General features: G+C 44.0%; 1 protein-coding gene and 2 long non-coding RNA genes across 8 annotated transcripts in view; 2 read left to right on the plus strand and 1 right to left on the minus strand.

Annotated features, from left to right (window-relative positions):
• Positions 1–5,885: 5,885 nt before the first annotated feature.
• On the minus strand, positions 5,886–18,577 carry Gm40778. The gene is made up of 3 exons (XR_872101.2): positions 17,784–18,577; positions 8,584–8,691; positions 5,886–6,130 (listed from the first exon to the last, which is right to left on the minus strand). It is a non-coding gene; the product is annotated as a predicted gene, 40778 (long non-coding RNA).
• A 1,622-nt stretch (positions 18,578–20,199) lies between these two features.
• On the plus strand, positions 20,200–33,620 carry 1700025F24Rik (RIKEN cDNA 1700025F24 gene). The gene is made up of 4 exons (NR_040578.1): positions 20,200–20,375; positions 21,341–21,418; positions 21,875–22,121; positions 33,228–33,620. It is a non-coding gene; the product is annotated as an RIKEN cDNA 1700025F24 gene (long non-coding RNA).
• A 26,373-nt stretch (positions 33,621–59,993) lies between these two features.
• The window catches only part of Grip1 (glutamate receptor interacting protein 1), a 634,030-nt gene continuing 621,934 nt past the window's right edge, over positions 59,994–72,089 (plus strand). For 4 of the 6 annotated variants that reach the window (NM_001277293.1, NM_001277292.1, NM_133442.2 and 1 more), the window contains exon 1: positions 60,790–61,178. In NM_001277293.1, the coding sequence (NP_001264222.1) occupies positions 61,121–61,178 (58 nt within the window). In that variant the 5' untranslated portion in view covers positions 60,790–61,120. Of the gene's footprint in view, positions 61,179–72,089 lie in introns of all 6 variants that reach the window. The other 2 variants (XM_006514242.4, XM_006514238.3) reach the window with 2 other exon arrangements.

The raw sequence follows: 72,089 nt of genomic DNA on the forward strand, positions 1-72,089 counted from the left end.
TTAAAGATTTAGGTGTAGGGGTGTGTGTGTGTGTGTGTGTGTGTGTGTATGTGTGTGTGTGGCATGTGAGCTGGTGCCTAAGGAGGTGAGAAGAGAGTGTTGGAGTCCCTGGAGTGGCAGGCAATTGTGAGAGCTCATGTCCTTTATAAGAGCAGCATGTGCTCTTAACTGCTTAGCCATATCTCCAGCTCCAACGCCAGAGCCTTGGACGGTTAGTTAGTGAGGAGGGTTAACATGACCGACCAGGCTCCTGCTCTCAGAAAATTTGAAAGTAATGGGGAAAATCACCCAACTTAAGAAGTGGTGATTACAGACGCCATGTGCCGAGTAAGGGCTAGGGAACAGTTAACACTGTCTTAAAAGATCAGAAAAAAGAAAACCCACAAAAAACAAACAACTAAACAAACAACCCATAGAACAAACAAAGAGCAAACTTTTCCTGTTCTTTCAAATCCTCCAAATTCTTTTTGTTGTTGTTTAGATTTATTTATTTGTTTTATGTTTATGAGTGCACTGCAGCTGTCCTCAGGCACACCAGAAGAGGGCCTCAGATCCCATTACAGATGGTTGTGAGCCACCATGTGGTTGCTGGGAATTGAACTCAGGACCTCTAGAAGAGCAGTCGGTGCTCTTAACCGCTGAGCCATCTCTCCAGCCCCTTCCTCTAAATTTCTTATCCTACCTATGGCATTTTGTTTGTTTGTTTGTTTGTTTGTTGTGTGTGTGTTACTCTATGCTTTCTAGTCTTCCCACTTCAAATGACTCTTCAATCAACATGCACTCACTGTGTTGAATATACTCTTTGCTGCTACAACATACCTATCGTCTTCAAATAAAAGAGATATCTGGAACCCCCTCTCTCCTTTCTATGGCTGTGGCATGTATACTTTATCGGACTTCAGACACTGGGAAGCTCCGTTTTTCTGGCCTATCCACGGAGATCACGGGTCCGTCTTTTCCCTAGATAATGCTCTCTGTGGCTTGTTTTGGCCTCTGTTGCTCACTGGCAGTTGTGTACTAGGGTACTACTTGTCTTGTTTTCTTTTTTTATATTGCTGTGGTAAAACACCATGACTAAAGGTGGCTTTTAAAGGGAAGCATTTAATCTGGCTCATGGTTTCAGAGGGCTGGAGACTACGATGGTGGAGCAAAGGAACAGCTTACAGTTCACACCTTGATCCACAACCACAAAGCAGAGAGACAGTAGAGGTGATGAAAGCCCTTTTGAAACCTCAAAGCCTACTTCCAGTGGTACATCTCCTCCAATAAGCCACACCTTCTGATCCTTCCCAACCACTTCTACCAATTAGGGGCCAAGTATTCAAACAGTGAGCCAGTGAGGGCCATTCTTGTCTGCTTGTTCTAGAGTCCAACCATTTGTTCCATGGAAACGGATCAGTGGTCCCTTCAAGGATTCTAGCGATGCAGGCTTTGACACATATCCCAATAAAACCATGTGGGTCCTTTGTTGTAATGTTAAACATGGATGCATGAAACAGGTTGGGGGCATCTATGGCCAGTACACACATACTTGTGCTTCACACCACTCGTGACGAGTAAGAAATTGAAACAAGGGTTTTCAGCCTGACCTCAACGGGCCTTTGCACCAGGAACTGTCTCTGTCATTCATTCATTCATTTAGTCAGTCAGTCAGTCGTCACCTTGAAGTCGTTTCTGTATTTGCATCACTCCTGTTTTAGCTATTGCTTGACATTTTTCCAACGGCATGATACAATCCTCTGTGAAAATAGCTTGAGATACAAATTGACACTTGAAGGGTTATACAGGACAGTCGTTGAACTTTTTTGTTGAGGTCAGATCCCACCAGCCATTTGGTGCGTGACCTGTCCCAAGTTACCTGTCCGCCCACACTTGCTTTCCCATTATGGACTGGAAATTGTTAGCTCCAGAGAAGTCTGTGGCTGAAGGGGTGCCTGTGAAATCTGACACGCGTCTTGAAAAGCTTGTTATGTGATTTAAATTCATTACTGCTGATATCAATCAGCCTCCTTTCCTGATACATTATTCATTTCAGTTAATTAATATAATTAGCAGACCTCAACAATTTTGTCTTTCACAATGAGCAGAGCACCTCTTTTGTCTGTGTTCCTCTTTTTTTTTTTCCTCTTTGGCATTTAGCCAGTTATTTACAACAATCAACATGCATCCTTCACTCGTGGGAGAAAAGGTGGTACATGAATTATTATCAGCCACCAAACAGATTACTCTTAAGAAAAATACCCTCACTAACGATTTCTACTCTGTGCCACACTTGAGTACAGTAATGGCTGTGGAGAATTGTCCTTACCAGTTTCAGCTGATAGAAAGCCAAAAGTCTGAATTCTCATGCTTCATGTAATAATTTAGTCACATGGGATTGGTCACCAGAATAGACTGAAAATTCTATTCAGTGTAAGGCTCCAGTCCAAACGTGGCCTAAGGTGGTTTCAAAGTGTGACTTGGAACGTAAAGCAAACTCAACAATTTCGATTGTCAATGTTGCCACTTACTTCGAATCCTCTCTCTTGCTTGCTCTTTCTGTATTACCCCAGGAGGCTCATGTGGTGGGAGGACCCCATTTCTTCTCAGCTCTGTCTCCTACTTGTTCTGCTTGGTTCCCTATGAAGGTTCACCTGTCCGTATATAAACACTCAGCACTGTTGAATGGTAGCGGAGTGAGCTCGCTTGCTTGTATCCAGTGCTTTGGTTCTGACTGCAATGTCTGTCAGGGCTCTTTGCCCATCTCTGCTTGAAGCCTTCAGAAATCAAAAGTTCATAACACTAGGAAATAACCAATTTCCTTAATCTTTTCATCATGCTGATCCAAGTTGTTTAATAAAAACCTGCTGACTGTTCGTTTCCATCTCTGTTTGCTTGTTTATTGAGGATAGAAAATTAGAAAGACTATTTAGGGATTGCGCTAAGGGTTCGCAAAGAAAGGAGAAAAAAAACTATGTAGAGAGAAGCACAAAAGCCAAGCAGAGGTTATCAGGGGCAGATGACTCCCTCTGCTGTGGTCGGAATGCTTATCTGTTACAAATCTCAGTGTGTGGAGTCATGATCAGGGGCATGGACCATTGAGGAAGGTGGATAGACCTTGAGACTTTGACCTCAGAGTTTGGATTGCTGACCTCACAAAATGGGTCCTGCGGAGTCCTTCTAAATCCTTTCCACCATGTGAAGACTCAAAGGGAACCATCTATGAATCAGGAAATTTGCCTTCAATAGACACCGCATCAGCTGGCATCTTGATTATGTGTCAGCCTACAGAAACCTAAAATCAAGCTACTGTTGTCTCTAATCTATGTGGTCTGTGCTGCTTTGTTAGAGCAACTGAAGTGAACTAAGATAACTTTATCATCTCTCTTTTTTCTATCTTGGAGTATTCTTCAACTTTTGCTACCAATGGCCTTCTTCAAGCCCTGCAGTATAGACATTACAATGTATTATCTTCAATTGCTTATGTTTTTTTTATATATTCTTTCAAACATGCTAAGTGATCCTCATCATAATGTGCTTCAGCTCTGCCTGGTTTCCTTCCAGAAATCATGGGAAGGAGTTCTAGTCCCTTCAGGTGGAGCACACAGTGTGCCCCAGTCACCCACATCTTTGTTTAGAATGGAGAGCACTGAAGTACTGTCTATGTGGTTTGTCTTCTCTTTTTCCGGAAATTTTATATATTCTTATGTGTATGGATATTTTGTCCATACACATGTGCGTACCACCTGCAAAAGCCAGACAGGGGCATCAAATCCGTCATCTGGGACTGGAGTTACAGATGATTGTGAGCTGCTATGTGGGTGCTGGGTCCTCTGGAAGAGCAGCCAGTGCTCTTAACCATGTAGTCCCTTGTTTTTCTTTTTAAACCAAAGCCTGTTGCTTTAAGGATTGGGAACCCCAAAGCTAGCTAAAGCTTCCGCTCTCCCCAGTCTGCTGTGAGGAAATTTCCACTCGTTCTCATCACTAACTCCAGCATGGAAGAGCCATGAACTAAGTCCAACTGACCTCACACACAGATGCACAGCCTCTCCTTGGTGACAATTCCTTTTTTATGGGTGACTCCCCCCCGCCCCCCCCCCCGCCCCCAACCTCCTTACTTTTGCCTGGCCATGAACTCAAAATAATAAGCAAAAGTAGAAAGAAGCCGAAATCCTGCTCTATATCTTTTGTAATCTGAGCTAACTCATCAAGAGCTGGACTGTTTACTGGATGGTCGTTCTGTAAAATAACGCATTTTTCTTACTGTTCAAAGCAATGGAGTTAATGGAGTTTGGTTTGATCATCAAACCAATGGAGTTTGATGGTAGAGTTGAAAACATCTCAGTGGTATTTTGTTTACTCCCCCCACCCCCCATGGGATAGAGGACACTGTGAGGAGAGTTTTATTTTAAATTGTTGACACGGATGATAGTAGGATGCTTGGAATAGGGATGAAGGAGAAGAGCGTAGCCGGGACATGGCTGGACCATGCTTTAGGAGAACAGGTGAGGAGCATCATGCGGCCTTTGACAAAAGAGGCAAAGAGAGATGCCTGAGCAAATGTCTTATACAATTCACGAACACATGAAAACACCAGAGAGAGGGAGAGCAAGGGAGCAGGCAACGGTCTCCAATCATGTGGAAGCATGAGCCAACTAAGCCCTTTGCTCCTCAACTTGTTTTTGGTCATGGTGTTTCATCGTAGCAACAGTAACCAAGACATTCTGTGAGAAGTCGTCACACCAATTTCCACAATGGCCACACCAGTTCATATCTCAGCAGCAGTGAGTAGGAATTCCTTCCCAGGCTGGAGAGATGGCTCGGCGGTTAAGAGCACTGACTGCTCTTCCAGAGGTCCTGAGTTCAATTCTCAGCAACCACACAGTGGCTCAAAACCATCTGTAATGGGATCTGATGCTCAATTCTGGAGTCTGAAGACAGCTACAGTGTACTCATATTATATATATATATTCTTATGTGTATAAGAATTACACATACACACACACACACATATATATATATATAATACACACACACACACACACACACACACACACACACACACACACACACATATATTCCTTTCCCTTTTATCCTTACCAGCCTCTGTTCTAATGAGACATTCTTAATCGTCTGAGGCAAGATTTCTGCTAGTGTTGCAAAAGAGGTTGGTCAGTGTCATTGTCATTTCTGGCTTGTTTGTGACTTTGTTACCTGTAAGAAGATCTACTGGGGGGCAACCAGCAAACATACTATATGGAAAATGATGGTGGCTGTGAAGTCAGCCAATAGGATCTCACGATCGATATCATCTCTCCAAACTTTAACCTAGACACTAGTGGTCTAAAGTTGTTTCCTCATATCAATTGGCATATTCAATAGGTCAGGGAGCCTGATTAATTAGTCTGGAAACCCCTTGGCAAACCTACTGGCAGCTTCTGACTTGTCCAGACCTAGTGCTGCCCGGATGCTGAACTATCTTTCCTTCAGTTCCCTTTATCTCCAGCCATGTCACACTTCAGTGGCTTCACATGACCTTGAGGCTCCTTGTAAACATGACTTCAGTCTATAGAGACAACAACAGCAATAGAAAAAAAAAATTAACCTGCTGGGTATGGCAATCAGAATGCTTACTATGCTGCCCTCCGCTAACCTCCCGGCACTCTGTACACATTAGCCACTCAGACCAGATCCTTTCAGATCCACTCACACAACTCTACATGTAGTGATTTCTGTTTTGATAATATATTGTCATACCTTGTTATGTGAACATCATTTCTCCTTGTTCCAAAGGCTGCCCAGTGTCTTCAGCTGATGATATTTCACTGTACTCTCCTAAAAAGTGTCTATTCTGAGACACATATGGTTTATTCCGCTATGATCTTTTCTATCTGTATGGTCTGGCAAACAGTCTGAATTTGTGATCACTAACTGAAGATAGGTGGGGTTATATTGCCAGTCAGGAGAAATGACTCCTGGGCTTAAAGACGCAGGTAGTAAGGAAACTCAAGGTATCTTCAAGGTGATTGTAGAAATACCAAACAGTAGAAACCATTTGCTGACCATTCGCTGTAAATATTACTGCAAAGATGCTGAGCGGACGCCATCATCGGAACTGGAAGCTGTGTGAGCTCAGCCCACAGCATGGCTCCTGGAATGGGAAGAAACATCGCTAGAGCATGCTGCTGTACGTGTATTTCCCCAGCGTATGCAGCAAAAACATATGGGTGTAATTGGTATCTCTTCTTCCAGGAATGGATGCTCTGTAGGTGAACCTTAGGCAGAAACAGGTTCATTGACTCGCTTATTTACTTGTTTTGTATTGAGTCACAGTCCATTGTGGCCTAGGTTGGCCTGGAATTTGCTATGCAGCAGAGGATGCCCTAACTCTGACCCTGAAGCCTGCACTTCCCCCATGCTGGGATTACAGGTGTGCATCACACCAGACCTGAAGCAGAGTCTTTGAGTTTATGTGCCTGGCCATGTGGGTGCTGAGTTTATGTATCTGGCTTCTTCTGGTTTGCACTCTGTGACTCTAGACATGTCTTAAAGTTAATTTGAAAGCAACAGAAAACCGGGAGAGGAGGTGAGCTGCTGGCAGGAAATCCAGAGATGCTAGCTGAACTCTGTCAAACTTCCTGGTTAGGAGCTTTCCAAAAGGTGATGGTTTCAGGAAGGGGGCATCTCTCCACACTGGATCTGTCTCTCAGTGTTTCCCAGATGTTCATGACTTCAGTCTTTTGAAAACTACAAACCAAGTCTTTTATAAAATTCCCTTGAGTTCGAGCCCATCTGGGCTTTCCTCATGGTTAAACGCAGCTGATCAGTTTCTAATAGGAATCGAGAGGTTGTGATTTGTTCATCACATCCTCTCAGGCTTTCATTGGTGTCTTGGTTAGGGTTTACTGCTGTGAGCAGATACCATGACCAAGGCAACTCTTATAAGGACAACATTTAATTGGAGCTGGCTTACATGACAAGTTCAGAGGTTCAGTCCCATCAAGGTGGGAACATGGCAGCATCCAGGTAGGCATGGTACAGGAGGAGCTGAGAGTTCTACATCTTCATCTGAAGGCTGTTAGCAGAATATTGGCTTCCAGGCAGCTAGGATGAGGGTCTTATACCCCATACCCACAGTGACACACCTACTCCAACAGGGCTATGCCTGCTAATAGGCCTGGGCCAAGCATATACAAACCATCAAACTTGGTCTTACTAGTTATGCTAACTTCGATCAGACCTAAGATGGTACTGAGGGACCAAGATCTTGGCAATACATGCATCACTCCTTTCAGGATGCTGCTGGTCCCAGGAAAGAGAAAAGAATATGTGCACGTGTACATTTTATCCTGCATTTTATCTTCTACACATGAAATCACCGTACTTACTCTAATTCAGCACTGCATAGCACAGATCGTCTCCTTGCCACATCATAATTCCGTTCATTCTGAGACAGTCAGACTCCTAACTACCAAAATTGCAGTTCCTTTAGCCATTGGCTCAATTTCCCCTCCATGTACGCAGTCTTCCTTCTCTCTGTGTCCAGCTTCTATCCCCATCCCATAGGCACTGCCTTAACCTGTCCTAAGTGCACTGAGCCATGTATTGGCTTTTCACCCCAGTCTTTCTTGGTCTTTGATGCTCATGCTCTGAGCAACCATTACTAACATGTCCCATCTTACCTCTTTCTCAGACTGCCATTCCTCTAGTCTAGTCCCTCACCCCATAGCCACCCTCGCCATATTTTTAGGTGTGACAATCCACACATCATCATTTCTCCATGGTCCCTTTTGTGCTCTGTCATCCCCTGATGGAATACTGCAATTACCCTACTCAATTGACACCAGCCTTGCTGGTCCCAACGACTTGATTTGGGACTAATTTATACAGGAAATACAGAGAGGGGAAGGGGATGGGAAAGGGAGAGATTTTCCATTTTATAAATTAAGATCATTTGCACGCCCACAAATTTATGAAAATAAGTTGATTGTGACCGTGAAGTCACTTAATGGCACTGACTCTTCACTGAAGCATTCTTTCTGCCACCAGCCATCTTTTGCTGACTGGCAATGCCATAGGTGGCCATAATCATTTTAGGGAGCTAGCTAAAAAGTTGAGTTGGCATTGTATTTGGTTTTGATAGATGGAGACATGTATTATATAAGATACCTTGCTTTATCCTGCAAAAGGGAAAGCCTTCGAGGGACTGTCCTTGCCCACTTGAGACAGATCTGTTTTGTTACAGCCTGTCACTAAACTAAACCTTTGCAGTCAGAGGGCGTGACCACCAAGCCATTTAAAACAGGGAAGGAAAGATCCTATTCTGAAGACCACTAATTAAGCTTACGGAATACGCTGTGTGCAGCTTATTCTGTGGCGCTGCCGGAGGGGGAGTTAGACCCACCCTTCTCAAGGATGCTGCTTGCCTTGATATTTTGTAAAAGCTGTGTTTTTCTCTCCCTTGTAGAATATTTATAAGATGTATGTGTGTATGTATGTATGTATGTATGTATGTATGTATGTATGTGTGTATGTATGTATGTATGTATGTATAAATATCTCAACTTGGATTTTGTATTGTCTTGATGTTGCAATCTGACCCACCTACTTAACACAGCCATGGAAGCTGTGTGACAGAGATGATGCAAAGCAGACACAGTCTCTTCACACTCCGACTTCAAAGATTGCACCAAAGTGTAATCTCCCCGTCACCTGTGACCATTTTAACAGAAGAAGAGAGAAATAAAGATTTCTGATTCGAACACATAAAAAAGATATCTCCTTTTATTACACTTAAGTCTGCTTATTAAAGAAGCATAAGATATTCAGATGTAAAACAAAGCACACCAGCGACATGGCTAAGTGGGGAAACATGCTTGCTGCTAATCATGATGACATAGGCTAGCTCCCCAGAACCTGCATGGTGAAAGGATAGATCCAACTTCGGGTGTCTTCTGACCTCTATTCAAACACATGGCATACACATACCTATACACCCAAACACACATGGGCATACACATACACACATGGACACAGACACATACTAATACATAAACATAAAATTTTAATAAATTAATAAATAATTTAATAAAACAGGGAACATGAGACAAAGGTGGGTGATAAAATATGTCCTAGTTATCCTGGTAATAAAATATCAAAAATAGGGCTGGAGAGATGACTCAGCGAGTTAAGAGTACTGACTGCTCTTCCAAAGATCCTGAGTTCCAATCCCAGCAGCCACATGGTGGCTCACAAACATCTGTAATGAGATTTGATGCCTTCTTCTGGTATGTCTGAAAAGATAGCTAGGGTGTTGTACTGGCTAGTTTTGTGTCAACTTGACACAGGCTGGAGTTATCACAGAGAAAGGAGCTTCAGTCGGGGAAATGCCTCCACAAGATCCAGCTGTAAGGCACTTTCTCAATTAGCAATCAAGTGGGAGGTCCTCTTGTGGGTGGTGCCATCTGTTGGCTGGTAGTCTTGGTTCTATAAGAGAGCAGGCTGAGCAAGCCAGGGGAAGCAAGCCAGTACAGAACATCCCTCCATGGCCTCTGCATCAGCTCCTACTTCCTGACCTGCTTGAGTTCCAGTCCTGACTTCCTTTGGTGATGAACAGCAGTATGGAAATGTAAGCTGAATAAACCCTTTCCTTCCCAGCTTGCTTCTTGGTCATGATGTTTGTGCAGGAATAGAAACCCTGACTAAGACAAATTGGTACCAGCATAGTGGGGTATTCCTATGACAACCTGACCATGTTTTGGGGAGGACTGTGGAAGGACTTTGGAACTTTGGGCCAGAAGATCCATTCAGTGTTAAGAGCTCTGTGTGATGTTGTGTAGGAGCTTGGAAGATAATGTAGAGAACAGTGCAGAAGATGGAGGCCTGGCTTGTGAAACTTCAGAGGATAGATTAAAGACTCTTTTCAGGGCCATTGCTATTTTTTGATTGTGACGATTCTGTGGTTCTGGTTAACTGGGGCTGAAGAATCAGCTGTGATTAACAAGATACCAGAACTACTAAAGTGAAACCTTTGCATGACTGGGACAATTGATGCTGGTTAGCTGGAGCTAAGAAATTAGCGGTGATGAAGAAGAGAGCAGCATCATTGAGGTGACATTTTCTGGGAAGTGTTTTCTGAGAGCACAGAGGCTGTGTTCCAGAGATAGCCAAGGTTGTACCTTGTGCTGTGGCTGGACTTAGTAATATGTAAGAGTTACCCAGGTGGTACTGGTTTTGAAGGCATGAAGGGGTCACCAGAGCAGCTAAGGCTGGGCACTGTGAGAGGCCATGGAAGGCCATTGGTGAAGGTGCAGCCTCAGTTGCAATTGATGCCCCAGGACTGAAGGGGTCATGCAAAGGAGTTGAGGGTTGGCACCATGAAGAGAGCCTATGAGAGGCTATTGGTGAAGCCTAGTTACAGTGGAAGACAGCAGCATTTTGGAGATGCCAGTACTGTGAGATGACCACCAAGAACAGCAGCAGCAGTGGAGTACAGGCAGCTGGAGCCTAGAAACAAGCCGTGTGCTACAAAGGGCAGTGATGGAGAAGTGACCCAAGCCCTTGCAGGAACCCAGAAGATTGTGAGTTGAATCCCAGACATTGGATGGTTGGGGTTTGATTTTGCTTTTGATTGTGACTGTGCCCTGATATTTTTTCCTCTTGAAGTAAGTTTTTTAGTGAAGCCCACAGTTAAGAGACTTTGAATTTTAAAGTACTTTGAATTTTAAAAGATACTGTATATTTTAAAAGGATTGAACTTTTAATATGTAAAGACTGTGGGACTTTTAAAGTTGTTTAGATCTTGGGGATGAATAAGAAACTAAGGGTTGAGGCTTACTAGTGATGTGTTAGTGTGTCAAGTTGATAAGGGGTCAATTGTACTGACTAGTTTTGTGTCAACTTGACACAGCTGGAGTTATCACAGAGAAAGGAGCTTCAATCGGGGAAGTGCCTCCACAAGATCCAGCTGTAAGGCATTTTCTCAATTAGTGATCAAGGGGGGAGGTCCCCTTGTGGGTGGTACCATCCCTGGGCTGGTAGTCTTGGTTCTCTAAGAGAGCAGGCTGAGCAAGCCAGGGGAAGCAAGCCAGTAAAGAACATCCCTCCATGGCCTTTGCATCAGCTCCTGCTTCCTGACCTACTTGAGTTCCAGTCCTGACTTCCTTTGATGATGAACAGCAGTATGGAAATGTAAGCTGAATAAACCCTTTCCTCCCCAACTTGCTTCTTGGTCATGACGTTTTGTTCAGGAATAGAAACCCTAACTCAGACAGGTATACTTACAAGTAATTAATAAATAAATCTTTAAAAAAGGTCGAAAATAAATTCATTCATATGATACAGTTAGTAGAGTAGAGTGAAGCACATGAGGTTAGTTGGGGTGGGGAGGAAGAACATTTCTTGCTGATTTGACAAAATAACTGACATTAAGGAAGAAAAAAAACCAGATCTATGATATGCCACCATAATGAAAACACAACGACAGCAGGCTGATGATATAATTACTTCAGAGGGAACCGAAGGTTGCCTTCTGCTTTTAAAACATACTTGAACTCCAATAAAATCTTACTGCTCATGTACAAAAGGTGACTGGTGGCTCTTTCCCAGATTGCTTGCATACTCCTAAAATTTTGCGCGGCACTGCTATCAAAGATATGTGACACTAGAATATATTTTTCTCAATTGGTTGTAATAAAAGTAAAGTTTTAACCAACCTAACTGATGCTACACAAAGATGTTATGAATGCGTATGTCCCTCAAAAATATTTAGGGGATAAAACTACTCAGGTTTTGTTAGGTAGCTGATTAGTGCAGAACCTAGTTACATACGAGTATATAATTAGTTATGCTAGTTGAGGTATCATTTTATTTTCCCGAAAGTGTGCAGGTGTCTTATTTGTAATAAAAGACAGAGATGGTCACATTTCACTTTGTCTGCCATTGGACACAGGTCTGTGGAGTCAGGACCGCGTGCGCGTCTTGTGGGTGAGATTTGGTAAACCCGTGTGACCGGATGGATTTAGGAAGGAGTTGTATTGTTACACAAGTGCGTGAAGCTGCAGGAGCCACAGCTGTCGGTAACCAGAGATGGTCCGATCCTTGCTTTGTTCAATGCTTCCTTAGGTTTCTAGACCTTTTCCTGAACCCCTCTGTGCTGGTAATTGAACACTCAACAGCAGATGTCTGTTGCTGGAGAAACACTGTCTAAAGTGGTTACTTTTTTCTAAACATGGTTTTCTAAAGCCATGGTTAAGGTGTTGAGCAGAGAAAGCAGGCTCCACCATGATCCGGGGGCAGGGAGGGGAGTCTAACTTGTCTTTGTGTAGCATGTGAAGGAATGGAATTCATTGGTAAGAATTTCCTTTCATTTCCTGATCTTGCAACCATCTATTAACTCCCTTTCCTTCATACACAGTCAGCATTCTCTCTGCTTGCTTTTCCTTTCTATGTGGTGTCTCTGCTTCCTCTATGATGTTGAGTACCTTGGCCCCGTTTCTGTTTGAATTTGCACTGCTTACCCACAATGCACTGCTTACCTACAATGCACTGCTTACCCACAATGCACTGCTTACCCACAATGCACTGCTTACCCACAATGCACTGCTTACCCACAATGCAAAGCACTGCTCCAGGCCTGCCTGCTGGACTACTCCTGCTTCTCATCATTGGTTCATGGCAGAGCTACAGGCACAAATCCATTCCTGCCCTGACTCAGGCCTTTGATTCTTACTGTCTCCTAAGATGAGATTGTAATCTAACTCCTTCTGCAAAATTAGCTGGGGCCTCCCTCACGCCTAAGCAAAGGTTTGCAACATTATGAATGTGGCCCGTGCTTGTCAAAATGGAGGTAGCTGCTTCTCATTGAGTAAATTCATGATTGCCTGCTGCTAACAGTAAGTATCCAATCATATGCTGACATGCTCAGTAAACCATAGCCAAGTACTTAGTACATCTTAACCACTACGCAGACATTGGGAAGACACACACACACACACACAAAAATGTGTTCTAATGGATTTGTCCATCAAGATCTCTTTTTATCATTTTAGAGTCATGAGAGAGAGGAGCATTGAGTAGGATCTACATTCTAATCTCAATCAAGTGAGTTATTAGTAATTATAGAGGAATGGAAATAGGGGCATCAAATAATATTCACCTCCAATGCTGCTCATGGGTCAAATGATATCAAAGCATGCATATATGTATGTGTATACCGTGGCATTTGAATAGAGGTCAGAGGGCGACCAAGGTGGGACAGGTAATGCAAATACTTTAGAATTGCCTCTATTTTAAGCAGAAACAAACATTTCTCCTTTGAGGAAATGAAGAGGCTGGAGTGACCAAGAAGCATCTCCGGAAAGAAGAGTGGTCCTAGTGCCATAACCCAGTTGAGTCCTGAGAGAGGTCAGGCCAACCCAGGGCAGATGTCCATCCCTGTTCCTTTCTAACCCTGCCCAGCTCCAGGCTTAGGTGGAGAACTGGCATAAATAGTAGCAAACACTTGAAAGTAGCCTTAACAGGGAAAGGAGAGGAAAAAACAGCAAGAACCACAGATCCTGGCTTTAGAACATCAGCATTGCTGATAAAACCCAAAAAGGAGGATTCCAAAGGTTGAGCAGTAGCCACTCCTAGGAATTTCCTTCAGCAAACAGGCCGTTGACATCCGCTCTTGGTCACTTCAGGAAGAACCAAAGACTCATCCCTGAATTCAGAAGGGAACAAAAGGTATTGAGTTACAGCACAGGAAGGGGACAGCATTCAGAATGACTCTACTGGGCAAATTCAGAATATGTTGATCTCTGGGGCTGGAGAGATCACTCAGTAAAGGACACTGACTGCTCTTCCAGAGGTCCTGAGTTCAATTCCCAGCTACCACATGGTGGCTCACAACCATCTGTAATGGGATCCGATGCCCTCTTCTGGTGTGTCTGAAGAGAGTAATAGTGTACTCACATACATAAAATACATAGGTAAATCTTTAAAAGAAATATGTTGATCTCCCTGATTCCTTGCGTTGCCTACGACCCCTGTGGTCCCTGTTACACTTTATTAAAGGAGACACATGCTCAGTGTGCAGTAGAGGCATAATGTTTCGAGGGGTTCCATATGCCTGAGCCCCTGCTGAACTTAGCTCTACCCATCTTCTGAGTTCTTTACACTGAGTGTTCATTTTACAGAACTCAAAGTCAGAGAAAAGATCCGCAGTCTCTGTGGGAATCCCACGAGGAAAGCTTGCGATTCAAGCTGGGTGTCTGACTCAGTAAGGCTCCTTCAAACTCCTTCTCGTGGGAGCTCTGCTTGTTTGAAATAGATTTTGAAGCAATCGGGTGCCCAGGAGACACTAACAATGGCACTTCAAGTTTTTATAGCTATTGCTTACTCTGTCACCTCTGGCAGAGGCACTAGGATGCGAATAGGACCCTAGAGGATTGCTGGAAGTGCCACTCGGTGACCTTGGCCACTTCAGATAATTCTCTTCTTTATGGTGTGTGTGTGTGTGTGTGTGTGTGTGTGTGTGTGTGTGTGTGTGTATACATAGAGATCTATCTGGCCTGGAGGACTGCTGCAGAGGGCGTGGGGTTTTATTTTGACAAAGGTAGAAACAGGAATATATTTATTACCAACATTTTAATTGTTTTGTGACTTGCAAGAGACCTTGCTAGGATGCCCTGAGTAGGTTGCTCATTATAACACCGAGGTTGGAAGGAGCACTTTACCTTAAGTTGTACCTCTTGATGGATGCTGTCTCTCCCTGACTGGCTTCAGCAGTTGAAGTAAAAGCATCTTTGGGTGTGGTTGGCATCTGCCCTGACTCCCGTGCTCCCATGGGGACTCATTAAGCCTTATTACTCTTGGAGCATGAGTGGGGTAGGAGTGGGTGGAGAAGACAGCAAGATCTGGGCTTCCTGGAGGAAGGCACTTCCACACAGAACCTGTGTTTGCCAGGCCACGGCAGCCTTGGGAGGCTTGGGAAACTGGGAAGCAGCAGAATCTAGAGATTCAACCCAAGAATGTCTGTCCAATCGGGTCCTATGAACTACGGGAGGCTCCAATCCCTCCCAGGATTCCAGAGTAAAGGAGAGCGTCCCTGAGTTGGGTAACTACATGGAAGTCTGTGTCTTACAGCCTCAGAATGTGACTTCAGCTTTCTATCAGTTGCTTCCCCTGGGATCTGGATGCAACCAAAGCCAGAAGGAAACACGAATAATAAACACTCTCTGTTAACCTCGGGAGTGCCCCTCCCCTCTGGGGGTGACTCATTCATCCTGAGCAGCAGTTTGCCCACGCCCACCCACTTCAGCTAAATCCCTTCCCATAAAGCTGCATGGTTCCTCTGCCGAGGGGAGCTGATGAATTCCTGAGTGAACGTGTATTGCTGACAAGGGCACAGCCATGCCAAGGACCCCATTGTTTCAGACCCATAGGAATTGGCAAACCATCCTCTGGTTGAAGTACAAGTGTTTACAAATGATTGACCAGCGAGCAGGTGCAAAAACAAGCAACCGCCACTTCCTCCCCTGAGATATTTACAGCCCGAGACTGCTTGTCTAAAGGCACATCCCACCAAGACCGGCTAACTCTTTCCCCCTATGCTGTACATAAAGAAAGCACTGAGGTTCCAAGTTGTTGCCTAGCTAGTGCGGGTCCATCAGACTTCATGGCTGAACATGACTCCTGTATTCCAGCTTTTACATCCTTGAGTTGGTATGCCATTCCTGTCTTCATTTCATCAGCACCCCAGACAGGGTTCCAGGACCAAGTTGTGCCAGATGTGGTATTCTAACAATAATTGCTCGCTACCTGGACTGAACCACTGGTCCTCTGAGATGTTGAGAACCATCAGGGTTTTCACAGGCCTCCTGAAATCCAGATGTCACACTAGAACCCTGCTCCACGTGTGCCCCCATTGGTCATTTGAAACACCTAGCTCTAGTGCATGCCTATGCACACAGGGTATTTGCTCAGAGGTCCCACCCGTGTGCCACCATCCACAGCCCTGTTACAGGTAGCTGGGTAATTTTCAGTTTTGATCACAGAGTTGTTTTGGGAATGCTATTTCATTCCTCAACTTTTATTTTTTAAAGTATATATTTTAATAAACTTTATTATATATAAAACAATCTTTCAAATTAATACCAAAATATCATATACCAACATTTACCAGAGCCAAAGTATATGCAACTTATATACAGTTAGAATGAACAACTTAATTTTAATCTCCAACTAAAATAGTCTTTAAATTATTCAAGTAACTAGCCCTTGCTGTTAAAGTTACTGGACAGGATTACCTAGTTTAAACTAAGTGTCATTTCACTCTATTTATGAGAAAGTGCCTGGAGAATTTAGACAAACCTGACAAGCAGTGGGGACGCAGCAATACTTTTTCAAGACTCTCTACAACTCAGAGACAGACTCTGCTACCAATTTCTAGGCTCAGTATTTCCTAAAGGGACCAATGCTATTCTCATTGCAGTCATAATGAAAATGTGAGGTGGCATAAATACTTTTGAATTTGTTTGAAAGTCACATTAAGAACATTGGAAGGGTGTGAAAGTAAATTTCAATTGTTTGTTTTGTTGTTGTTGTTGTTGTTTTTCTCTCTTTTACATTCTTCCAAAAGAAAGCAAGGAGAGACGAACACACACTTAAGAGTTGCGTTTGATTGAGATTTACTTGATTTTTTTTTTAGTTTGAAGCATTTGAAGGAGTCTACTTCAATTTGTGTAATATTTAAAGTCAAATAGCTGGAATCTTGAATGCAGACTCTTCATTGTTATAATGTGGCTAATCTTGGGTAAGCTTGTAATATGTTGCTTAGACAAAGAAAACATAATCTTCTTATTTCTTATCCCCAAGGAAAAGACTATGCATACATAATCAGAAAAATCCTGGCTAATAACTGAGCCAGGGGTCGGCAAGCTTCATGATAGCGTGAACTCTCCCTAAACGCATTGGCTGTCTCCAGCAGTTCTTTTTCCTCTTAATTTGAGAGCTTGAGGTAAGTGCAGAGACGAGGTGTGGTATCTTGCACAAGCCTTTTCTTTAGTAACTTATCTTTTACTGAAATAAACCTAAACAAGAGCATTCAGGAGGCTTCTTCTTGCAACAGTTTAGGAAATAAAGCCATCTTCAACAGTGAGAGAGGACACTTGCCCAGCACCCTAAACTTCAGAAGCTGTGCCTGGCATTAGAACACAAGCTACTCGCAGTGAGATTATCCCTGATAGAGGCAGGCACGGCAAGCTGGAGACACACTGATAGCACCCAATAAGCAGGTGATTTGATGCTTCTTGCTCTAGAGTCAGCTTTTCACCAATTAATTGTAAGAAACGATTTAAAAATTCAACAGTATTTGCTTGGGGAAGAAATAGATACTAAGATAGTGCTTGCTGCTGCTGCTCTCGATGACCGAGCTGCCAGATGTTAGGCCAGAGACAGGAATCTGTCATGTCCTAAGTGTATCTCAGTTTCTCTGTCTTATTTAAAGTCTCCCCTTCAATGAGAGCAACTATTTTATCTACTGCTCATCTGAAGAACACCAGATCTGTTTCAAATGCGAACTTGTCGGAATGAATCTTCAGAGACAAGACTCGAAGATCTGCAGCTCCTTCCGGAGGAATTTTTAAGGCTAATTGTGAACCTCCACCTTTTTTTTTTTTTTCCTCAAGCTGGCTTTAGAGCACCGATCCTGTTGTGACTTAAATACGAAATGCTCCCTCAATGGGTTCACGTTTTGAAACCTAGGTTGCTAGCTGGCAGAGCTATGTTTGAGGGTGCTAGAAACTTTTGGAGATCGGACCTACCTGGAAGAAGCAAGCCTCCAGGAACATCCCCTACAGCTCCGTATCCTTGCTCCTTCCTGTCTATTCTCTGTGCTTCAGGTCCACCATGCTGTGAAACAGCTTCTGACATTCGTCTTCTTCACCATGATAATGAAGTACGTGGAACCAAATAACTAGAGTTCCCGTGAGACCTCTCGCCAAAATAAATCCTTCCCCTCCGGACAAGCTTTTTGCAGGGGCTAAAACCATCTAACTCGGTCTCTGAGAATTTGCTACCCCAGCGTCCAAGCTGCCATTGCCATACCACTTCACGCTAAGTGCCTTCATTCCTAGCAACAGCAAAACAAAACAAAGAACCGCTGTGATGCCTGGTCTCCTTTCCCTGTATACTTCTTGCTTTGCAATACAGCAGTAAGGGGGAGGACAGGAGGAAGTCTAGCAGAGGCTTGTTTTCCAGAGCTCTTCTCAGCCTGGCTGGGCTCTATACACCCTGGGTATCCCACCGGTGAGCATCGTGAATGCACAGTTTATTCTGCTTGTTGCTATTCTGTTATCAAATCAGAACCTTGTTGCAAAGATCTGAGACTTTGTTGTTACCTTCATGGCCAGGTTTGTTGTGATCCTGGGATTTAAGTGGTAGTGTCACCTGTTAACATTGCCTGATTTTGACCTGACTCTCCTTTGCCTTTCTCTCATGGAATACTCAGGTTGTCAGGTAGTACTCACTTACGGTTCCTTTTATTCAAACACATCTATTTAGTATGTTTGTTATTTGTGGTCTGTTGTAGAAATATTTCATCCCAACCTGGGGTTTCTACCCTGCCTTAGACCATTTAGTTCCCAGATAAAACACACACACTCTCTTTATATTTACAATACAAACAGAACAAAATCTGAGCAGCTGCCTACCCTCTTTGCTGTTAGAATCTACTTTCCTATTGATAACCCCGAGTTATTACTTGCTAAATTTCATCTGGACTGCCCTTAATTCCAGTGACCCAGCCCTCTGGGCCATGTTCTATTGACTTCTAACCCATAGAGGCTTTTTCTTCTTCCCCCTACTGCACCTTCTTTTTTTCCTCATGATCACCTTCTGACCCCAAGGCAGTGAAACCTGAACCCCACCTATGTTTCTTCTGCCCAGGTATTGGCTGTTGGCATCTTTATTTACCAATCAGAATGGGGTCAGGGTCAGTTAGCATTTTACTGTGGACTCTCTTGCCTCTGGGACAACCAGGTCTTGGGGACCTGCACTTAGCATTGCAATAGATAGAAAAAGACCAAACCCCAACAGTTGTCCATTTTTGCCTACTCTATCCAGAGATGGGTCTTAAACATGAGAGCCATGTTTCACCTACCTAAGTGTTTCACACACAGTTGTTGAATGAATACTGAAACTTTCTGCATTCGAATCCCCTGAACAGAAGTTATTTGAGGGGTTGATACAGAAGAAAGCCTCACACCTGTGCCAAACTCTGTCTTTGTCATTATTAAAACTTCTATACGGTGCTCATCAGTTATCAGACCTACACAAAGAGAGGTGCGATGTCTAAGACAACTGACTGTTTGACAGTCACCCAAAAACCCATTACTACAAATACATTCAGAGGAGAAATTCATATGATGAAAATGTCTAAACCTAGCCAGTGGCCCATTTATTTTAAATTAGGCTTTTATCTACAAAATCCTATTATAGCAAAGTGATTTAAACACATTCTTATGTCTTCTCTCTAATGTGACTTAACCTGTATGTCAAGAAGATTTCAATTAAACGTTTTGATGAGGAATATGCAATTTTTTTTTGGATTACAAGAGTTATTTTAGCTGAGTGGTGGTGGGTCACGCCTTTAAACCAAGCACTTGGAGGCAGAGGCAGGTGGATCTCTAAGAGTTCGAGGCCAGCCTGGTCTACAGAGTGAGTACCAGGACAGCCAGGGCTAGACAGTGAAACTTTGTCTCAAAAAAACAAGACAACATAAAAAGAATTGTTTTAAACAAATGCATGTTTGATAAACTCTCTAATGTCAAACTCTCAGTTGTATCTCTTGCTCTTCTTAAATTGTCTTCAGGACTGACAGAGACAAGGCCTGAAGCGTTCCAACTTTTACCTGCAGATGCCCTCAAAGAGCAAAACTCATGCGTTTAAATACATTCAGGATGTTGTCGCTTCTGTCTCCGACCAGCAGAAAAGAGTGACAACACAGAGTTCTTCTCAAATCAGTTTATTCAGGAACCTTCCGACATGCAAGCAGGACTCTCCTCTAGCCCCCAATCGCAATCCCTTACATAACCCCTCAACCATGCCCCATCAGCCCAGTCCACGTAATCTCAGTTCATTGGCCTTCGTCAAATGCCCTGATCTTAGGTCATGGTGCGCCTGCGCAGCTCTCACGATGGACATGGCTTATTTCCGGGTGTATGAGGAAGTCAGGCTGCAGTCCCGGGCACCATCTTGGGACAACCGCCACACCCGCTCCCCACAGGATGTTATGTAAAATGCTAGCCTCTGGTCCCTCTGGTCTTGCTAACAGCACTTAAAGCTTACAGACAGACACCTGCTCACCTCAGAAGTACATGTGATAGATTTGATAGGAGTAAACAACAGTGCTCCAGGTCAGTGATGTGGGTCATAGTTTTTCTCCCTTTATTAAAATTCCAATGTCATGGCTAGAGTTTTTATTGTTGAGATGAAACTCCGTGACCAAAAGCAACTTGGGAAGGAAAGGTCTACTTAGCCTACTTTTCCGTATCACAGTTCTTCTTCATCATCATCATCGAAGGCAGTCAGGGCAGGAATTCAAAACAGGACAGGAACCTAGAGGCAGGAGCTGATGCAGAGGCAGTGGAGAGGTGATGCTTACCAGCTTGCTTAGCCTGCTCAGGACCCAGGACCACCAGCCCAGGGATGGCACCGCCCACAATGGGCGTGGTCCTTCCCTATCAATTGCTAGCTTTACAAGGCTTGCTTTCCTAACCTTACGGAGGCATTTTTAAAATTGCATTTCTTTCCTCTCAAGTGACTTTAGCTTGTGTCAAGTTGACATAAAACTAGCCAGGACACCTAGTTTGTTTTATTTTGTTCACAATGAGTCATTGTAATTTATAACATCTGACCTCAAACATAAAAGGATGGAGATTGTGTTCTCCAATACAAAAACTAAGCAGGATGCTCTGTAGTTCTAGGAATCAGACACAGAGCAGTTGGAATCCTGGACCCGGCTCTCCCTACCTGAACTTACGTTGGGTGCACTTTACAACTCTTGGGATACATTAACTCTTCACTCACTAAGCAAGCCTGTTGGTACCCACCACGGAGTCTCACTAGTGACAGAACCTCAGGCGGTGACTCATACATGCACAAAATATATCCTACCCCAGCACCTATATGCTCTGGTATGTACTTCACTAGAAGCCTTAACTAAATCATGTCTCCAATTTGCTTCATTTGGAATGTTCATAAAAATACGAAGCTCAAATCTCTTAACTGTGCTTGATCCATGATTACGTCTATTGGAAAACATCATGCAGAAATAGTGTCATCCTGAAAATACCCAAGTCATTGGATCTCTATTTCACAGGTCTGAGCCTTGTCTGAAAACCTGGAAATAATCGTGACATTTGAGGAAGCTTAAAGATCGCCATTGATCTTTGTTAAGGTAAGTGATTCGTCTAATAGTTCCTAATAGTTAAGCAGCCCTGGAATGTAAGGGAACTCACCCACTGTGGCGGGTGGTGGGTGGGAGTGAGAGCCGGGTGCCCAGGAAGGAGAACAGGCGGCTTGTGAGCAGTTCAGGGAGTTCTTGCTCCATTCATCGCGTTCTCGGGTGCTAGGTCTTTCTACAGTTCCAGAGTTCAAAACATGTTCCTTTAACAGTGTGGGAAAAGAAGATCAACAGGGGCAGGGAGACAGAGGAGATGAAAGGGGATGGGGAGGGGCCTGAGAAGCGGAGGGAAACAAGAGTAAGTGGACCAAGATCAAACTTGCTGAAAAGCTGTGGCAGGGCGAAGTGGGGCAAGGGCAGGAGTGAGGTTTCCGCGTCCTTTCCCCTAGGCGAGTGAGCACCAACCGTCTTCCCATCACAGGAAAATAATCTTTTTCTCTTCACCAAAAGGAAGAAAGCTTTAAGCATCCATCCTTCCTGCTGAGCCGCAAGGATCTGGTGGCAGTTAAGTGATTGCTACAGTTGGCCCCCCTGGCCACCCTTCCCCTGCAAAGCGCCAGCTGAGGTTGAAGGAGATTCATCATTTGCTACTTCCTCAGCCTACATCAAGCCCTATTCAGGCCCTTTTCTGCCTAATGAGGCCCGCAGAGCCACCAGCTGCTGCTGCTTATCCTTGAATCAACCAAAGTAGCAGCAGGTAGCACCCATCTGCCACAAATTTGGGGTTGCTAAGAAATGTAGGTACCAGTAGTCACCATTAGTTGACTGACTGACTAGTATATGCTAAGCAAAACGCTAAGGGTTTGGGTATGCACATTTAAACATTCTGGTTGCTTGTGGTGTGTGTGTGTGTGTGTGTGTGTGTGTGTGTGTGTGTGTGTGTTTAAGACTGAGAAGTGGGCATGAAAGTTAGAGGACAGCTATTAGGAGTTGGTTCTGAAAAACAAGGCTGCCTCCATTTTAGGCTTTAAAAAAAATCCTATAGCGGGGCTGGAGAGATGGCTCAGTGGTTAAGAGCACCGACTGCTCTTCCGAAGGTCCTGAGTTCAAATCCCAGCAACCACATGGTGGCTCACAACCATCCGTAATGAGACCTGACGCCCTCTTCTGGTGCATCTGAAGACAGCTACAGTGTACTTACATATAATAATGAATAAATCTTAAAAAAAAAAAAAACCTATAGCAAAGACATACTAGATTTATACCTGTTTATGATTAAACCTCTGTTTCTCAAGGATTGGGCTATGCCCCCCCCCATAACTTTAACTACAAATAGTTCTATCCTGCCTGTTGTAGGAATGGCAATTATGTCTTCGTTTCAAAAAGCTGTTTATAGCTATCTGCCTATAACAAGTTTACCCTTGTTTCAGAAGGTTGTATGACCACCCACGACTACCTTGCTTTGCCCACCTTGCAACCAAGTCTTTTTTTTTTTTTTTCAGGAGGGACTAACCTGTTATGCTTACATTCGGCTCCTGTAACCCTGACTATTTTGCCTGCCAAATCCCCCATTTGCAACCCCCCTCCCCAATCCCTGCACTCTAAAAGCCGTGTCTTCCTCACCTCCAATGCTGACCTCTCAAATGCTGCCTTAGGGGAAGACAACCCATGTATATGAGGGGGAAAAAAAAACCCTTGCTTTAATCAATTTGGCCATGGTTATCAGGGCTGGTGGTCTTTCTCCTCCCACCTTTGGGACTAACAGTTTTCTCCTTGCAGCATGGGGCCAGACGATTGGCATCAGGCTTGACTGGCAAGCACGTTACCCATTGAGTCATCTTGCCAGCCATATGTGCGTTATTTAACACACATTCATTCAACAGTAGATAAGAGCCTACTATATACAAACCATCATGCTGGAACACTAAAGATAGAATGGACCCAGCAGATACAAAGCTTCTTATTGTAGACACATGTGGCCTACCAGCCATTCCACTTTTCCTCAGCTTGAACTGTGAAATTTTCACTTTTTGTCAGTAGCTCGTGATGTTTAGAATTGTAAGCAACAGATTCATGGCCAAGAATATAAGTTTTCTTACTAAAATTAGACAGAAATGGCAATTTCAATCCCTTCCTCTTTCTTCCAGATATGACTTAGATGTAGTAGTTGACACAGCTAAGATGTCAGTTAAAAACCATGTGACATGAATGAGCTTCTGGGTCCTTACTCTAGTGAGAATTTTGATTTCTTTAAAATACACAGTCATATTATAAGAATATGTTTTTTGTTTTAATTCCAGGTGTAGGATATGGGGCTGCTTCAGATTGTCCATAGCAGCTGACTATGACCTGCCTCATGCTCAATCTGGGCTGTGATTTTTTTCTAACTGCAGATAGTTTCTTCTTGTGTGTGATGCTTGGAATTCTCGGGACTCTTCAGAGGGTATAATGATGCTAGGGCCCTGAGAGTTGGGGAGCTGTTGGTGGGTTGTTGGCTGGTTGCTGTTGGCTGCAGTCTGTTAAGTTGTTGTGAGCAAAGAAGAAATAAGAAGGAGGAGAAGGAAGAGGAGGAGGAAGAGGAAGAGGAGGAGGAAGAGATGAAGAAGATGACAACCGTGACGATGAAGAAGAAGACAAACAAGAAGTAGAGCAAGAACAAGAAGAAGAACTGGAAGAAGGAAGAGGAGAAGGAGGGGAGGAGGAGGAAGAAGAGGAGGAGGAAGGAAGGAAGGAAGGAAGGAAGGAAGGAAGGAAGGAAGGAAGGAAAGAGAAGGAGGAGGAGGAAGAAAGAAGAAGGAGGAGAAGAAGAAGGAGGAGGAAGAGGAGGAGGAGGGAGAGGAAGAAGAGGAGAAGAAGAAATTTGTCATCAAATTCCCTAAGGAACTTGATGCCCCTAATTAGGAGGAAGTAGTCTAATGCCCCTTTCATCCCCCTGAATTTATTGAGATTCTCTCTCACTTTCTCTCCCCCCCCCCCGTATACTTTCTCTCACAGGGTGAAAGAAAAAAATAACCCATAAAGTAGCCAAAGTCTGGCTTCATAACCATCAACCGTCACCTCTGAATTTGTTTAGAGATGACAATGATTCTGTCATGATTTAATCATTGAAACCCACGTTCTTTGGTACTTGTAGGTTAATATTCTACAAAATGGATACAACTCTCTTGGTGTGATGATGATGATGGTGATGATGATGATGATGATGATATCTAGGGAGGCAGACCCAGTCATTACAATACAACTACTACATCTAAGTCATATCTGGAAGAAAGAGGAAGGGATCGAAATTGCCATTTCTGTCTAATTTTAGTAAGGAATCTTACATTCTTGGCCCTGAATCTGTTGCTGACAATTCTAAGCATCCCAAGCTACTGACAAAAGTGAAAATTTCACAGTTCAAGCTGAGGAAAAGTGGCGTGGCTGGTAGGCCACATGGGTCTACAATAAGCAGCTTTGTATGTACTAAATGACAAGAGTCATTTCGTTGGAACCTTGTCAAGTGACATTGAAGTATAAGACACCAAGAGCAAAAGTTCATACCATCCGCAGATAGATATGGGTATAACACACACTCCACAACTTCCAAATTGTATATCTTTGGTTAAGCAACTGAACCTTTCTAAATCTTACCTCTGTAATCTGTTAAATAGGGCATAGAATGTTATCTTTCATAGGTTTTCCATAAGGTTTCCTCGGTGGAATGCATGTTAATGTGTTTCCAAATTAATAACAAATGTTTAGTAATAATTATTAGTAATGTATAGCTATGCTATTTATTACATGTGGCTATTTTAAAATGAAAATTTATTTATGTATCTCGAGAATTCCATAGATTTTTTTTCCCCTCTGCATTTGACCAGCTGTGAATTTCTGTAACAGTTTCCTTCTGCTACAGAGAGAGGTTTCTTTGAAGAGGGCCGGGAGCTACACCGACCTGTGTATTTAGAGTGTAGCTAGAGGTTATGCTGTTCTGGGAAAGTGTCAGTAATAGGTTCTCCTCTAGGGCTCATGACCTCAGCCGCTACAAGTAGTTGGCTAGATTTATAACAGTAGGCATGAGTTCTTTGCCTATTGAGTAGGCCTTAAATCAAGTTGGAGCTTTATGGGTTACTTCCAAGATTCAAGATGCCACCATTTCACTAATTTTTATGTATTGGAGACAGCTTCTGGGTTAGGTTTGGGAGTTTCTGTCCATCTCCACTCAGCTCTGGGGTCCCATCCGTTGACCTGTGCAGGCTATATGCATGCTGCCACCATCTCTGTAGTTCATACGTGCATCCATCCTGCTGTGTTTAAGAGGCCTTCCTTCCTTGGTGTCCTCCCTCCCTTTGGTTCTTACAGTCTCTCTGCCTCCTCTTCCACCGAGTTCCCCGGGACCTGTTGAGATGGATTTGCTGGAGTTATCCCATTAGGGCTGAATGTCCCAAGATCTCTCACTCTCTGCACAGTGTCCGGCTGGGTATCACTATTTGTCTTCATCTTCTGCAGAAGGAAGCGGTTGTGATGAAGGCTGGGCAAGGCACAGATCTATGAGTACTGCACAATGTTGTTAAAAGTCATTGTATGGCTATAGCTATGTTCCTTTAGCAGAATAGAAACACATGGCTTTACCCTAAGACCTTAGCCTATCTGATCTCAGGCTCTTGGTCACCTAAGTAGTGTCTGGGATGGGCTCCATCTCATGGACTGGGCCTTAAATCCAATCAGATATCAGTTGGTTACTCCCATGAGCTTGGCACCATTACTACACTAGCACATCTTCCAGGCAAGTCATCATTGTAGATAGAAGAACTTGGAGCTGGGTTAGTCCTTGGATAGCATGAATAGCATCTTCCAGTACCATGAACACTAGTCTGTAGGGATGAAGGTTCTACTTGACTTCTCTGCACTCCAGGAATTGTGTAGGTGTTATCTCCAGCTATAGAGCCTTACCTAGGCGTACTTCTTCAATGACTCTCAAAATCACACTTCCTTTTTACAAGTCTTGAATAATCCCCTTCTTGAAGTGTGTGATCTTGTAAATATGATGATACATCTTCCCTACAATTGTGCTAACTAGTACCCCAAAGAGATATTATCCATGTCAGGCCTTCTGTAACAAGATGAGCCCTTTGAAAGCAGAACACTGCTTCTAGATGTTTACAGGAAGGAAAACCAGAAATGTATCAAGAAGTGACAGGCATAGTATGAAGTACCTCCAGAGCCACATAAGCTAGAACTTAAGAGTTCCACTGAAAACGGAACATAGTCACTGACCCACAGTTCAGGTGAGAGTAACGACCTCACCCTATTCTTCAGCAGTGCAGAAACTAGTGTGTTTTAACCATGTGAGTCTGCATGACCTTAACCTCGGATGAGATAGCAGCCCCAGCTAACCCCTCAGTGACAGTGGGGAGAGTTCTGAGTGGAGATTCCACCTGAGCTGGCCCTGCAAAAAAAGAAAAAAAAAGATAATAAGCCTACATTTTGCAGCACTGCATGTTGCAAATTTGATGTGCAACTAGAATAAATGAATGTAATTTTAAATATCATATTATATGGGATGATGTACCGCATAGTAAACTATATATGTACATATCTTCTATTAATCCAAAAATGCAAAATTAAGATAATTATCCAAGGCACCTGAGTGCATCTCCCTGTCATTACAGCCTGAGGTAAGCAGGGCAGGCCCAAAGGTTGCAGGTGAGGTCGATTTCCAAGGTCGATTTCTCAACCAATCAGGTGATCGCCTTTCACCCATTTGGTTATCAAGGTCTTCCCTAAAAGGAGCCCTTTCCATCTTACCTGAACTCACTCGCGCGCGCGCGCTCTCGCGTGTCTCTCTCTCTCTCTCTCTCTCTGTGTGTGTGTGTGTGTGTGTGTGTGTGTGTGTTGGGATGGCAATGAGAAAGAGAAAGAGACAGAAAGACACAGAGAGAAACAGAGGAGGCAGCAACAGAGACACAGACAGAGACAGTGACAGAGCAGGCCCAGGGCATCCATTTCATGTTGGGAACTGACTGGGGAGTGGTGGTCATCTCTTGCATGCACACCCTACTTTACAGGTTTGATCTCATGATCACGCCTAATCCCCAAAGACTCGGGGATTTACCATCTCACCGATGCTGTATAAACTCCAAAGAGGAGGAGAACGGATCTGATCAACAATTAGTCATTTCTCCCTCAAAGATTATAAACCAGTAATCACTATGATGTCCTGCCAAATTGCTCTCCAACCTTGCTTTCCTGCCGAGCACTTTGTTTGGAGGATTTCAGAGAAGGCTGGATGTAATTGCAGAGGAGAGACCTCCCAATTTCGTAATGCCGACAACTCACTTATCCACAAGGCAATGCTTACCTCTTCCTGGAATGGAGGCATCAAGGACCGTAATGCTTGTTATAATTATTGCCATTCACAACAAAATACACTTTCCACACTGCTTGGCAAACAGGTACAAATGTATTCCTATCCACAGGTTTTCTCTATCTCCCCAGTTTTAACTGTAATGTGATGGGTTGGGAGGGTGGATGGGAGAGGATGAAGAGCCACAATACAGAACCTTCCCCAACACACAGCTGGGCATTTCCTCATCCTCGCCTTTCTTCTTCAGAGGATGAAGAGAGAAGGTGTGGCTTAGAGTCTCTGCTACTTTTGCTGGAGGGATGTTGTGATATCCAGGAAAGAAAGTCCCTGGAGGTCACAGTGGATGATTCTGGGAATTGTGGGCAGGTCAGACATGTTTTCTTCACCAGCATGCAGGCCACTGGCCAAAGAGATGCTTGTAGGCACCCAGGTACATGCCAGCACATAGGACTGCACATGGATGGGAGCAGAAACATGTTCCCCAGCACACAGGCCATGAAGAGGTAGGTGCACATGCTTACAGACGAACCCAAACACATATGCATGCAGGCTGACTGGCAACGGTAAAGGCCTCCGGTTTCAAGGTCAGATTTACACAGAACTGCACAACCCAGAAATGACTCTACCAGAAATAGCTGTGTCACTGATTACATCACTGTTTACACTTTCATTTCCCGGACATCCGGTGCTAGACATTGTGTGCTGACTCAGAGCACTGTCCCCAACTGCCCCTTGCCCCAGGCCCATGATTATCAGTGTTTGCCCATGATATTTAATCCTGCTCCATGTTGTCTAAACATAAACTGTCCCTCTGCTGCTAGCAGATGTGCTCTGTGACAAGAAAAGCCAGGGAGACGGTTTCCAGCTTTCTTTTGGGGATTAGGTTGTCCAAAATGTCCCTTGGTTGAGATTTTCCCAAAGACTTCAGGGAGGGTTCTGGCTGAGATACAGACCGTGTAAATTGATGGTTGGTTGAATAGCCACTTGGTAAATGCTTACTGGTACCAGTGATAATATTATTCATTGCTGGAGGGAAGGACTCTTTTTCCTTTTTGCAGGTTTTCTGAATCCCCAGCACTGAACAGTATTCATTGCTGCTTTCTTCCCCTCTAAAACTGGAGCTTGGCTCCAGAGGCAATGTTCAAAGCATGCGTTTTCCTAACTGTATATAACTCCGTGTGTCGTCTCCTCCGGAGAGCTCATTTCTGAAGGTCATTTTGTCTGACTCCGTGATGGTGATGCCACCAGCCCATGGGAGGAGAGTCTGCCTCCTGATAGGATTTTTATCGAGTACCAAAAGTCCTGGGATTCAGATAACATTTTTTGTAAAAGGGCTCAGAGCATCTTTTCTAATGATAGCCCCTTTTGCCATTCTGTCCCACACTCCCACAGCAAGGATCAATGTGTAGGACATAATTTTGTTTGCTTTTTCATTTTCCTCTTCTCCCAAGATTCTTTCACAAGCAACAGAATCCATTTCATTTGCCTAAGCCACCTCAGTGAATGGTCCGCTTCTGCATTTGCCAAGGTTATTCTGTACCAATGGAAAGGCTGGTCTTTGCCTCTTCTGACTGGGTTACTGTGGTACCAGCAGGGCATCCATGAGCTGGTATAATTGCTCAGGGAGTGTTGAATCTACTGGCCAGAAAAAACTCAGGCCGGATAAAGGATCTACCAGGATAAGAAAGAAAAGAGGGCACAGACCCCCCCCCTCCCTTCCTGCTTTCTTTGCACCTCTCACTTCCAAGGGCAAGAGATGGACCTGTGCTTCATTAAAAGAAGAAATTATCATTAGTCCAGAACACCAGCAGACCGGACATACACGTGCAAGAAAGAACAAATAAATTCTGAGAACAGGGTACAATGTTCTAGTCAGGATTCTCTAGAAGAGTCGAACCAAGGAGGTGAGGGGGGAGAGAGAGAGAGAGAGAGAGAGAGAGAGAGAGAGAGAGAGAGAGAGAGAGAGAGAGAGTCTGTGTGACTTACCAGCAGGTTGGCTTTACAACCAGAGACTGGCTTAGTAGATTGGCTTGCCTGACTAGAAGCAGAGTAGATCCTCGTAATAGCTGATGGTAGCCAGAGAGACAAAGAAACCAGTGGATGGATTCATGGAACTAGAAGCTTCAGAATCGAAGAGAGAAGTGAAGCCGCCCGAGTCCTAGACTGGAGTTCCACACACACAGCCTTATATTTAATATGCCTCAATCAGCTCAATGGTTGGGCACTTCCAAAGCTCCACACGGCTAATACACTCTTCCATCCGATATTCCTGAATTATTACTGAAATCTATATTTCATCTTTGTATTCCTAGACCTAGTGGGCCGGGAGGGGGGCTGGGACCACTCTTCCCGTCTCTTACATGATTGCTGTGCTCTCTCTTCTGCACCCCTCAGACCTGTTCCGTTTCCTTTTCCTAGCACGGCAATTCTAACTCCTCCTCCTTTTCTTGGTCCCTTGCCTGTGAATCCCAAAGTCCAGCCTCTGTCTCTCTGCCCAGCCATTGGCCACTGGCAACTTTATTTACCAATCACAACCAACTGGGGGCGGGGACCCTCAGCGACTTACGTGCAGATTCTTGTTCAATTTTGGGTACCCAATTAACATAATACATGCGTTAAACCAAACCCACAACAGTACTGTGCCTCAGTTGCTTGCTAATCACCTCTGGAAAAGTCTTCCAGACACACCCAGAAGTGTGTTTCACTTAGCTCCCTTTAATACCGTCATGATAACAATCAAAACTAACCATTGCACTCAGTTACATACCAGGATGTAAGAAGAGCCCTCCTTCCCAGCGGGACTTGTGATTCATCTAGACATCTGTTGTATGGGTAGTTGAAAACTAAACAATCCAATTCTCTCTCGAGCTTGTAGGGCCCTATCTTAGGCGTTCTCCAACAGTTCATGGAAAGGTGCATGATGGTTGACTCTACCGTGCAGGCCACTGATCCTTCACAAGCAAGCCTACCCTAAGCTCCTTTTACAAATGGGACCCTTCTAGGCTTGCAACGCTCAAGCTTATTCCTTGGCAAGTGATGGAAACCACCGCTCTGATCCCAGACAATCGGCCTCTGGAGCCTGCATGCTAAACCAACCGTTACATTGGCTCAATGGCTTTCAGGGAATGTAAGTGATCAAGAAGCAGCGGTGGTAGAACTAAGACTATTTCTCCAGTCTTTCTTATTTCAGCATCCTGCTATGCGGGGGGAGTTCTTGGGCTGTAGGCTCAGGCAGACTTCTTTGCCTGGCCCTCTGTGCCTGTAGTTTTCTCCCACTGCAGTTGCTTAGAAATCAACCTTGTTCCAAGGTCACGCTCAGGACTTAAAGCCTTTAATTTTCTGCAAGTTGACATTTTACTGTTTCAGAGTCCCTAAGCCTCCTACGGCTTTTAAAAGAGCGATTTCAGATATCCACTCCCCACAGCTCCAAGAACAATTCATTTCAATCTTGGGACATTGCCCAGAACTCAGCAAAACTAGCATGATGCTTTCAGCTTGGCTTTTGATTTTGTTGACAGGCATCAAGCACTAGGTAAGAGGTGGGAAACTGCTAATATTCTAGATGGTATTTTATTAGGTGTTTTGACCAGATAACAGATAATTTTCTTTATTCACATGAATGTTTTAGGGTCATCTAAATAGTGGAAAAATATGATGCATAGGTTTTTAAATCACTATTTAAATAACGGTAGAACAAATTCTGTCTAATCAAAATAAAAGGTGTTTATTAAATCTAAAATAGTTTAGATGGGCCCTGGGAAAAGTTTTCTGTACCAGAGAGTGGCTTTAAAAAGATTAGTGTCAGAGAAGGATCTGTAATAGTGTTTTGGTAACACACAGTATTTGTAAATTGATTTCTGCAAATAGCAGAAATAACTTCAGTAACTTAGTTTGAAATGAACAACATTAACAGCCTTGACTGTTGATTGAACATTGTCTTGGAAGAGGTATATAAGGGGTTCCTGAGCTGAATATTTATTTTAATTGCCTAAATCCTATATCGTTATTAATGTTATTTTTTTAATTAGTTGAAATTAACCAGATAAGAAGTTTAAAGCTAAAGTTGATGCTGGATATGTCTCCTGATAAACATTGGTGAAGTGATGCTTTAAAAATAAGCACAAATAGGGCTGGAGAGATGGCTCAGTGGTTAAGAGCACTGACTGCTCTTCCAGAGGTCCTGAGTTCAATTCCCAGCAACTACATGGTAGCTCACAACCATCTCTAATGGGATCTGATGCCCTCTTCTAGTGTGTCAGTGACAGTGTACTCATATAAATAAAGTATATATTTTTTAAAGCACACATATGAGATGGCTCAGTTCAGTAGTTCTTAACCTGGGGGCCTCGACCACTTTGGAGTTGTTTAATGACCTTTTCACAGGGGTTCCCTAAGACCATTGGAAAATACAGAAATTTACACTAAGATTCTTAACAGTATTGAAATGACAGCCCTTGCTGCTCTTCAGAAGACCAGAATTCAGCTCAAAGGCCTCACATCAGGTGGGTGGGAACCACTTGCATCTCAACCTCCAGGGACCTGGCACCCTCGTCTAGCTTCTGAAGGAACTGCAGTATGTGGACTCATCCACACACAAATATAGTTGTATACACACAGTATTAAAAATGAGTAAGTAGCCACTCACGGTGCAAACATCAACAACAGACCTAGAAACAAGTGAAAGCTATTTGTATAGTGGCAAATTAAATACGTTATTTTCAAGTTTAATTTCCTTTAAAATGATCTGAAAAAAAAAAAAAAAGATGGCCGTCTCAGACATACTGTTTATGGAAGGAATGACAGGATGAAGAGAGGTCACATTTTATGCTTTTATATTTAGAAATTATATTAAATAATTAATATTAGATAATATTAAAAGGCAGAATAACCTTTACAGTAGATAAGCAAGCATACTTGGTGTGGTGGTTTGACTATCTGAATGTTTGGTCACCAGGGAGTGGAACTGTTTGGGAAAGATTAGGAGGTGTGGTCTTAGTGGGGGGAGGTGTCACTAAGAGTTGGCTTTGAGGTTTAAAAGCTCATACCAAGGCCCAGGCCCAGGCCCAGGCCCAGGCCCAAGCCCAGGCCCAGGCCCAGGCCCAGGCCCAGGCGCACACTCCACCCCCACCCCACTTCTCCCTTCCCCTCTCCTCCTCTCTCTCCCCTTTCAGGTTAGGATGTAACACTCCTAGTCCTTGCTTCATCTCAGTGTTTGCTTCTTACAATGATAATCATGAACTAAGTAAAACTGTAAGCAAGCTCCCAGTTAAATCTTTCTTTCATAGGAGCGGCCTGGGTCACAATGTTTCTCCTCTCAGCACTAGAACATTAAGATAATTTGCTGTCTGTTCCATTCTCCTGTAACCCACAGCTATTTGCACAACACGAAATCTCGCCTAGTCCGAGCCAGCCCCCAAACTGAGCTGCTCATTCATGGGCTAGATTGCTGAGCAGAACAAACCCCCTGCCTGACACATTACACTCGACTCTAATCCTCCGTAATTTCCTATTTCTTAGGAAAAGCTCCGTGAGCTACTCCTGACACAATTCTCCAGATAATTGTTTTAGAACCATGTTCTTGCTCTAGCCCAAATGAATTAACTTCTTGTGATATGTGTGGCCCAAGCCACTAGCATCTCAGAAGTATGATGTCCAATGTGCTGGAAGATGGAAAACCACAGAGTGGAGAAACGAATGTCGGTTGAACATCACACGATGAACAGGAAACTCAGAACAGCCTTGCGATTTCAGCCGTGCTAGGGAGGGGCTCCGAGGAAGAGACGGAACTGGCACTGTAATGGTTTGACTCATGGAGTTTTATAAAAACAGCTCTTTCTAAATCAAGTTCAGACAGGCTCAGGACACGACTTTCTATTCTGGCATGCCATTAAAAAATATCGAAAATCTTGCTATCCTGCATCTGCCTGGTTCCCATGTATTCTAGGACCCCAATGACCATATAAATTATATAATAATTATATGTATATAAAATATATATATGTATATATACTATAATAATATATAATATATATACATAATATAACAACATATTATTATATATTTCTATATTATATAATATATTATTATATAATATATTATTATATATTATTATTAATATATAATATAATATATAATTATATAGTAATAATAATATATAATATATTATATAATATAATATATGTTATATGTATAATATAATAATTATATGTATATAAGATGTATATGTATATAATTATATGTATATAATATATGTATATGTAATATATCTTATATAGATAATATATTATATATATATATATATATATATATATATATATATATATATCTTTCCCCCTCATACACCCACAAAATAAGCACTCAGAAAACATAACACTGTCTGTTAGAATGCAGTCATTGAATGAAAAAAAGATGTGAAGGAAATTGTGTGTGTGTGTGTCTACATATACATACACATATACATATACATCATATACACATATATCACACACACACACACATATAAATATGAGCAAGTGCTTCTGGTTCCTTTACAAATTATATTACCACATTCCTTTTCAATTCCCTTTTCATAACAATAAGTGTAGATAGTTAATTTTTGTTTTGCAAATGATAAACCAAACACCCCAGAAGCATGAGAAACCTGCCCGGAGCTAGCAAACGGAGATGAAAATAAACCCAGGTGAGCTTGTCCCTGGAGTCCGGGCTTGCCACTGCCTCTGCTCTTTTCCTCCTGTATATACTGTTGTCTCTCCCCTACAGCTGCCTAAGAAGAGATTAAGGTTTGAGGTGGGGCTGGGAGCTCCAAGCTGAGAGATTTGATAAAGTATGTCCCGAATGCCCATTGACTCCAGCTCCATGATCTAGGACACAGTGCACAGCGGAAACACAGAGTGAGAACTCAAACTAGGGTTCAAATTCCATTTCTGTGTGCGGACCTCTAAGTCCACTGTCTGGATCAATGTGGTTATATACGGCATGGAACTCTGTAAAAGCCACATAATCAGCGGGGCCCAGGCTCTCCACTAAATCCACTGTGGCTTTCTTCTTCCAATTTTGAGCCCCATACTTCTGGGTATCAGTGTGCTCCGATGCACTTCTCCTCTTCCTGTCAAACTCACGGTCTTTGCACTAGCTTCTGTTTGCAAGATACAGTTCCCATCCTGTGACTCGACTCTTGGTTAGGACTGGTACAGGCCTAACCCTGATCCGATCTCCCAACATCCTTAGTGATCTGCTACTCTATCCCCAGGCCTCTAAGCTTGTCCAGGCTGCAGCAGATTTCTCCTCGTCCTGCTCCAGGCCCAGCCAGGAGCCACCAGCAGGGGCGTGGCTGTGGCTTCCCGATCCCTGGATCATTTCCCAAGTCTTGCTGGGTTCCTGCTGGCTTTCAGTTCAAATCCTCCTCTCAATTAGATTTACACAGTGGGGCCTTCATCTGGGATCACTGTCCGTGTTCCTCTGAGGGATGAGGACACAGAGGCACGGCCTAAAACTATTAATAAACACTTTTCCTTCACATTTTTTCTAATGCAATGTCTGTGTTCTAACAGACAGTATCATATTTTCTGAGGGCTTGTTCTGGGGCAGTATGGGGGAACGGGGAAGATAAGTTGGCTGCATCACCCAGTCTTACAGGATAAATTCTGATGATGTAGGATGGGATACAGTTTTAGAAACAACTTCTCTTTTGACATTAGGGTTTCTATTCCATCTGCAAAGAAACGCATTAGTTACTGCATCTTTCATTTTATAGTGAAAAAAACTTAACATACGCAAAAGTATAAAGAATAACACGGCAAATCACCATCTCAGATCTCATCCCTTCTCAGAACCCAGCTAAAGGTTGCACATGGCCAAGAACCTGTCAGTCCAGTGCTGGGGGGGTGAGAGACAGGCAGGTCCTGGAAGTTTCCTGGTGGCCTAAGTAAGATGGCAAACATCAGGTTGAAGACCAAGAAACCAGGACACCTGACATCCTCAACTGGTGTTCATGAATACACACATGGGTCCATGCACTCAAAACATGTGTACACATATGCACACACACAATAAAAAAATAAAAAACAATACATAAACAGAGCCTGAACTTCCATGTAGCCATCCCTGATGTCATCGCATCATTCACAGCCTGTTCCTTTATCCAGTCGGAATTCCCCATGCTCTGTGAGCGTTCACCTCAAGCCTGGGTTTGTGTCTCTTTTGCTCGTGAATATTTTACAACGTGTGTTTAAGACACGAGTTTCTTTAAAAATAACTCCAATACAATTGTTATTGTATTGAAGCTGACAATTCAACATTACCAAATATTCCATCTTCAGATTTCTCCGATTGCTTCCTAAGATAACGTTCGTTTATGGTGGCTTTGTTCAAATAAGGAGTGAAAATACACATCAGTATGCTTCCTACCTGTGTCAGCTTTTCTTTTTTTAAAAAACTTTATTTTGAGATACTTTCCCTCACCTAAGGCACAACCTAGGCCAGCCAAAGGGTGTGTAAGTGCTTGCTCAGGCAGCCTGGGGTCCTCTTAGTGCCCAGGAAAGGGTATTGCTGCTTGGAGGCTCAGGTTCCTCTAGGTCTTGCCGCCACCGCTGCTGCCTCTCCTGTGAGAATGATAGGGTTCAGTTGTCTTCTTTTCTCAAATAAAATGATGCAGATGCAGATACTCACAGCCAACCATCGAACTGAGCCAGGAGACCCCAATGGAAGACTTAGGGGAAGGAATGAAGAAGCTGAAGGGGACTGCAACCTCAGAGAAAGAAAAACAATATCAACCAACCAGACTCGCCCCTCCCCCTAGAGCTCCCACGCACTAAACCACCAACCAAGGAGTACACATGGAGGGACCCATGGTTCCAGCTGCTTATGTAGCAGAGGATGGCCTTATCTGGCATCAGGGGGAGGGGAGGCCCTTGGTCCTGTGGAGGCTTGATGCCCCAGCATAGGGGGATGCTATAGAGAGTAGGTGGGTGAGTGAGGGAGCATCCCCTTAGAGGCAAAGGGGAGGCGATGGGATGGGGGAGTTGCAGAGGGGAGAATATATTTATATACATTTCAATAAATTTACATTGAAATAAATCTATATTTATTGAAATGTAAATAAATAAAATAACCAGTTAATTCTAAAAAGTTCTTAGCAAAGAAAAAAGAAAAGAAAAATTTCAAGACCAATTGGTTGATATTGTTACAAAATGAATCCAGAACCAACCTGGTTACAAAATGAATCTAGAACAGCCAGGGCTACACAGAGAAACCCTTTCTCAGAAAACAACAAGACAAAACGAAACAAAACCCCCCAAATTTGATTTATTTGTTATGTGTATGTTTGCATGCGTTTCTGGTGCCGGTAGAGAAGAAGGTGTAAGTTCCGTGGAACTAGAGTTATAGGTGATTGTGAGTCACTGGACATGGGTACTGACATTCAGCAAGTGGTCTCTCCACCTCCTGCCTATTTCTCTTCTCTCGTGACTTTCCTCCAGAGAGGCAGGCAGGTCACCTGATGGGACTTCCCCTTGACGGAGTTTCTCTGATTACATTTCGGTAATGTTCTTCGTCTCTTGTATGTTCTGCAAAATTAATAGTTGGATTAGGAGGCCTTGACATGGATCAATCAGTTTTTATAAGAATGTTCCATAGTGTTTCACCTTTCCCTCTGTTTACTATGAGAAAACATAGAACTTAAAGTCATTTACTGCTCTGTAGTGTTTAATTTCATTTGTGAGGTCGAGCTAGTCTGCCCCTTTTACCCTTTCTGAGGTGTCCCGTTAATCCTCCCCCAGTGGTTTATTAACAGCTGCTACTCAGGCCTGTGTCAATTTCATTAGTGACACTTGAATTCTATTGACCCTTCTGCATTTTTAAATACAAGTCATTTAAGAGCACACGAGCATACACACACACACAAACACACACACACACACACATGCACACTCACTCACTCACTCACTCACTTATGTATACATATACACACCACAGGAAATAGATAAATAAATCTTTCCCTTATGAGCTATTTGTTGATTCTGTGATATATTCCTATGGAGAAAAGCATGAAAAAAAATGCTTGTTCTGTCTGTCTTTGCTACCAGATTCTTAAAATGACTAACAAGGACTGTAAGAGTGTTCGAGTGGGCGTGGGTAGGTTTGTTGGTGGTGGTGTGGTTATTATTATTATTGTTGTTGTTATTTGTGTCTGTTTTGTTGTTGTTGTTGTGGGTTTTTTGTTTTGTTTTGTTTTTAGAGAGAGGGTCACTTTAAAGACATGGGAATCTTCCTGTTTTGTCCTTCTGAGTGCTTGAATTCCAGGCATGTAGCGCCATGTCTGGCTCAGAGACTTTAAATATCATAATAAACGCATGTATTTTAACATATTTAATTCATTTCTTCGTGGCGAATGTTAATGCTGTTCCACAGATATCAACCTTCAGATGCTAAGTAATGATACATAAACTCAGACATGGAAAGGCAAACTCTGCATGCTAATCTAAATTGAGAAACTCTTAAAATAAAATAAAATTTTTTTAAAAGGACAGTTGGTAGAAACTTAAGAAACATAAATGGCTGGGCAGTGGTGGTACACACCTTTAATCCCAGCACTTGGGAGGTGGAGGCTAGCTGATTTTTGAGTTTGAGGCCAGCCTGGTCTACATAGCGAGTACCAGGACGTCTGGGACTACACAGAGAAACCGTATCTCAACACACATGCAACCCCCAAAAGGAACAAACAAAGAAAAATAGTATCAGAGGTCTGGCTGTGGCAGTTTACCATGTGCTAAGCCTTAGGGTCCATCCTTGACCTCAAACCCTGAGCAAGAGCATCAAAACTGGAAAACTAGAAGCAGAGAAGAAAGCACAGAGGAGTGAGGAGTGCTGTCCACAGAGAGGAGAGCATCTCGCAAGCCAAGGAGATCTAGGGAGAGAAAGCCAGGCTGCAGGGGACAGACAGGAGGCACAAAATAGAGGCCAAGTCGGGAGCCAGAGAGGGAGGAGGGAGTGTGTTGTCCTAGGATGGAGAGGGAGAAGACAGGCAGGCAGCTCAGCAGGGAGCCTGGACCGCCAGCCTTGGAGTCAGGAGTTCCACTGCAGTGAATTAATGTGCATGGCTATCTCTCCATGGGCCAGGCCTTCCAGCGGATTGCTAGAATGTATCCACTCTTGTTGCTCTGTAGGCCGCTCAGCCACCGATTCCCCTCATGAGTGTTACCAAGACAAGAGTGGGGTAAAACATCAGGAGAAAGGCTTTGGGTTGAAAAATATAATTTTTAGAAAAAAAAAAATGTTCCCTCGTGCAGCCGCTCGAGGACCCTAGGAAAAGACTTTGGAGGTTTCCCAGCGTCCTGATTATTCTCGCAGATGACCATCACTTATGTAAATACCCCTGTATCTTAAGCTGCTATCACAATACGTACTGCCTAACGATGATTATAAAGGCATTCCCAACCATTCATTTTAAGGGAAGGCTTAATAAAAGTAGAGGTTATAGAGTGGAAAAGATCTTAAAGGTCATACAGTTATAATTTTAAATGAAAATATTAAGTCAAAATTTCTCATTCTATTAAAAAAAAAGTTGACATTAAGATGAACAAATTTAACACTGGCCAAGCAGTTCTTTTTGTCTCCTGGGCATGGAAGAAATAATGAAGCATTTTGGTAATAAAGTGAAACAACAAAAACAAATGTAACTCACAATTGTTATAAACTTTCCTCATAAGAGACCATCTCCATGTCTTAGGACACTGGAGATTATCTCCCATCCTTCCTATAGAACATGAGTACAGAATTCTATAATCACTCTTTGCCCAAAATGTCTGTCCCCCCGTCTCTGCCTTTGATTCTGTCTCTGACTTTCTGTTCCTCTCTCGGTCTCTGTCTCTCTCTCTGTCTGTGTGTGTGTGTGTGTGTTGTGGTGTATGTGTGTGTGTGTGTTTTGTGTGTGTGTGTGTGGTGTGTATGTGTGTGTGTGTGTGTGTTGTGTTGTGTTGTGTTCTGTGTGTGTGTGTGTGTGTGTTGTGGTGTATGTGTGTGTGTGTGTTTTGTGTGTGTGTGTGTGTGGTGTGTATGTATGTGTGTGTGTGTGTGTTGTGTTGTGTTGTGTGTGTGTGTGTGTGTGTGTGTGTGGTGTGGTGTGTGTGGTGTGTGTGTGTGGTGTGTATGTGTGTGTGTGTTGTGTTGTGGTATGTGTGTGTGTGTGTGTGTGTGTGGTGTGGTGTGTGTGTGGTGTGTGTGTGTATGTGTGTGTGTTGTGTTGTGGTGTGGTGTGTGTGTTGTGTTGTGTGTGTGTGTTGTGTGTGTGTGTGCGCGTGTGGTGTGTGTGTGTGTGTGTGTGTGTGTGTGTATGTGTTAGCAGGGTTTCTATTGCTGCTGCCATGAATCACCATGACCAAACAGCAAGTTGGGGAGAAAAGGCTTTATTTGCTGATATTTCTATATTGCTGTTCAAAATCAGAAGTCAGGACAGGCACCCAAGGAAGGCAGGAACCTGGAGGCAGGAGCTGATGCAGAGGCCCTGGAGGGTGCTGCTTACTAGCTTGCTCATCATGGCTTGCTCAGCCTGCTTTATTTTAATATTATTTTTTTTTACTAGATATTTTCTTTATTTACATTTCAAATGCTATCCTGAAAGTTACCTATACCCTCCCCCAGTCCTGCTCCCCTACCCACTCACTCCCACTTCTTGGCCCTGGCATTCCCCTGTACTAGGGCATATAAAGTTTGTAAGACCAAGGGGCCTCTCTTTGCAATGATGGCCAACTAAGCCATCTTCTACTACATATGCAGCTAGAGACATGAGCTCTCCAGCCCAGGGATGGCCACACCCACAGTTGACTGGCCCCTCCCCTATTGATCACCAGTTCAGAAAATGCCTTACAGTTGGATCTTATGGAGGCATTTCCTCAATTGAGGCTTCTTTCTCTCTGATGGTACCAGCCTGAGTCAAGTTGACACACAATACAGTGCAGGCATGTGTGTGTATGTCCATATGTGCTTGTGTTCATGTGTACACTGCACATGTGTGTGTGTGAATGTGTGTGTTTGTGTGCATGTGAACCAGTGTGCAAACACTCATGCAGAGGCACAGTGGAAAGTTTGGGGACTGCTTGGTACTTAGTTACCACCCACATTTTGTTGTTGTTTGTTTTAGATAAGGTGCCTCCGGGGGCTGAATTTCCCAACTTCTATATGCTGGCTGGCCAAAATTCCTGTTACTCTCTTTCGAGCACTGTGATTATAAGACCATGATACCATGCTTGGCTGTTTAATATGGAGAGAGGACTAAACTCAGGTCACCATGCTGGCAAATTGGAAGGCAAATAAATGCTTTAAAGACTGGGTCATTTCTCTACCCTATTTGTTCTTAATACCCTCTTTGCCCTTAGAGTAAGTAGTTGATCTGTATTTTTATATGTTAATAAAGACATTATAAAATCTTGTGTGGACTGGGGTGCACTTCCATGGGCCACGTGACATGGTCTTGCACTGTCTGTTGAAAGTCTAAGTAATAAACATTGAGTATTCTACTCAAACACTGCCAAGACTAAAACTATGAATGTATCATTGTTCTTATCCGAATGGCAACAATATTTTTAAATGTTTCATGGGAATGATGTCCCTCATTAGCTGATAATTCTGATTTTCATATCTACATAATTATACTGGGACAGAATCTCATGTAGCCCAAGCTGGCCATTATGTAGCCTAGGATGACGAACTTCTATTTTTTTTTAAGACTTATTTTTTATTTATATGAGTACACTGTAGCTGTCTCCAGACACACCAGAAGAGGGAACTGGATCCCATTGCAGATGGTTGGGAGCCACCGTGTGGTTGCTGGGAATTGAACTCAGGATCTTTGGAAGAACAGTCAGTGCTCTTAACTACTGAGCCATCTCTCCAGCCTGATGAACTTCTATGTCTGATCCTCCTGCCTCCATCTTCCACAAGCACATACCATCACACACCCTGGTTCATACAGCACTTTGATTCAAACCCAGGGCTTAGTGTGTGCTGGGAAATCTATCTCTCTATTAAGTGACCTATACCCCAGATATATCCACAGAAAATATGAGTGCAAAAATCAGTTAAGGGATGCCATCAGCCAAGCTTGCAAACATTTCCCAGCTGAGAGCATGCGTCCCAAGTTACTCTATAACCACACAGCCCCCTCCCTTTGGAATCTGTTTGCTCTCAGGAAAAGTTGTCACTTTTTTGTTGTTGTTGTTGTTGTTGTTCAAGTAAAGAGGGCATTGAAAAACTAACTGATCTGATTTGATTTGGATAAAGAGTTCCTAATTGTTCAAATGGTTAATTCTCCTAATTTGTGGCAGGAAAAGACAAATATACAGGACAAAGTAGGGTATTAATGGTGGTTGAGTGTGTGTGTGTTTCCCCAACGTTTGCTTTAACCAGAGATAAGGTTAACCATCCCAAAGAAAGAAACTGCTTCTTCATGGCTCCATGCTATGGACATTTTTTGTCACCTTACAGCACAGTTCCAAGCACGCACACACACACACACACACACACACACACACACACACACACACACACACACACAGATCAAGTTAGACTTACCATTCATTGCAAAAGTAAAGCTGGCATTTAGATCATTATCAGAACAAAAACTCAGTCTACAAACTTTTGAACCATGAAACAAACAGCTCGCAGGTGATAGTCCCAGAGGCTGCCAACACCAGCCAGCATTCACTTAGAAAGAAAAGGGATTGTTTCCATAGAAGCAAGGCTATGGCAGCCCTATCTCTGTTGTTACCGTCTGTCCTCTGTCACCTTAGGGTTAGGCTAGTCAAGGCAATTCCTGGATAGCCTGGAGGCGTCCTCCTGTTTGGCTGTGTGTGTGTGTGTGTGTGTGTGTGTGTGTGTGTGTGTGTGTGTGTGTGTGTTGCAATGTATGGTTTGAGGGGTGCATAAGGAGGAAAGGTGGAGGAAATGTTCCCATTGCCCATCTCACAGGGGTGGGGCACGAGACTGGCACAATCACTTTCTCCAATCTAGCTGAGCCCACTGGACCCTGACTAGCAATGCGTGTTTACTAATGCACAGAGCACGCCATGGTATTCACTCTGTGTAGACTGCACCACTGCACTATCAGCACTGGGAAGAAGGAAACTGGCAAGAAATAAAGCTGAGGTGACAGCACAGTCAGTGAAGTGCTTGAGTCACAAGACTGGGGACCTGAGTTCTGTCCTTCAAAACCCATGTGAAGAAAGTCAAGCATGCGGTGTGTACGTGTAGCCCGTGTGCTGCGGAAGTGACGACAGCTGGTCTACCTAACCAGCAAACCTTAGGCCATGGGAGACTTTCATAAAAGAACGAGCACAGAGCTTGAGGAATGGCATACAAATTTGACCTCTGCCCTCGACTTGCGCATGCACACGCTCGAAGTTTGTGTGTGTGTGTGTGTGTGTGTGTGTACACATTAAGATGCAAGAAAAAGAAAAGAGAACAAGAAATAAAAAGGGCTCCCTACCAGGCAGCGCAGTGACTAAGGAAAATAAAATCAGGAAATGTGCTACACCTCCCACTTCGCTCTTCCTGACTTCGTTTGGTCGTCACTGTATTTGTCGCACTATACGGTTCGGATGCTTTGGAAGCCTGAAGACCATGCTACACCACATGTGATTTTATAAGAATCTACTCTGAGACTGTGCTCTTTGGTAAACACTTCATTGCTTTATTTCTAACATTTCCTGTATGTTCTGAAGATTACAAATGCAGGCCAGCCTTGCCTCCCTAACCATAAGATATGGTACTTAGGGGAAAAGACTAGGGCTTATAAATTTTCTTTTTGTTCATGAACTACCCAGAGAGGGCAGTGTGTACTTGTGTGTGTGTATTTAATCATAGTTTGACTACTTTGAATGACATCTGTCTGTATAATTATGATATGATAAATCTCTTATGTCACATAAGATTCTAATAGAATAATATTTAACTGTGACTTAGTGAGTGCGTATTATGCATTATTGCTATGAACGGTGACCGCCTCACTCAGTCTTCCAGACAGAAAATCAGGTTCAGGGAGGTGGCTCAGTTTTCGGAGACACAGCATGGTCTCAAATACAGTTCCATTTGGTCCTGTGTTTCAGTAGCTTCCCCACAGTTACAGTGAACCATCAGTACCTAAGTTCCTCTTCTCTGACTCTGTGTGTGTGTGTGTGTGTGTGTGTGTGTGTGTTGGGGTAGTCGTCCCGTGACAGGATTTAGTACAAAGTGGTAGTGAAGTGGCTGTCAGCTATTGTGGATCCCTCAGACTTATTAGGTCACCTCGGGGGCTGAGGTGGCATCTGTCTTCACTGTCACAGGAGGAGGATCTGTCTCACGGGTGGTGTCCAAGCACACCCAGAAAGATCAGTTGCTGGTTTCAGAGGGATCTGGGTACTAAAAAAAAAAAATACCACTAGTTTCTACGAAATTACAGAGCTAGGCAGCCTACAGTTACCTCTGTCAGAATCAAATCAATCTCTAAAGTTGCACACTGACAGCAACAAAACAAATTGCGGCTAATGTTTTCTCCTTTTCACTGCAGACTGAATATCTGCACAAAAAGCAGGTTGCAGGTTGGAGAGATGGCTCTGTGGCCAGAAGTGCTTGCTACAAACCCTGGTGACTTGAGTTCAAGCCCCAGAACCCATACAATAAAACTTCCACACACATGCCCTGGCACACACGTGTTTACATGCATGCAATAGAGAAATAAAATGTAATCTGGTATTTTAAACATCTGGTTAAACATCAGCATCTTGGAAGACTTGTGGAATGGCTGTGAGTTCCTGGAGTCCCCTTCTCTGATAGCTCGTGTCTTTCCGTTACCTGGTGAGGACCCTCCCATTATCCCATATAAGTCTGTCTTCTTTAGGACGATTCTCATTTCTACCATCTATCTCTTTGGTCTCCATCTGAAAGATGGTTGTTGCTTGGAAAAAGATACAATTTATCAACTCCTGGATATGTCTTGATTGACGCTAAAAAGTGAATGAATTGACTCCCTCAGGCCTGTTTTAGTACCAGCGTCCTGACCTTGACCCAAAATACACCCGTGTGTGTGTGTGTGTGTGTGTGTCTGTCTGTCTGTCTGTCTGTCTGTCTGTCTCTTTCTCCCTCTTTCTTTCTCTCTGACTACCTATTCCTCCTTTGGATAAAGAAATGTGATCTCTGAAACAGAACACAGAGCAATACCACATTGGTCTTGTATCCTGGAGGATTAAACTCAGAAGCAAAAATAAAATAAAATAAAATGCCACTCAGAAAGATGACTTAGGCACTGATTTCAAATGTTTGGGAATCAATAAGCAGATAAGTAAAAAATAAAACTAGGGGTACATTTCCTGATTCACATCTGTACTTTAGTTAAGCTCCATCCCTTTGAGAATATATGCTTCGTCACGTCTTTTGAAAATGTCATTTTTATCCTTTCCCTTTGATGTCTCAATAAATCTATAGCTGCAATACTCTTGGTTTGGTAGATATAGATTAATACATTATATTCTTATGAGCAACCAGTGAAGCAGTAAAAATTGCTAGTCTTCCATTTCAACTGAAAGCCTTCCTTGGAACAAGTTGTTAGAACATGTTCAGAGATGTCTATCACAGGAACATATAATAGGATAAATTGACTGTGGGAGAGGAAGGCGGGAATTAGTCACTCAGAAGTTGGTGGTAGAGAGCCAAAGGTAACCTCCACACCGCGTTGGCAGCTATAAGATAAACTGGCACGCCGACTCAGTCGGGGGTGGGGGACCACTTTCTTTATAATGGAGCCATAAATTTTCTATCTGTTTGGATAATAAAGCTACCAAAAGAAAGAAAAATTGAATTTTAAGTAAGATACACTATATGAGGGAGATTTAAAGCTTCTTTATTCGTGGTAGGTCCCTTTGACATTCTTAATTTCATAACAGAGAAAACCACGGTCAGTTTAATTAGATAAAAAAAAAATGATAAGGTGATCTGACGTGTCACTGCAGCCATGAGGGCTAACTCAACGAGCCTTCCTTGCTCCCCAGGGATTATAGAAAGACACCCTTTACAGCCAACGCTTTTCTAGAAAACCACCTCATTTGTAGATGCCAATGATAACGGAGATAACCCATCTGTAACCTATGTGCTCTGTTGTAGGCAGCCGGGCGCCTAAAAGGTGGCACTGGCCTCCGGTACACCGTCGCTGTAAACAACAGCACTGCGCAGGCGCTAGCCCGAATCTGGCGCCAACCCCTCTGGAGCCAGTGCATACAAATCAAAGTGCGGGCAGACTGACCAATCCCAGGAGGACACATAGCTCTCCCCAGTGCTGGGGTGTATATAAGCAGTCCTCCCTGGGTTTCCCGGGTCCCCGTTGCATCGAGGCGTTCCAGAAATAAAAAAGGCTGTTGAGAAGAATTCGACCATGTTGCGTTTTTTTCTTGCTGGATGAGGTGAGCGCAACACTCTGTGCTCTCGAGACAAGGCTCGTCTTGACCAACTTCTCAGGGCTGGCTGGTGTGCCTTCGCTCCTGGGACAGCGCAGAGTGGTGTGACGGTCAGCACCCTGTAAAAGGATGGCGAGTCCACCTAACGGAGGAAAGGGTCAGTGTCCAGCTGAGGGAGTTCTGAAAGATCTGGGAGCCTTTCAACAAGGAAAATACAGTTCTCCCTTCGGAATTGATGTGACAGAAATGAATAGCGGCAGTCGTGGCTACACTTTAAACTCCCAACCCTTTAGCTATTTATAAAAACTAGATGAGATGGAGTTCTTCCAGATCACTGATGGTTATAATGAGAAGAAGACTCAATCAGGAGGACACATGGAAAGGAGAAACTGAGAACAAAGTTACAGGCTGCTATTCTCTGTTCCTAATGAGTGTTACCTCCTCTGAGGTCTACATAGAGCTGGGAAGTCCAGATAGCATCAGCTAGCCCCAACTCATTGCTTATTATTTGCACAAGGCTCTGTGATTTTCTTCATAACATATATAAGCCAAATATAGAACATTTAAGTGTGTGTGGTGATTGGTGGGGGTGGGGGAAGCTGACACGTTAGGCCAGTTTCAACCTTCTTGTTGAAGGTTGTTTCAAAGTCTATACAGCCCTGCTGGATTGTTTCTGGTACTCTAGATTATGTCCTCAATATCTTTTTTTTTTTTTTTTTTTTTTAATTCTCAGCAAAGAATAGATTCTAATATGCAGCGGCTCATCTCTCAGATCTCATTATTTTGTGCTCACGAGCATCACAATGAAACAACTGACTAAGGGCTTCTGAATGCAAGTAAATATAGAAGCTCTATGTAAATACGCCCGTCAAAGCAGAAGAGCAGAGGAAGAGCTCTGAGCAGTTGTTGATGCCTTCCTTCATCTGAAGTGCCATTTTCTTCGTACGTCAGATAACACATTGATTCTAGCACACTTCAATTCTCAATTTTCCATAAACCATAAAAACCTTAATGACTTTTCCAAAGCTCAAGTGATGAAACAATCAATTAATTTTCACAGTAGTACAACACTGTCAAAACCAGACTACTATTTTAATAAAATTTCAGATACTTAGGTTCTACTCATTAGGAGTTCAATGCCAAAAAAAAACCTCCTCTTTTTACCACTGCATGCAAAGTTAAAATATGGACCAATTAAAAAGGACAGTTCAAGTATCTTAACCTTTATTATAGACACCAAATTGCAAGGCTCTTGAAAGGACATCTTTTCTCCTAGGGTACAACCTAATGTTGAGTTCACGGCAGCCCTCCACATAGCTGCTCCCAAGTCTTCACAAAGTGGACACACACATACACACACACACACAGACATACACACAGAGAGACAAACACACTTGCAGACACACAGTCACACATATACAGACACACACAAAAACAAACATATACATGACAGACAGACACACACACACACACAGACACATGCACATACACAGGTAAACACACTGACAGACAGACAGACAGAAACATACAGACACATATATACATACACACCCAGACAAACAAATATACATGTACAGAGAGACATATACACACAGAGACAGAGAGGGGAGAGGGGAGTAGAGGAGAGGGAAGAGAGGGGGGAGAGGGCAGAGACTGATTTAACATCTTTACCTAAAGGTATCACTGCCAAGTCTACCTCTTTGAGATGTTTCTTCAAAGCAGAAATCCCCAGAAGGGAAACATCAGATAGAAAAACCAAAGTCCTTTGTCCTTTTACTAGGGACGGGACAGACCTTAGCATGCATTCTGTCATGCTAATCGATTGTCTTTGGGAAGCAGAGATTATGTGTTGAGGCCAGTACAGTTTGGGGAAGGCAAGGAGGAGGGGAAAGGGCCCCATGGGAGCCTGCGGGTGGGTATGGGGAGGCGGTGGATGGAGGAGCTGAGGAGTCTGAATCTGAAAAGGCTACAGGCAGCTTCAAAGAGAATTTTATTTCAGGCTGTTCTGAATATGACTAAGACCAAAACACTGGATAATTGGGATTGTGAACTGAGGTAAAAATAGAACTAAATTACAGGTAGATAAGTGGGATCTGGTAAGTTTCCTTAACTTGGAATGTGGACTGTATTTTACTGAAGTAAAAGTGTGGCCATGTCTCTTGCTTGATAAAATCTCCATTGTGGGAACCCCACTGAGCTCCTCAGTTAGATGGTTTTATTCTGTTTCTGACTTAGTTTTAGATTTTTCTTCTTTGGCTTTTCACATGGGTGATAATATAAGAACTGATTAATAACTGTGAATGGGCCGGGCATTGCCTTGAAAATTCTTCAATTTGTCTCTGGTCTCTTCACAAGCCTGGCTCTGGTCTCGTCCACATCATCTGCACTTTGTCTCAGGCAAATGTGCCATTTATCCGGATTTTCTGTTGAGTTTCAAGGCAGCTGTTGATAATTGCATCCTTCAGTGCTGGTCTACTGTTCCTTACAATTTTGAATCACAGCGCCGTTGTCTGCCTGTTAATCATTTATAGGCCTTTGTTTCTGTTGTATAGGACTTTACTGGTCTCCCACCGAGCTATCTGCACAGGACCTCACTCTGCAGGCTTCTGCACCAGGCCCAGCACAGCTTCTCCCACTGAGAGCAGACTTCCAGTTCCTCCAGGAAGCTGACCTACCTCCCTGCGGTGTCTAGACTTGCTATTGCCATTGTGCAGTGTATGTAGTTGTGTTATACTACTTTCATTCCCAGCCATATCTAAGGATCAGACGGCCGCGTGGGCGGGCAGAGGCAAAGGCTGCTCATCATTCAAGACATAAATAAAAATCAAGAGGCAACCGAGTCACCAAGTGCAAGGAAGCTAATCATACCATAAATCTTCGAAGTTAGTTTCCATTTACATAACGAGTGGCGAACATCACTGGCGGTGGTTAAATAATGTAAACACAAACTAGGAGAGACTCTCGCCATGGATCTTAATGAAACGCCATATATATATATATATATATAAATAAGTGCGGAATAAAAAGGCTCATTGAACAGATTTGAAGAAGTCAAAGAGAATATAGACAAATGATCTTACATGCATAATACATATGTGTCAAGCACTTCATGTTCCTTGCTGAGCCTGAATTTTGTGTGCTGTAAAAGTAAATAAGCCCACAGACTCCTAAGGGATTAAAGAAAACCTTTTGCTACATTAGACAGCAGCTGATCTGAGGCTTGTGTTCCTGGGGATTTCAACAGATTGGCTGGCCAGGGCCCCACAGCTAGCGGGGCAATGAGTGGAGCTTAGTGGTTAGTTAAAGGGGAAACATTTCCTCTTCAGGAGATACTTTGTTCTCCCTCCCTGCTGAGATGCCCTGCATTCATCATGTCATCTACTTGTTTCCTTTCAGACGTTCAATTGCTGTTAGTTTGAAGTTGGCAAATTGAGCATTATTGGGAATTTTGACATAACCAGATAGGAAAAAGTCTATAAGAGTACAGCTTTGCAAACGGCTATGTTGTCAGAGGCAAAAGTTCAGCCGAAATCTCTCCTCTTTAAGTCCTTAGGTTTCTGACCCAAAACCGCTGATAGATACATCAATTCTGGTGTAGTTTACAACAGTGTCAAGTCGTTTGTTCTTCCTACTTAAAAAAAATGTACTAAAATATTCCTTTAAAATGTCATAGACATGGGCTGGAGAGATGGTTCACTGGTTAAGAGTACTGACTGCTCTTCTAGAGGACCAGGGTTCAATCCCTAGCACTCACATGGTGGCTCACAATTGTCTTTCACTCCAGTTACAGGGGACCTGACACCCTCACACAGACATGCATGCAGGCAAATAACACCAATGCATAAAAAAAAACGTATTAAAAAGCATAATAGTTGTAAGTTTCATAACAATTTCTCAGCGAGCTATCGTCTGCTTAGAGGACAGTGGTAGTCCTGGAGGACTACATCAGAGGTGTCATCTTGTCACACTGTAGCCATTGAAAGGTGGTAGTGCAAGTTCTGTTTGGGTTGCTGCTGGTGTCCCAGCGCTGCTGTGCTTCCACTCACACAAAAGCGTGTTGCACACCATTAGGTATAGGGCATTCATTCCTCTTGGTGATGACCATTAGGCCCTTACTGTTTTGTGCCTTTACTGGGCTTTGAATTGTTTCCTTTCTAGACTGGGGACTGAACCTGGGATCTCTTACATGCTAGGTTAGTGTTCTACCATTCCACTCCCATTCTTACCGTTAGTTTAGAGTTTTCTCCTTTTTCTTACATAAAACAAACCAGTGTCCTGGGTTACGCAGGCCCTAGCCTCTGACATCTCTGAATTTTTGAATCTTTTGAGAGCATCCTTCTCTCTGATGCTTGATTTACACTGACATTTTGTTCTTCTGGCTCTGGGAGCAATAGGGCATCCCACACATGCTCATGTTCATGTGCACGCATGCTCAGATACATACATACCAGGAGTTTATCAGAGCATCTCCATCCAGGTTCGTGCAAACACTCCCTGAAACATGCCCAAAAAGATCAGCAGATGACACTTGCCTCAAAACACATCTCCATCATTAAGCAACTGCCTTTTAAAAACCAAAAAATAAAAAAAAATGTAAAAAATGCTTGAAGAGAGATGATGCCAATAGCAAGAAAGAACAGTTCATGGCATTTCTTGTCCCCTCCAGAGCATTTTCCTTTCGACATTTTCCTTCTTATTAACTTAAGAAATCATCAGTATTGACCACTTCAATACCATTGTCTTACACTTTTTAGGAAGAAATTTCCTGGCGATGCAGAGCTGCAAGTCTCACCCAAGAGGCTGAGACAGGAGGATGGAAGCTAGCCTAGACTACATGGAGAATTCCAGGCCAGTCTCACATTTTTTTGGTAAATAGTGAAGCCTTGTCTCAAAAACTGATGCTTGGGCAAAATGTCTTAGCCAGGAAAAGGCACTTGCCACCCCAAGGCTGGCAACCTGGGTTTGTTTCTCTGAACAAGAAGAGAAGTGACTCCAGAGAGCAAGTTGTCCTCTGCTGTGCAGACATTGTGGGAACACACATACACAGACACACACATATACACACACACACACACACACACACAGGCATACACAGGCACACACATACACAGACACACACACAGGCATACACAGGCACACAGACAGACAGACACACACACAGGCATACACAGGCACACAGACAGACAGACACACACATACACAAACACACACAGACACACACAGAGAAAGACAGATACACACACAGACACATACACAAACACACACAGACACAAATACACATACACTCAGACACACCCAGAGACAAACACACACACACAGACACCCAGACAAATTCTTAAGAATTCAAGAGAGGCAATAAATCTGTCTTTAAACATAGATCCTATCCAATACTTCACGATTACATAAGTACAATATAAATGAAATTAGCTGGCTAAGCATTGCTAAAACTTTTCTACATTCACATTTGTGATTCATTAAATGATTCAGAAGGTTGATTCTGAAGGTTGTGGTTTTGCATAAAATATCGTCTCCCAGTTCAGGTAACAGGAATGCTCGAAACCCTGGCTTGCTATTATTCTCTCTAGAACTTTCCCTCGGGCTGATGTCTCCTACCCACAGGTCTTCCTACAGAAACACCTACAGTGCACACGTAAGACTCATGATTCTCCCTGACTCCAGACACAGAAACATGGTAAGAACTGAGGACCCGGAAAACCTGTACAGTGTGTGTAACCTCTTTGTTCAATTTTATATAATGAGAACTTATGGCTGTCCTTTTAAAATGATTGTGTTTAAAGGTTTTTGCAAGATTCAGAGTAGTTTATGGAAACAATTCCATGGTACCGGGCATTCTGACCCATTTGCAGCTTCTTACCATAGAGTAAAGAGACAATGGACATCTGGGTACATAAACTCTTGCCTCTATCCTTGACTGTTTTCTTGGGAGACGCTTGCAACTATAGCCAAGGCAGGCAGAACATGGAGTTGGCAGATTGCGTTTGTTGCCAGGTTGTTTCCCCAAACAATCATGTCAGTGTGGATACAACCTGAAGTGTGATTGCGCCCGGGGGTGGCGGGGTTCTAGCCACTTGTCTTTACTCCTTAGCAGAAGCACATACCAGTAAGATCTCACTTCCCACCCAAATACTTCCCTTTCATTTCTCTCTTTATTCTCATTATCACCTGCTACCATGATCCTGATCCCCTGCCCACCCCTCCCAGGTTGTACACTCTGTCCTACGCCCTGAGTTTCTACCCAGTCAGTCTCCACTGGCAGCAGTTTCTCTCAGTATCCAGAGACACCCCTCTGCTCTACTTTTCCAGACACTCAAGGGACAAAACCTAAATCCATTATTAGTCGTCCCCTGCCCCATGTCAGGAGGGTAATCATCACCTATTTAATTTTCTGATGAGATACTTATGTCTAGCCTTCCCGTCGATTGGCAATGTGTGCTCCTACTAAGCAACATCGGAACCGCCACCCTGGAACTTGCTTACTGACCTCTGTGTGGACCAAGAGCGTTTTCTTAGAAATATTATTAGACTTTTAAATTTTAGGAACAAATGCAGTTTCTGTCATGAGTACATTTATGATCTCTGTCCTCTTGATAGACAGCAGGCTTATGTAGGAAAGAGTCTATTTTTTAATATTCATCCCTTTAGCAAGTGCCCGCTGAGCACACACAACCTACAGGGAGCAATGACGGATATCAGGCACCTTCCTAACACTGTGATACTGATCTTAACTCAGAACCAGCATTTCAGATGTCAGAAGATGATACGACCTTGGTCCTATCGTTACTCCTACTTGACAGACAAGGAAACAAAAGTAGTGGGAGATAAAGGTTCTCTCAGGTGGAGGGCTGGGGTTTGAATCTAAACCTCGTGGCTTCAGAATTCATACGGATAGACACACCCTTCTGTACGGTGGGGCGGATCAGATCTACACAAACCAGAAGATATGGTAGTGTGGGTCTTGGCGAAATGACGGAAATCGTGATCCAAAGATACAGTAGAGTACGTTGGATAGGCATAAAAGCGGTACTTCAAGGTGGGGTGGGAAGATGATTAGAGCCCATCACTCCCCGGTTCAGATTCTGGATCTAGCACATATTTGTGGCAAAACGATTTCTTTTAGCCTCAGGCACTCAAACTATTTTAGTTCTAACGAGCAGTTGTGTATAGAAACACACATTCCATTAAGGAACGGAAGCCGTGCAGGATGGATGGAAGGGGCTTCAAGGGACTTCCAGGGCCGCTGAAGCAGGCAAGCAAGAGAAGGAAGCACAGGCACACAGGGAGAACAACTCTGGCAGAAGGGTATGGGAACAGCCACCAAGACTGTGGTGGGAGAGTGGAAGTCAGCATGACTTTAGGGAGAGCAAGGCTGGAGGGAGGGAACCGGAAACAGGCTGTTGGGATTATCCAGGAAATAGATAATAAAAGGCAGGAATCAGGACGAAGCCCTGAGAAAGGAGAGAGATTAAGAATTCCTCCCAAGGTAAGTCTGAAAGAATTTGGTAACCAACTGGGGATTTGGGACTGATTTAAAATGTTCTTTCCTGTTCAACCCCAGGAGCCCCGGGGCGGTGAGACTGAACGTGGAAGATGGGTCAGGTGTGAATCAGAATCCAAAACTCTGCTGTCAGCAGTACAGAGGCCTTTGTGAAAAGTCTGAAGGGAAAGGGCAGGGCTCGGTGGAGCCTTTGGGTGTTAGTATGCCAAAGGCTCCGATAGGAAGGTAGGGTTTTTTGCCATTAATCTCCCCTTTTAGGAGCCAATCCCACGGTTATACACAATGGAGGCTTATTTCCGTGCTTATCAGGGGATCTTTAGAGTCTCTCTAAACCAAGTGATCATTAGAGAGATTGTGGATTGTTATTGGGCCAGGGTATGATCATGAATGCATTCACTAATAGGAGTGTTTTTGCATTCCCTCGTAGGAACTTGAATGCGTTTTTTGGGAGTCCTCTAATGTACTCTGTAAGGCTTCTCTTATTGACCAAGTTATTACTGTTTCCCACCCATGATTAAGTATTTAGGGACCGTGCTGGGCACCTGACCTATGTTAGCACACTTAATTCTTCCCATGACATGACCACTTGAACTTTCCATTTCAGGCCCCAGAAGAATACAGTGTTTGACTTGGGAAGGTTCGCAGAGCTAGAATGTGGTAGAACCAGAAACTGAACATAGGTCTCTATGTTAGCACTCTCCCGAGACCCAGACAGGGAGATTCATTTAGAGGACTTGGCTCCTGCCGCTACAGAGGCTGAAGAGCTTCAGGCTGTGCAGGATGCGCCGGGCAGCTAGAGACCCAGGAGACGTCACGGCATGTTTTCAGCCCGAGTCCAAAGTTCTGAGAACCACTCTGAGCAAAGAAAGGTTTGGGACCCAGGCAAAGGTGACTTCTTGTTTACACACGGGAAGAAGCGCCAGGTCTTATTCCACGTTCAGGCAGTGGGGGGTGAGGGGGAAGCTGCATTCACAGAAGGGTTAGCCTTGTGGTCCAGCCGGACCTTCAAGTGACCGGATAGGGTCTCCTCGCGCTGGGGAAGGCAGTCTGCTTTATTCCCTTAACTAATTGAAAAGTTTGTTTCTCCCAAAAGCATCTTCTCAGAAACATCTAAACTAATGTTTATAATGCTTATGTTTTTATTAGCTGTGTATTAAGTGTGCAAGCTGAGGGAGGAGTGTATTGTTACAGTTTTATACCTCACAGAACACAATCGCTCCCACCCCGTTACCTCCCCGGCCTCCCTACCTTTGGTCTACTTCCTCATTCCTAGTTACTCTTCTACTTTCTTGTCAGTTATGGTTTTCCCTAGACTCTACCTGTAAGGGAGCACACAGATACTTTCAGAATCTGGTTTATTTCACCTAACAGAATGATACTCAGTTCTATTTCTAAAGTGAGAGGATTTCACCTGTCTGTCTGTCTGTCATCTATCAATCTCTCATCTATTTACTTAATGTATTGTCTGCTATCTATCTGTTTATCATCTATCTATAGTCTATCATCTATCTATAGTCTATCATCTATTTATCTATCTATCATCTATAGTCTATCATCCATCTATATATCGGTCTATCTCTCATCTATGTATAGTCTATCAACTATGTTTTTTTAATCATCTATCTATACTCTATTATCTGTCTGTCTATCTATCTACCTATCTATTATCTATCTCTAGTCTGTCTATCATCTATGTTTCTATCATCTATCTATCTATCTATCTATCTATCTATCATTTATCTATAGTCTATTATCTATCTATCTATCTATCTATCTATCTATCTATCTATCCATCCGTCTATCTATCTATCTACCTATCTATCATCTATCTATAGTCTGTCTATCATCTATGTTTCTATCATCTATCATCTATGTTTCTATCATCTATCTATCTATCTATCTATCTATCTATCTATCTATCTATCTACCTACCTACCTACCTACCTTCCTACCTACCTATTTATCTTTTATCTCTATCTACCTATCTGTTCTAGTTAGTTTTATGTGTCAACTTGACACACGCTAGAATCATCAGAGAGGAAGGAGCCTCCATTGAGGAAATGCCTCCATGAGATCCAGCTGTAAGGTATTTTCTTAATTAGTGATCAGTGGGGGAGGGCACAGCCCACTGTGGGTGGTGCCATCCCTGGGCCAGTAGTCCTGGCTTCTATAGGAAAGCTGGCTGAGCAAGCCCTGAGAAGCAAGCCAATAAGAAGTTCCCCTCCGTGGCTTCTGTGTTAGCTCCTGCCTTGCTTAAGTTCCTGATTTCCTCCAATGATGAACTATGATGTGGAAGTGGAAGCCAAATAAACCCTTTTCTCTCCAACTTGCTTTTTGGTCATAGTGTCTCTTCACAGCAATAAAACCCTAACTAAGATGCTATCTATCAGTTTTCTAAATCCATTCTACTGGGCAGACACCTAGGTTAATTCTGCATCTCTGCTCTTTCAGTATGCTGGGTTGATTATTTTCAACTTAGACCCAGGAGCCGTATCGTGGGGTCCTAAGTTAGTTCTATTCATGTTTAGATAAAACTTCCTGCCCATGTCCAGAGTGGATGGACTAATGCACAGAAAAGGGGGCACACCAACCGCACAGACAGTTCTGAAGAGAAGGACAGATAACCAGTAAAGGAACCCAGCATCTCCAGGGACCAGGGAATTGCAAATGGAAAGTCCGCAGAGGTTCCATTTCACCCTGGCCAGAACGGCCACCAGCAAGAAACCGGACCAAACCATGAATGCTAATGAGGATTTGAGGGGGAAAGAGCACATATATGCTGATCGTGGATTAATGTCTTGCCGAAGAGCTGGCTGCCTGGTGGCTCAGTCATGTTGACATAAAATGAGCCAACCTTTGACTGGATCCTCTGTGCTCTCTTCTGTCATTTTATAGCACCCTGTGACTCTTAAAAAGTGAACGTTCTTTTTTGCTCTGGGAAGTTCTTTCTCCTGTTACAGTCTCCCAACTCAAGATTTTAAATAGAAATCAACACAGGCTTCTCCTGTTTGTTTTCTGCCATCTACCCTTTTCCCCACAAGACGACACATGCTCCCAAGAAGCTTCCTTCATTTCGAATGTTCAAAGAGGACTCTGCAGGTAAGAGTGAGTTAGTAACATCTGAAAGGATGCACGTACCCAGTAGGCGGATAGACGGGCTATTAAAAGAGTTTTAGATCCACCGTATGCGGTGGCAAGCAGGTGCTGGATTTCCGTAGCACGGCTGAGGCTTTCGGGCTTGTTTAATATGCAGTGGGTTTCTGTGTGAAGAGTTCAATGCATAGTTTTTTAAAAAAAAATGCATACGGAGTGGATGTTCCAGGCCCTGGAGCAAATCCCAAATAACAGCTGGGATTTTACCTCTTCTGCAGGACTCCTCCAATCCCGGAAACCAAATACCACAGACTCCTACCATCATCACTAGCGTGAAGGCCTTGTGAGCAAGAGACTAGAGGGCCTAATGTCAGAATAGGAGGAAATGAGAGGAGCATACATGTTCTCAGGACTTTAAATGACTAACAACTGGAAAACCATGACCAAACAATGCAATTAATGCTTCCAGTTTACAGAATCAGTCTATTAATCTTTTTTTTTGGGGGGGGGGGCAGGGCAGGGGCGTGGTTCAAGACAAGATCTCACTATTTAGCCCTGGCTGTTCTGGAACTCACTCTGTAGACTAGGCTGGCCTCAAACTCGAGAGATCCATCTGTGTCAGCCTCCCCAGGGCTGGCATTAAAGGAGTATGCCATCACCACCTGGCCTAGAATTTCCCTTCCTTACCAGGTGAGGAGGGCGTTAGAAGTGAGAGAGTATGCCTCCGTTTCTTTACTCAGAAAATTATAAAATTGGGACCAAGCAAGGACACCTTTGGGATTGTGTCCCATTGTCTTAACTTAACTTGGTTAAGGTAAATCATTGTCAATTTTTAATTCTATAAACTCAGGCTGCAAGACCATTCAAGTTGCTCTAGGTTCTTGGAAGAATTTATGTTCAAAGTAATTCCACAGATTGAGATCTTGTCTAGAAACCATGGCTGCAGGGATAGGTACTTCCTTATTTATTTGTTTATTTTTTGGCTTAATTTAATTACAGCTTTTCTCCCTTCCCTTCCCCCCTCCAAACTCATATATCCCCCCTTCCCCACTGTGGTGGTCTGAATATGCTTGGCCCAGAGAGTGACACTATTAGGAGGTGTGGCCTTGTTGGAGGAAGTATGTCACTGTCGGGGTGTTCTTTGAGACCCTCTTCCGAGCTGCCTGGAAGACAGTCTTCTCCTGTTTGTCTTCCTGCCTAGATGATGATGGACTGAACCTCAGAACCATTAAGCCATCCTCAATTAAATGTTGTCCTTTAAAGAGTTGCCTTGGTCATGGTGTCTCTTCATAGCAATGGAAACCCCAAGACACCCACTCCTTTTCAAATTCATGGCCCCCCTTTTGATTAACTGTTACTGCCCATTCTTTAAAGGACATTAATTTTCAAATTTACTAAAGAAAAAAAAAATGAATGTGCTTAGCTGCTTGAGATCTAGTTTTTTGTTTTAAAAATAAAGCTCGAGATAATGTTACAATCTCTTGGAATAGACTTTCAGATGCATTGTTTTGAATATAAGGCTACATCAGACTCAATTCAAATTACCTAGTAGTATTTTTCTAATATTTTTCTGTCAAGTGATCGCAATAATACAATGAGAAGGCTTCATGAAGAGAATACCAGGGGTAGCCCACTGAGGGCAAATGCTATCACCCTTGAGTATCAGTGAGTTTATTTCCTTTGTAGCTAGAGATACAAAGAGAAAAGCTACATTTGTAGCTAGAGATACAAAAAGAAAAGCTACTATCCGGGACACAGCTAGGGACTTAGTTGCTGATGGCCATATACGATATGGTGATGCAAGATGTTCGCTATCAGTGAACACATATTTGAGACAAATAACACGAGGTGGGGCAAGTTATGACTTAGAGAGTTTGTTCTTTGCAGCTGTATTAGTCACAAGATAATATCTGACCCTAGTATCTAAGATGTGCTAATTTGAATTACTACCAAAATAAAATAAATAAAAAATCTTCCAGTATCCCTAGCTTTTATCCAAGAGTCCAACACATAGTAGGGATTTTGTCAGAGTTAAAAATATAATCAGTAGGTACAAGTTAGAACTCTGGCATCACTAGGCTGTCACTTTGGTGGGGCAATCATACCGTTGATTGCAGTAAAACCTCATGAGTAAGGGCCAGTTCATATCAGAGGTTTATTAGTCAGGCCCCCCAGAATAACACCTGTTAGAATAATCATCCGCATCGTAGATATTACATCAAATGCTCCAGCGGTTTTTGTGTTGCTGGAAGCTGAGTGTATGCCTGTACTTGTAGCCAGCCTGGCTATTGCTGGATGCCCTTTAATCTTTCCGGAAAATCAAGGCACATTCTTGAAACAAACTTAGGGCAAGACCAAAGTTATGCCATCTGTTTTTCTGGATTTTACAAAGAGTCTGAAAGGAGCCTGCTCAGATGGGACTGGGGTGGGGGTGGGGGGCCAAGGCGGGGACAATAAAGAGTTTTTCTGTATAGTTTTGGCTGTCCTGGAACTCGCTCTGAAGACCAGGCTGGCTTCGAACTCTGAGACATACTTGCCTCTGCCTCCCAAGTGCTGGAATTAAAGGCATGCACCACCAAGCCACCACTGCCCAGCGCAGATGGGATTTCTAAGAACCCCTGGGATGTTGTGACTCAGTTTCTACTTAGCTCTTCAGCTCCCAGGTGCTGTGTAGCTCTGCTCTTGAATCCTTTCCTTTCTTTCCTTAGGAGAGACAGCCACTGGTTTTTGGCAGCAGGGCAGCTCTGCAGTGACAACCAAGCACTCGCACAAGGGGCAACGGCAGGTGCCAACATCCCTGCTTGATCAGACAGTTTATGAGATGGCAGGAGAAGACAGACCTTATCTTCAGGTGCTGTGTGATTATGCTATTGCTCTGGCAGTGAGAGAGCAGAAGGCTGGCAAGAGCTGATGTCCCCATTGAGGGAGAGGAACCACAGTTCCTTCAGAGGCCAAAAGAAACCGCAGAGGCGAAACCCCCAAACCACACTCCAGTAGATACAGCCTCTGGGGCTCCAAACTCTTCAGAACCCGTCAGATGGGAGGGAAAGGCATGGCTATTTTCCAGCCAGAGGCCCAGGCTTGAAGAAATGAATGGCATCTCCATGCAAGACAGACAGCTGCCAAAAGTCCCTCTCCTAGTAGCACTGAGGTCTCAAGGAAGAGCCCACATGCCTGGGCAGAACCTTCCAGGCTCTGGTACAAAGGCTTCTGTCCCCCCTCCCCCTCCCCACCTTTATTCATTTTCCACTGATTTTTTTTTTCTTTCTGTGAGCCTATGACAAGAGGAAGAAACTAATCATAAAACCTGATCATAAAATTCCTTCCTACACTTGAAGACAGCTATTAAATATTCACTCAGCTGAGGTCTGCTTGCATCCTTTAAAACAAAAGGGGCTCCTGGCTCCCACCGTCCCCACCCCTGGGACCAGCGCCGACCATCCCGAAAGTTGCCACTGCCCCTGTGTTGAGGGCGAAGTTAGCGAATCCGGAGCTGCGAGTCTCAACTTGGGGGAGGGGGCGACGGGCAGGGCTGGGGAGGGGAGTGAGCGGCGAGAAGGAGGGACTAGAGGGAAGGACACTGCCCCCTGCTTCATCGAGGTCATCGCCAAAGCCGCCTAAGCGGCCGGTCGGGCTCGGGGCGGGAGGCCCGGGAGGGGCGGGCGAGGGCTCCGCAGCGGCGGCGGGGTGCCAGGCTCCGTACCTGGCGGGCCGGGCGCGCCTCGCAGGCCGGCGATCCGGGCGCCGAGGGTGTGAGCGCGCGCGCCCCTCCGTGCCCGCCCAGCCTCGCGCGCGTCTCGGGGGGAGAGGCTCTGGCGACAGGCGCCCCGGGAGCCCGCAGCTCGGTCCCGCCCGCCCCGAGGAGCTTTGTGCGGCCGCGGCGGCTCCGAGTCCCACCTGCTGGCGGCGGAGGGACGAGGAAGGAGAAGGCGAGGACGACGAAGAGGAGGAGGAGGTGGAGGAGGAGGAGCGGAGCGAGGCGGCGCCAGCCCTGAGCTCCCGCCGGCGCCCACCTCCGGGGGCTCGGCGGTCCTACACCGGCCTGCTCCGGTCCCCCGGCCTCGCGGCCACACCGCGCCACCGCGGCTGCAGAACCCCCCCCCCCCCCCAGCTCTGCCCGGTTACCGCGCGGCCCGACCGCCACAGCCACCGCCACCGCCACCCCCGGGGAGCTCGGGAGACTTGGAGGCGAGCAGCGGGGCGCGCGGCGTCGCCTCAATGTATCGGGGAGTCGCCTCGGCGCCCCAGCCCCGCTGAGCAGCCTCGGGCGTGTTGCTACCGGCCGGAGGGCGTGAGCCAGGAGGCGCGGCGAGCCCCAGAGCCGGCGACCAGCGAGTGAGCGAGCCAGCGAGTACGCCCCGGAGCAAGCTCAGGGAGCAGACACCATGCCGGGCTGGAAGAAGAACATCCCCATCTGCTTACAAGCGGAGGAGCAGGAGAGAGGTGAGCCTGGCGGTCGAGCCTGGGGGGCCGGGCCGGGCGCCCTCGGTGCCTCCCTGTCCCCCAGCTCCCCGAGACCTGTCCTCCGGCCGGCAAGGGAGGGGCGCCGTGCCCTCCGGGGACCGCGCTCCAGGCCAGGTGGCACCTTGCGAAATCCGAGAGGGGGTTTGGGGATCTGGAGGGGGGAAAAGCCGAGGGGGCAAGGGAACAGTGCTGCGGCAAGCAACTTTTCGCCCGGGGAAAGATTCTGTTTTTTCTTACCGAGGACCTAGAGGGAACTCCAGCTTCTCCTGGGCCCGCTGCGCACGTGGAGCCCCGGCTCCTCTCTGTGCGGTGGGCTCTCCTGGTGCTGGGGGTGGGGGAGAATCTTGCAATGCTTTAAGTGACTTTTCAAACTTTCCTCCTCCTGCCGCGGCCGCCTTGACGATGTCCCCGCCTCTGGCTGGGCTACGATGGTGCTGCCAAACCCAAAGTTGCAGGAGATTCTTAAAGGGGGAGTAGAAGGGGGAAGAGTGTGGGGGGCGGGTAGGGGGCGCTGCCTTGGGTCGCTGGAAGGGGGGAGGGGAGAGAGGACTGACTGTCCCCTGGCTGGTAGTGACTGCCTAAAAGATGAGTTATGCCCAGCGCAGTCCCGGCTTTCTAGTTAATACCGCAGGACTGCGGACTTTTCATAATTACTGTCTGTTTTCTTCGGAAGACACGGCTCTCCGTGCCAGGTGGCTCTGCAGCCCCTTTGTGCTTCAGCCTGCCAAGTGTGCTGGGCACGTTGTTTTGAAGTGACTCGCGGAGAGGAAAAGTTGAAGGCCTTTTGCACTCTAAACGCTTGGTTCTGTTGTCATCTTACGGTGTTTGGGTTGTGCAGTGGTTGGCCGTAACCTGGATATCATGTACGGAGTACACCAAAATTTCCTACCAAGGCCCCATGGGGCTGTGGGGTGCGCAGCATCCAGAGGGATTCCCTGGCTGTCAAGGTCCACCAGGGTTTATATACTCCTGCTGCTTCAACTACAGCCTGCTTTGGCTTGTTCAAGGAACCTGCTTGAGAATTGAATGGCTTTCAGGCTGCAGGGTCTTCATGACTAACAGTTGGTGCTGGAGGTTAAATGGTGCTTCGTGGGTAGGCTGTGATGGAAGCAGGAAGCCAATCTGGTGTGTAGAAGGGACAGCGCTATTTCCCCCCTGCCCCCCCCACCCCAAAAGAATTTGATTCTGCAGCGTGGGGGAGCTGGTATGGACGGTGGCTGGTGTTACTCGTCATGCTAAAAGTTTCAGGTTTTGGAAAAAAATGCTTACAGCCAAGAAACCAATGTACAGTTTCCAGTTTTTCTCTAGGTGGCACAGCGCGTCTTTGGTTGATAGCCTTTTTAATGACTCAGGGAATCTGTCCCTTTTAAAACCACTTCCTTATTAGAGTTGTGCATTCATTTGCAGTACACTTCTGGCGTGTGACCATGGATTTACCCCCCCCCCCCCGCCCCGCGCCCAGTGGTATCCCTGCTACAGAAATGCTTCAATGCCTGCCTTTGCATAACCATATCTTAAGATTTGCAGATCCAGGTGCCAATATTTCACTACCAGGTTGAAGCAATGAAAGAAAGGGGTCTGTCAAGCACCCAGGTCTGTCCTATCAGCTAAATGCTGCGACGCACCTGATGTTAAGTGCGTCAGTTTGATGATTAAAAAAAAAAAATCACTACTGTGTTGCCCCTAGGTTTTTATCAGAATGCTGAAGTGGGTAGATTTTTTTTTTGGGGGGGGGGATTGTAATAAAATGTACTTGTATGTCTTTTAGAAATATAGTAACTTTGAAAGATGATCACCTAATCTGCTTGGTTGAGATAAGACCGGAATTCCTCCAGTGCACAAAAATCTGAGTCAGACAAATTGGGCAGCCAAAGCTCCTCCAACAGGAGGGAACAGGGAATGTATGGCCCTTGGTTGCTTTTATTTATTTATTTATTTATTTATTTATTTATTTATTCAATGTTTTTATTCATTGCTCATGAGATGTTTTTCTAAACAGCACGTGTGTATAGAAGTGTGTGTGCATACATATATATATATATATATATATATATATATATATATATGTATATTAGTAGTATTTTTTGAGGTCCTGCCTTATTGAGAATGTGCAAATGATTTTGTTCTTTAAACATCGTCCATAAACGTAGAACTTGCGTATGTGGTTGTATCGTGTGTATGTGAGTGTATTGAGATGCTTCCGTGACTTTTGGTATGTCTGTCAGAGGACACTGCTCGGATTATGCCCTTTGCAGAATGTATTGAGTGCTTGACGTTTTTTTTTCTTTGCATTTGAAGTAACATTGTATAGACTGCCCCACTGCCCCATGATTACTTTTGAAATATAAGCTATCAGGCCAGTCAAAAAAAATAATCAACATGGAATACATATTATATTTTTAATATTGTTTGAGAATACAGTCAACCAAAAGGCCAATTTGTAGCATTAAATCCTAATGTGGGCTGTGCCCTTTCTATACCTCTTCCAACCCCAGCTTCTATTTACCATGCTGAAACACATTATGGAGACTAGTATAACTTTTTTTATGTGAATTTTATTTTTTAAAGTATCTTTGTTGATTATAACTCGAATTAATATGAAGTTCTAGCTTCCTCAAGATCCATATATATATATATGTATATATATATATATATATATATATATATATATATATATATATATATATATATATTTAAGTCTCTATCTCAGCAATATTTCTTTAAAATGCTAATTTTGGTTTAGACATGGATGGGAGGAGCTGGGGAGATGGCTTAGTCAGCATCCGTGCAAGCAGGAGGATCGGAGTTCCAAACCCCAGAGCCCGTGTAAACAAACCAGGTGCACAAGTGCTTGCCTGCAGTGCTCCTCCTGGGGAAGTGGAGACCTGATGATTACTGCATCTTGCTAGGCAGCCGATCCAGCTGTGTTGGGGAGCTCTGGGCTCAGTGAGAGACCCTGTCTTAAAGATAAGGCAGAGGAGCAAATGAGGAATGATAGTGCGTCCACTCACAGGGACCACTCAGTGGAGTGTACCTTTTTGGTACTATTGTCACATACAAAAGGTGTTTTGGCTAGGCTACGTAGTTTCCCATCAAACCTATATGCCGTTCATAACTTGGGTTTGTCTTGGAAGCCTCTGTCAAGACAATATTGAATGAGCTATGGCTACTGCACGCAGGGTTGAGCAGAGCAACGGCAACATATGGGTTGTGGCAGCCAGTGTTCACACTGCCGAGATGACATGTGGAGACTCACCCATGTGAGGGGACACACCGTTGCAATTCAGGACACAGCCTCTCTGTTCTGTCCTCTCCCCCATCGACTCGGAAGCCACCAGATACGCTTTGGGGTAAATGTTTTTTAGGAGACTAGGGAAGAGTACGGTGTTCTCTTTAATATCCCTTCCAATCAAATGAAATTAAGCAGTTTATTGGTTGTTTGACATCTGCTGCTTAGCCGCTGGAATCGGAATGCAGTTTCCACCGAGAAGACGGTACCAAGGCATAGGTACCTCTTTAGTTAACAGTGCCTGTCTTTTGCCTTGTGGCTTTCCTTCTGACTCGTGAGGGTTTGGTTAGCGAATGTTCACTACAGTTTAACAAAGTGCAGCGAGAGCATTTATAATCAAATGTGCTGCTTAATAGGAATGATATCTTTCTGTTGTAAGCATAGCCCTTCCTAGTCTATTTTGGGGCAATAAAATAACACTAATTGGCGTTTCCTTTAAATTTGAAATTTAGGCTAAGTAGAGTATATCGATATTATCCACTTGTAACGATGTTTCAACTGTATGTTATATTGGCATAAATGCTTACCAGGGAAGAAAGGCATCCATTTTATCTTCCTCTACACCTTTGCTTTTAAAATTTTTCTTGTAAGTTTTGGAGGTCTACATGTGAACTTAGCATTTCTGCTACAGAAGTTCCTGTCTAGGGTTTCTATGTGTAGTTTGGCAAATGAGAGCTGTAGACGCCTTTACTTGTAGTTAGCTTTGATAAGGCATTAACGAGAAAGGATGGGGGTGGGGAAGAGAGTTAAAAAGTATACCTTTACTGTGTACCCTTGGTCTGATTTGTTTCCATATCATGTGGAAACCTGGTGACATCATGTCACACCCTGTTTAATAAAATGCCAGCCTGACATTTGAATTTTGACTGGGGAGCTTTGTGTGGGAGAAGGGAAAGAAGGTGAACAAGTCTGGAGTCATCTGGGTGTTGGACACCGTTGGATGCCGCATATGTGTGTGTGGCTTTGTGCAATTATGGGGTTCCACTATAGTTGTAAGGTAGGCATTGCTATCAGATGAGGAACTTGTGGCCCACAATCAACACATTTGCTTTTAGTTACAAAGTTAATACCCTGGGTACTAATTTCTAAAAAGAGATAATTAAAAAAAGAGAAGTTATGCTACAATTCCTTAGAGAAGCTGTAGTATTTTATTAGCACAATAACATCTTGCATTATTCGTTTCAGAAAAAGCTGCTGGCAAATCTTCCATCTTGAATTCCTGAGACAGTTTTGTTTTTGTTCTTGTTATTAAGTTACTTATATAGGAAAGCACTTGTCAGGTATATTTTGTGCTTTCTGTACACTGACTTTGGAAGACACTGATTTTGGAAGACAGACATACTAACTTGAGTAGTAAAGATGGTGACTTGAATGCATTTATTCACTCATGTTATCTTACTTATTTTGTGTGTGTAAGTCATGCCACTGCATGCATACGGCAATCAGAGGGCAACCTGTGGGAGCCAGTTCTCTCTCAACCTGTGGGCATCAAGGGTTCAGCTTAGATGGTCAGGCTCCTGAGCAGGTCTTATCACCTACTAAGATATCTCACAGTCCCTATTCATTTCAATTTTGATACACAGTCTCTCCCTGTGGTCCCGGCTTAGCTGGAAAATGCTCTCCTTCTTTAGCTCCCAAGTGTTAGGAGTTACAGGTGGGAACCACCACACTTGGCTCAATACATTCCTCAGTTAAATTATTTGACAAGCTTAAAGTAACTCATTTAGGGCAATAGCTTTTCCACCAAGGTTTCAACACTGTTACCATTTTCCCTTGTTGTCTGAGGGTATTAGCCAGGATGGCAAGAATTAAGGAGAACAAGGTATTGTTTTTCTGTTGTGAGCCGGCAAATGACTGCATTGTAGTGGGCATTGAACTGTTGCTTTGTTGCCAAACATATTATGTAATTAAAACCATATATCTGAACTCTCAGCCTGGCTACCAGTGATCAAACAAAGGGACCTCCTCCAGTCATGCTTTCTTCTGCGGCAACCTGATTGGGCTTCTTAAACCGAGAAAAAGGACTATCAATTCATACCAGTGAAGGAAATTGAGAACTGAATACCCTGGGATTTAATATTGTTGTGCTAAGCACTTTACAATGGCAGACAGTTTAACAATAACTTGCTTTCCATTAAGTTGCAAGAGTAGTTAGTAAATACCAAATGCAAAAGCAACAGGAACAGAGGGTCTGGTCACCCTTCTAGCTGCCTCAGCTCTGAGAGGCAAAGCTGATTCTAGGCTTCAGTCTTGTACCTTTGGCTTTCTGAGATGCATGTGTTTCTTAAGTGTAAATATGAGAAACCTATTGATACAGGTTTCCACTGAGAAGAGGTCCCGAGTGGGTTAGATGCTGTCAGCTTTATGGGAAAGTTAATGTTGTCTGAATATATCTAGCAATTAAAATGCATCAGATTTAATGTCCCGCCATCTTTCATCTCTACAGTGTTTAACTTGCAGGCAGCAAAAGAGGACTGTGGACAAGGCATAACTTGTATCCTGGATGTTAGAGTATTTGGCTTCAACGCAGGGGTAGAGAGCAAGTAATTTGAAGAGAAATAGCATTGAGTGCAAACTGTCCACTCAGAGACCAAAGTGTAAGTGTTAAGTTTTGGCAAAACCTCTCATTACTTCCATGTTGTCTTGAAGTAGAAGACCTGTAAACTTAGCACCTTAATGTTATCTAGGTGATGAGGTGATAAGAGGTTCCCAGCTGGCAGAGGGGACCAAGGCCAGCGCTTCCTGAGAGGTAGCAGTGAAGCAGGAGCTTTCTGAAGCCAGGATCTTTGATGTAGTGTAATCCGACACTTCTACAACAATGCAAAAAACTCAGTGGAGAAACAAACAAGCCAAGGCCACATTTCCTCCCCTTGCTTGTGGGTCACACTGGGCCCTGAGGGATGTGTGTGGATGGGAAGACCACGTCTTGGTTTTGGCTGGAGGGAAATGGTTACATACAGTTGTGGAGTCCTGGGTATGACCCACACCCTGCAGCTGCTGCCTCTTTGATCCCTTGCAGACTAGTGCCAAGGAAGAGTGAAAGAGAGTGTTTGTGCTGGGTGGGTGGTGGGGAGGAAGATGCTCTCAGGGCAGAAGCCAGTGGTGGTGACCTGAGGAAGGGGCGGACAACTTGGAAGGAGGAAGAGGCTTCTGGGAGATGGGTGCCACTGAACAGAGCATCTCCCGGGCTGCTAGTGATTGCTCAAGGGTCGGATGGGTCGACAGCGGCCTTGTGTGTATGGGCTGTAGAGTGGGAGGGAGACTCACCTCCACCTCAGAGGGCAAGGGGAACAGGAGAGTGGAGAAGGCAAGGTGCAGGACTTCCTGTTGCCAGGATGAAGTTTAAGCTGTCCAGTGGGAGATGTGGCTTGTCCAAAGATGAGTGATTGGATTCCATTCATCTCTTAGAAAAGTGACCTGGGTAGCGTGGAGGGAGCCTGTGATAGGTAGGGACTTGGAGGAGTCTGGGGAGTGAACAGGCTGCTACCTTGATTTGATGACCCCCCACCCCTATCCCTCTCACTTTCTCCTTTCTCTCTCTCTCTCTCTTTGAAACAAGGTCTCACTATATAGCTCTATCTGACAGGCTGACCTTGAACTCTGTTTCTTCAGAGCACCCGATCTGGGTAGACTTGATGAAGTCTGGTATGTTAATTTCACAATAAAGGACCACCGGCATGGCTGTCCACCAGTCTGAGTATAGTTTACTATGGATTAACAAATTTACCCTTTTAGTTATATAAAATTCAGATGCTGTCTGATCATAAATGAGAAGTAACTACCTTCCTCTATGTGTATCTCTTAAAAATAATTTGGAATTTTAGATGACCTTTGGCTACTGAAAGAGAAAGATGATAGTGTTTATTTTACAAAAGTACCTCCCTTCTTGGTAGAATTAGATTAGATAGTTTCATTTTCGTAGCGTTCTGAAAATAACTGAATGTTCTGTGGAGACTTTTAATCAACGTCTGACTCTGGATTCAGAGTTGCCTAACCTGGGCTGGATATTTTTCAGCATTTTCTTGTCTTTGGGCCCAGGTAGACAGCCCCTAGTACTTTTGATTTTTGTCATCTGTAGAGTAAGGATCCTTCTTGGCATGCTTTACAGTGGGGGGTGGGGGGAGTGATGGGCAGAGGTGAAAGCTGTTATTGTTACATGGTTGTGTCACACAGTGGGAAGCTGGGGAAGACTGAAGACTCATGAAGGACATTTGCCTGTTAGTAGGCCATCTCAGGACTGGGCTTTTATTTGAGTTACTTTTCTCTTATAAAATATAGCAAAACACACACACACACACACACACACACACACACACACACACACACCCCTTCATTTAAAATCTTAACTCTTAGTTTTCCAAAGTGAGGTCCAAATGAGCCTTAAGATTTCCGGCTTGGGCTTTATAACCTTTGACACAGTGTCAGGGAACAGTGCACATGTAACAAAATAGTGCAGCGGTGCATCTAAGATACATCGTGTTTGGTGTTCAGCCCTCCTTCCTCACAGCATCCTTGGCTGTGGACTGGGGGGAGTGAGGATGCGAGTAGAGGTGGGGTCCAGTTCACAGGCAGAAAGAACTCTGCTTCTTACTGTTGATTTTCTGGCTCTCTCTAGTCAGGCCCATTACCTCAACCCAGTATCCAAGACTCCATCACCATGAAACAAGTTGAAATCATGCTTGTGGTCTTTATAAGTGAGGAGAAAGTTTCTGCTAATCTTTGCCTCTTTCCCCTTCCTTTTTATGGTGCTACTTAAATACGCAGCGATATAAAACTAGGCACAAACTCCTAGTGTTTGTGGCACTGTGACCATGAAGCCAAGCAGGTGAAACACAAATATTACCTTTCAAAAATCAGTCACATTGAAACGAACAACATTGGTTGCATGTATTTTTGCTGAAACTAAATTCCCTCTGCAGTGCAAATACAGTCCTTGCTATTGCAGAAAACCATGTCATTACTCTTTATTTTTTCTATCTGAACTTATGAATACCACCTGATTTTCCTGGTCATAAACACACCGTTTACATGAAATGTCCTCTGTGGTAATCCTAAAAATATAAAACCTAATTTTAGCCTTGAAATTGGTGTCATATTTAGGTTGTCCTCTCCAATTGTCCTTTTTTGATCTACATTTGTCCTTCTTAGACTGTTTGTGGTGAAGGACTATTTTTAGTTAGTAACAGGTTGAACTGTAGTTGCTCAACACAATGCGTTGTGTACACTGGGCCGGCCCTTGTCTCTATCCCATTTGTTGAGATGAGTCCACCAATCACAGAGAAGCACGAGATGAGTCTGCCAATCATAGATGAGCATGAGTCGAGCCTACCAATCACAGATGAGCATGTGATCACGTCAAATGGTAGCAGGACTTTCTTCAGTCTTTCCTTTCACTTAACATATTTAACCATGATAAGTAACATGTACCCCGCCCCACAGACTACTGCAAAGAGTACTGGGTTCAGGTGTGCATACGGTAGGATGATTTTGAGCTCAGTAGCCTAGGGAGGAACTGCATAAAAACGGACCCATCACTTGAAATGAAACATAGTTTCTGTAAGTGCCTTTACCCCCTCTGTAAGCCTGTTCCTACTGAAAATGAAGTCTGGTCTTTCCAGTCGAGAGCACTTCAGTCCTCTTTCCAGGACTCTTCTGCAGTTTCCCCAACTTTCAGTGCTTTCCTTCTCTTCTGTCCCAAGATGGTATTGATGTGAAGGGGACCGTCTAGTGTCCTATGATGCTGGGTGAAGGGCATTTCGCCTCTTTACTGTGTAACCCTCAGTGTGCCCACTGCTCTGGATTTGGCATGCTTGGACCTGGGCATTGTGCCCTGGTATCTACTGAAATGAGTCTGTGCCTCTTGTTCCTTTGAATGTCACCCTGGCAGCTGAGTTGCTCTTCCTGGGCCTTATCACTGAGTCTGCCCGTGAGATCTCTTAGTCTGCGACCTTCCTCCATACCCGTCCCACCAGCGTTTCCCCCTCCTGGGAGCCAGGGTTCTCTTACAGTAAATGTTGACACTCTATGGACCTGTGGCCATATTGAATATCGCCTGTGTTAAATACGGGACCTGAGTGTTAGGTGGTGGTGTTTTTGGCCACTGCGTTCTTTAATATGCTCTTCTCTACCCAGGAATTAGTCTTTCCTTTCCCAGCAGTCTGCCCAGCAGCCCAGAGATGACGTAGCTTGAAGCAGACAGTTTCTCCTCAATGCCTTCTCAACTGACATTGTGCACAGCCCTTCTCGACTGGTTGGCTAGTAGTCTGCCCTCTCTATCTCTTCAGCAGACACAGGCATGTGAGAACTGACGTGTTTCTCCTCGGAATTAGCACCGTGTGTTTCCTAATAGATACTGATAGTTTATTCTGAGATAAGAGTCTCACTCACTCTGTAGTCTAGAGTCTCCAAGAATTTATAGTAATCCTCCTGCCTCAGTCTCCCAAGTGCTGGTCTTACAGATGTAAACCACCATACTTGGTGTGATATTGATGCATTTTTAAAAAGCTTACCTTAAAATTCAAGCGAAGATTTTTTAGAAGAAATCGCCAGATACACTCGAGATTTCTTGTCTGGATTTATAAAATTAATCATTTTCCTCTCCCTCCTCTTTTACTGGCGAAGGGTTGTTGTCTTTGATGTTCGTAGCCTTTGAATATAGGATCTAGTGGGCCATATGAAAATCTTGTTTATAGTTTGACAGAATAATTCAAATTTATGTATTTTTTTTGGGTACAAATCATTATGTAAACAAAAGATAGTGAATGATGTTTTTACCCATTTGGTACACTTAAAAAATAGCAAAAAGGCAGAATTAAGTCCTGTAGGGAAACATTTTGCATAATAATGTGGAAGATACCATTGTTTATTCTGTATGAGACCTGTGAATACTTTCCCTTCTTGCTATCTCGTGGTGTCTAGTGCTTATATCTCTTCTTACTGATGTTCACAAATCCCACCAGGAAGGATCGAGTGGAATGCACAGATCTCCCCAAGAAGCCAGAATTAGCTAGTCACAGGAATTTCTACCTGGGCCCCGTCAAAAGCGTCGGAATGATTAACTCAAAAGAGTGGCATTCAAAATTGGGTTTCTCGGAAGACTTTAAATGTTTCCTTTTAAATGTATAATTTTCTAGCATGGGAGCCCATTTCCATCAAATGAAACTCTTGGACAAAGCAAGGTAAATTTAGCTTCTTTGTCACTGTTTCACTTTTTCCTCCCTGTAATTTGACTTAGGAGAATGAAAATTGGCCAGGCTAGAATCAGGCACTTGTAGGGTGGCTGCTACCAACAGAGAACCTCAACTGGAGGTGCCAGCGAGCTGGTATGTGGATATAGGAGCTGGTATGTGGATATACGGAGGAGAGCCCGGCCACAAATCCGTAACCTTGTTACCTCCCACCTACAGTCTTGTGAAGTTATTGAGCATTTTAACTCTACATTAGGGGACCGCATAGACTCAACCCCCTACCCTAGTAATCATACTGGAAAAAAAAAGGTATGGCCTGTGTAATAGTCTGATCGGGTGCTCTAAGGAACTACTGTGACTGGTAGACTGGATAAGTTAAGCAGGGGAAATTAATTTCTTTACAGATCTGGAGGC

The sequence above is a fragment of the Mus musculus genome, chromosome 10, assembly GCF_000001635.26.
Source record: "Mus musculus strain C57BL/6J chromosome 10, GRCm38.p6 C57BL/6J".
In the NCBI taxonomy this organism is placed as follows: domain Eukaryota; kingdom Metazoa; phylum Chordata; class Mammalia; order Rodentia; family Muridae; genus Mus; species Mus musculus.